The 72,089-nt window shown below is 42.5% G+C and overlaps 1 protein-coding gene across 3 annotated transcripts; it reads left to right on the top strand.

Annotated features, from left to right (window-relative positions):
• The first annotated feature begins 22,354 nt into the window (after positions 1-22,354).
• Positions 22,355-71,628, top strand: LOC147887359 (G protein alpha subunit 1). Of its 3 annotated transcripts, none has more exons than XM_087394193.1 (14): positions 22,355-22,639; positions 51,520-51,761; positions 52,703-52,775; positions 53,280-53,317; positions 53,419-53,508; positions 53,646-53,726; positions 54,428-54,526; positions 54,686-54,787; positions 66,463-66,518; positions 69,532-69,666; positions 70,283-70,376; positions 70,635-70,694; positions 70,986-71,065; positions 71,191-71,628. In XM_087394193.1, exons 2-14 carry the CDS (start codon positions 51,705-51,707, stop codon positions 71,366-71,368), a joined length of 1,143 nt encoding a protein of 380 aa, XP_087250319.1. In that variant the 5' UTR covers positions 22,355-22,639; positions 51,520-51,704; the 3' UTR covers positions 71,369-71,628. The 3 variants fall into 3 exon arrangements, with proteins under 3 accessions (XP_087250319.1, XP_087250318.1, XP_087250320.1); XM_087394192.1 differs by having other exon boundaries at positions 70,632-70,694; XM_087394194.1 differs by lacking the exon at positions 53,646-53,726 and having other exon boundaries at positions 70,632-70,694.
• The last annotated feature ends 461 nt before the right edge of the window (positions 71,629-72,089 follow it).

Below are 72,089 nucleotides of genomic sequence, written 5' to 3'. Positions count from 1 at the left end.
TTATACACATCATTGTATTAGATTCCATTTTATACATGATGTCCGTTGTCTTCTCAATGGGATTTGTTGTTTTTATAAAACAAAAAATTGTTAATTAGTAGTAATGTTGTAATTGTGTTTTGTGCTTTAGGACATTTTAAAATTTTGACTAAGAAAATTCACACACGTACTAACCAAATACACATGTGGACTTATCTGTTGGGGATGAAACTTCACACGACTCTTAGGCTACCCTAGACCTACATCCACGCAAGATTTGTTCTCCAACTCATTTGGTGTGTGCCACGTGGAAGGTATAATGCCTACATTTTTGCAAGCACTCCTTACTATTGACTACGTATGAAAAACGGCGCACCTACTAACCAAATACACATGTGGACTTATCTATTGGGGATGAAACTCTGCACAGCTCTTAGGCTACCCTAGACCTACATCTACACAAGATTTGGTCTCCAACTGATTTGGTATGTGCCACGTGGAAGGTATAATGCGTACATTTTTACAATCCCTATTAGTGACTACGTATGAAAAATGGCGCACGTACTAACCAAATACGCACATGGATGCACAGCTCTTAGGCTACCCAAGACCTACATGCACATAAGATTTGGTCTCCAACTGTTTTGGTATGTGACACGTAGAAGGTATAATGCGTACATTTTTATAATCCCTACTAGTGACTACGCATGAAAAATGGTGCATGTACTAACCAAATACGCAAGTGGACTTATCTATTGGGGATGAAACTCTACACAGCTCTTAGGCTCCCTAGACCTACATCCATGCAAGATTTGGTCTCCAATTGATTTGGTATGTGCCACGTGGAAGGTATAATGTGTACATTTTTACAATCTCTACTAGTGACTACGTATGAAAAATGGTGCACGTACTAACCAAATATGCACCTGGACTTATCTATTGGGGATGAAGCTTCGCACGGCTCTTAGGGTACCCTAGACCTACATCCATGCAAGATTTAGTCTCCAATTGATTTGGTATGTGCCACGTGGAAGGTATAATGCATACATTTTTACAATCCCTACTAGTGACTACATATGAAAAATGGCACACGTATTAACCAAATATGCATGTGGACTTATCTGTTGGGGATGAGACTCTACACAGCTCTTAGGCTCCCTAGACCTACATCCATGCAAGATGTGGTCTCTAACTAATTTGGTATGTGCCATGTGGAAGGTATAATGCATACATTTTTACAATCCCTACTAGTGACTACATATGAAAAATGGTGCACATACTAACCAAATATGCATATGGACTTATCTGTTGGGGATGAAACTTCACATGGCTCTTAGGCTAACCTAGAACTACATCCATGCAATATTTGGTTTCCAATTGATTTGGTATGTGCCACATGAAAGGTATAATGCATACATTTTTATAATCCCTACTAGTGACCGCATGAAAAATGGCATATGTACTAACCAAATATGCATGTGGACTTATCTATTGGGGATGAAACTTTGCACGGCTCTTAAGCTACCCTAGACATACATCCATGCAAGATTTGGTGTCCAACTGATTTGGTATGTGCCACGTGGAAGGTATAATGCGTACATTTTTGCAAGCACTCCCTACTAGTGACTACGTATGAAAATTCGTGCACGTACTAATCAAATACGCATGTGGACTTATCTGTTGGGGATAAAACTTTGCACGGCTCTTAGGCTACCCTAGACCTACATCCACGCAAGATTTGGTCTCTAATTGATTTGGTATATGCCACATGGAAGGTATAATGCGTACATTTTTACAATCCCTACTAGTGACCACATGAAAAATGGCGCACGTACTAACCAAATATGCACGTGGACTTATCTGATAGGGATGAAACTTTGCACAGCTCTCAAGCTACCCTAGACGTACATCCATGCAAGATTTGGTCTCCAACTAATTTGGTATGTGCCACGTGGAAGGTATAATGCGTACATGTTTACATTCCTACTAGTGACTACGCATGAAAAATGGCACACATACTAATCAAATACGCACGTGGACTTATCTGTTGGGGATGAAACTTTGCACGGCTCTCAGTCTACCCTAGACATACATCCACGCAAGATTTGGTCTCCAACTGATTTGGTATGGACCATGTGGAAGGTATAATGCATACATTTTTACATTCCTACTAGTGACCGCATGAAAAATGGGGCACGTACTAACCAAATATGCACATGGACTTATCTATTGGGGATGAAACTTGGCATGGCTCTTAGGCTCCCTAGACCTAGATCCATGCAAGATTTGGTCTCCAACTGATTTGGTATGTGCCACGTGGAAGGTATAATGTGTACATTTTTACATTCCTACTAGTGACTATGCATAAAAAATGTTAGCATGGCGCACATACTAACCAAATATGCACGTGGACTTATCTGTTGGGGATGAAACTTCGCATGACTCTCAGGCTACTTTAGACATACATCCATGCAAGATTTGGTCTCCAACTGATTTGGTATGTGCCACGTGGAAGGTATAATGCGTACATTTTTACATTCCTACTAGTGACTGCGCATGAAAAATGGCGCACGTACTAACCAAATACGCACGTGGAATTATCTATTGGGGATGAAACTTTGCAGGGCTCTCAGGCTACCCTAGACGTACATCCATGCAAGATTTTGTCTCCAACTGATTTGGTATGTGCCACGTGGAAGGTATAATGTATACATTTTTACATTCCTACTAGTGACTACGCATGAAAAATGGCGCACGTATTAACCAAATACGCACGTGGACTTATCTGTTGGGGATGAAACTTTGCACATCTCTCAGGCTACCCTAAACGTACATCCATGCAAGATTTGGTCTCCAACTGATTTGGTATGTGCCACGTGGAAGGTATAATGCGTACATTTTTACATTCCTACTAGTGACTACATATGAAAAATGGCGCACGTACTAACCAAATACGCATGTGGACTTACCTGTTGGGGATGAAACTTTGCACGGCTCTTAGGCTATCCTAGACCTAGATCCATGCAAGATTTGGTTTCCAACTGATTTGGTATGTGCCACGTGGAAGGTATAATGCGTACATTTTGACATTCCTACTAGTGACTACGCATGAAAAATGGTGCACACGTACTAACCAAATATGCATGTGGACTTATCTGTTGGGGTCGAAACTTTGCACAGCTCTAAGGCTACCCGAGACATACATCCACACAGGATTTGGTCTCCAACTAATTTGGTATGTGCCACGTGGAAGGTATAATGCGTACATTTTTACATTCCTACTAGTGGCTACGCATGAAAAATGGTGCATGTGCTAACCAAATACGCACGTGGACTTATCATATGCACGTGGACATATGATAAATTTCATAGCATGAGAGAGAGAGAGAGAGAGAGAGAGAGAGAGAGAAAGAGAGAGAGAGAGAGAGAGAGAGAGAGAGAGACCTTATACTTGAACACCTTTTCAATGCTTAATGTTTACAATTACTTCACACGGCATTATTTTTAAAATACCTTATGTATTAGATGTGTGAATTGAGATATCTGAAGTTCAAAGGCCAACCACTTTGCCTCCTTAGTAGTTAAACTAGCATACACAATACAATTACATGTCTCATAATCAATATTGCATGGAAACTCTGTACTTAGTTGCCTTTTTGCTTTTGCTGAAAGGGATCCTCCAAGAATTGCCTTGTAATGCTCAAAAGACTACGTGCTAGGACATTGCATCAGACCTACGAGTACAATGAAGTTGACAACTTTTGGATGGGAATTTTTCTTCATCCTTGACTTCAAATTTTTAATATGAATTTGATGTATTGCTCATATCTCTAATGGACAAAGGCCAGTGGTGGGACAAACAAGAGGTCTAACAATTTGATTGGTACGTAGAAGAATGTTTGACAATTCTCAAGGTTTTCTTTTTCTTTCTTTGCACCGATTCTATTTGTGAGCTATATCAAAACTATCATCTCCAATATCTGTTCCTAATAAATGTAGTTCATCAGTGTTTTACATTTCTATTTGTCCCAGTATCCTTCCTCTCTCTTCCTTTTCCATTTTATTATGTTTTAGTCTCCACAATAACATCCTTACCGAATTTGTTTGAATGAACCATAATTGCAGCCACAAGTCGTTTTTGTAGGAGCAGCATGCTCAAACCATGCCCACTTAGTCCATGAGACCCTGAAAGAGATGGTGCTCTAAATCCATGTGAACTTGAGGGAGCGTGCTCTAAATTCATGTGAACCTAAGGGAGCTCTTAACCCATGACTCCAAGAGCCCCATTTTTAGACCTTGAGTATCAGATTTTAGTTGGCCACAATGCATTGAAAGAAGTTTTGTAGATACACGTATGAATGTTTCTTCAAGTATTCATTTGCTTGCACTACCAAAGAAGAAATACCTTGGGGAGGAAAGAGAAATGTAGCTTCGAGCAAGAAAGTACAAAAAATTTAGGAAAAGAATCCAAGAAATGTGGAGTGGTAGGATTGAGGACTTGGCGGTGGGTATGATGGTCAATATGTTAGCAAACTAACGATCTTGGTGGATTTCCTTTCTTGATTATTAAAGTTATGAAAGTCAAAAAGGAAGGGTCAAAGACTAAGTCAATAGAATACATTGGTTTGCACCAAGTCCACGGATGCTTTTATAGGTCAATATAACCCGGAATGGTGGTAACAAGGAAGCATGGCCAAAAAGGGAAGAGCGCGACGAAGAATTGTCCAAAACTTGATACTCTACAATTGGATGAGGTAGATATTTTGGTATATGAATTTCAGTTAATAGATGCAATGCACAAATGGATACAAGACAAAAAAGAGGGTGGTGGTGTTGAGATATCGAGCTCCACTCATGATATGCTAGGGTGACCATTCTGCATTTATGTCACCGACTTGTTAGCTGAAGATGCAATTGGTATACCGCCCACAAATAATAGTTGGATGATAGCTATCCTTATCTACTCTAGTTCGTGGCTCAGTTAGTATGCCACCTTAGTTAGCTGAGTTTGGTTTGAGACCCACATATAGGGTTCTTCTATTTCTTTGTATTAGAGTTCTTTTGGCTTTCACAACTAAGAAGAGGAAAACTGTTTTCAGCCTCCACCTTTGTGTGTATTCCCCCATTGTGTATGTGAGAAAGCTACAAGTGAGCTTCCTTCCTTCTCTCGTACTATCTTCACATGGTATTAGAGCCTTATTCATGGTAAGGAGCTCAAGAAAGCAAACCAAGTTCGCAGTGTCCTGGTAAGAGGACCAGTGTTGCTTTCCTTTTTCGAGTTTGGGAGCAAATCTCTACAGGTAGCACAGCCAGAAGTACAAGAGTGCACTGTTTCAGATTGAGACACCCTTCGCGGTGTGGTGAGAGGGCAGTATATGGTGCGGGTGAGGGCGAAGCCCATGGTGACTTTATTTTTCTGATTCGAGGCCATTTCGGGGCCCATTTTGAAGGTGGAAGTTCTTCGCAGGCACTCAGAAAAAGGCCCTATTTTTGCTGTGCGACCACTACTCTACTGGTCAGTGAAAAGTTGTCGTAAAAATTGCATCATATGCCTATGTGCAGAGATATTGGGAGTTGTAGAATCATGCTTGTTGCCTGTTGATGCAAAATCATCACTAGGAAGTGACTGTGTGGTCAAATACCACTTTCATCAGTTTTGCAGATCTGCCCGTGTGAGGCAAAAGCTATGTTTTTTGCAGTGACAGAATATTTTGTAGTGTTCTGTAATGGCGTCTGATTCTCTTTCACAGATTGTCACTGAAAAGCTTGACAAGAACAAATTCCAGGCATGGAAGTTTAGAATGATGAATTTCCTTATGGGAAAAGGCTATTGGGAGTTCATTACAGGAAATGAAGAAGAACCAGTTCTTCCTAGGCATGAGAGAGCCAGAAAAGTTATGTACTGGCTGTCTATCAGTATTTCGGATTCTATGATTGTGCATATTCAGGATGCAAGTACACCAAAGGAGGCATGGGATACTTTGGCAAAAATGTAGAGCACAAATACGCAAGCTAGGAAAATGCAGCTCAAGCAGGAGTTGCACAATGTGCAGAGAGAAAATATGAGCATCAATGACTACCACATGAAGGTAAAGAAAATTGCAGATGCACTTGCTTCCATTGGGTTGCCAGTGGAAGATGATGATCTAGTTTCTGTGACCTTGAATGGTCTAGGAAAGGATTATGCACAGTTTCGGACATCCATTGCCATTCATGAAAAATTTCCTGATTTTGAAGGGTTGTTTGCTCTTCTAATTTCTAAAGAGCAGAGAAATGGGGGTGCATCTTCTTCAAGAGGAACTTCAAAAGAAATTGTCTTCTACTCAAATGCTGGAAGAGGTAGAGGCAGAGGTAGAGGAGGCCGATTTGGAGGCCATGGTAGAAATCAGAATATGCAGCAAACTCAAGAAAACTAGTCCTATGGAGGAGGACATGGTAACTCTAAAGGCAGGGGGAGCCAAAGAGGCCGTGGTGGATGGCAAAGAGGCCAAAATGCAAACGGCAATGCTGAATGCTACTACTATGGTAAAGTGGGTCATATGGCTAAGGACTGCTACAAAAAGCAGAATGACATTATGAATGGAAAATTGCAGCAAGGCAAATATGCATCTTCTAGTAGATAGGGTGATGACAGAAATGAGCATCTATTTATGGTGCAGCACATGACCAATTCTGTGACAAGTGCAGAAGAACGAAATGATGTGTGGTATGTTGACTCAGGTGCGTCAAACCACATGACAGGTCATGCAAAATGGATGCAGGATGCAAGGAAAATGGAAAAACTAGGATTTGTGGAGATTGGTGATGATACTACACATCCTATTGTGCAGATTGGTAAAATTCCTTTGTCTATGCAGGATGGGAAAAAGAAATACCTATCTGATGTATTTCATGTCCCGAATATCACCAAGAACCTGGTTTCTATTGGTCAAATGGTTGAGCAGGGCTTGCAGGTCAGATTTAATCCTCATGGATGCTTTGTTGAGGATATGAAAAATAATGGTCGCTTGATAGCAAAAGGAAAGAAGAAGGGCAGGATGTTTACATTGGATGTGGACATGCCTGAATTGAGTGTAGCAATGTTTGCACATGGGACTACTATTGTTGCAGATGTTGATATCTGGCATAAACGCATTGGTCATGTTAATGTACAGCGACTCAAATCAATGCAAACCCAAAATATTGTTGCAAGATTGCCTAAATTCAAGGTTGCAGAAATGCATAAGGTCTGTGAATCCTGTCAATTTGGAAAACAGGCAAGGAAACCATTTCCTAGGCATGTTCAAGAGAGTAAGAAGCCATTGGAATTAATCCATTCTGATGTGTGGACTACTAAAGCTACATCTATTGGAGGCTGTCATTATTTTGTCACTTTTATTGATGACTATAGAAGAAAAGTTTGGGTGCATTTTATGAAAAAGAAAAGTGAAGTGTTTGGGCATTTCAAAGATTTTAAAGCTATGGCTAAAAAAGAAACAGGCCTGCAAATAAAATGCCTAAGGTCAGATGGAGCAGGAGAGTACCTCTCAAATGAGTTTACAAGGTTCCTACAGGAGCATGGCATAAAGCAGCAATATTCATGCAGTCATACCCCATAGCAAAATGGACTTGCAGAAAGGAGAAACAGGCATATTGGAGAGGTATCTCAGGCCATGCTAAATGAAAAAGATCTACCAAATTATTATTGGGCTAAAGCAGTTGCTACAACAGTTTACATAATGAACATGACTCCCACTGCAGCAATACATGGCATGACACCAGAGGAGATGTATACTGGTAGGAAACCAAATATTTCTCATTTGAAAATTTTTGGTTGCATTGCCTATGTTCATGTGCTAGATGAGTTGAGGTCCAAGTTGGATCCAAAAGCTGAGAAGTGCGTCTTTATTGGTTATTCTCTGCAGCAAAAAGGGTATAGATGCTATAACCCTTCGACTCGTAAGTTTATAGTGAGCAGAGATGTTGTTTTTGATGAGATGAGCAGCTGGTATAAACCAATAAATATGATGATTAATGTAGATGCACAAAATTCACAGCAGCAATCACAAAATATCAGTGGACTTGTAGTGTCCTTAGCAATAGTTCACATACTTCGCCATGGATAGGCAGATTGAGATCAGGAGAATCTCCTCAAAGAAATGCAGATAGTGGTACGCAGGTATCACGAAAAGGAAAAGAGAAGGTATAGCAGCCCATGTTTAATGTGAATGCAGGTCACTCTTAGGTGGATGGTGAATCCAGTGGCTCAGAACAGAGCATTGATGATGAGTTGGGTATTCCTTCTATTGTTACACCTGGAGTAAGGAAGACCAGGGATGTTTTGAGAGCACCTAGAAGTGAGCCTATTTTGTGCAGGTCTACCAGAGCTAGGTATCCTATGGATAGGCTGAAATATGATGGATTTATAGCCATTCACTATGCCTATATGGTCAAAGTGATACAGGAACCAAAACCCACTTCTTTTGAGCAAGCAATGGGAAATGAAAAATGGGAGAAAGCCACATGGATGAAGAAATGGATGTCTTGGAAGCAAATGCTACATGGGAATTGGTGCCTTTGCCTAAAGATAAGAATGCAATTGGGTGTAAGTGGGTTTATAAGATCAAGCACAATGTAGATGGTTCTGTGAATAGATACAAGGCAAGATTAGTTGTCAAGGGGTATGCATAGACATATGGCATTGATTATGAAGAAACATTCAGTCCGGTTGCAAGGATGGCAACTGTAAGAGGAGTCATTGCCATGGCTGCATCAAAGGGATGGTCTTTACATCAGATGGATGTAAAGAATGCCTTCTTGCATGGTGATTTGCAAGAAGAGGTCTTTATGGAGCAGCCACCAGGTTATGTTCATGCTATTCATCCTGAGTTTGTTTCCAGGTTGAAGAAAGCATTGTATGGCTTGAAGCAAGCACCTAGAGCATGGTCTGACAAGATAGGACAATATCTTGTCACTATTGGCTTTAACATTTCCAAGGCAGATTTTTCACTCTATATGAGAAAAACAGAGAAAGGTATTATGCTGCTTGTCATTTATCTTGATGATTTGATCATCACAGGTGATAGTGATGAAGATATCCTTCATGTGAAAATGATATTGAAGCAGAAGTTTCAGATGAAGGATTTGGGAGAGCTGCGTTATTTCTTGGGCATTGAGGTGATTAGATCACCAAGTGGGATACAGCACTTGCAGAGGCAGTATGGATTGGACATGCTGTCCAAATATGGGATGACAGGCTGTAAGCCTATTTCAGTTCCTTTGGAGCAGAATGTGAAGCTGAGCACAAATGCAGGTGAGCTTCTGGAAGACCCTACTATGTACAGACGCATAGTAGGAAGTTCGATTTATATGACTATTACCAGGCCAGATTTGAGCTATGCTATTGGATTGGTAAGTCAGTTTATGTAGGCTCCAAGGAAACCGCATTTGGATGCAGCTAGATGCATACTCAGGTATGTGAAGTCCACATTGCAGTATGGACTATTTTATGAGGCTGGGGTTCAGATACAGTCGCATGGATACACTGATGCTGATTGGGCCGGTAGTATTTCTGACAAACGATCTACCAATGGATATGTGTTCTATTTTGGGAGTGCTGCAGTCACCTGGAGCAGCAAGAAATAGCCTACAGTTGCCTTGTCGAGCACAGAGGCTGAGTACAGGGGTGCAGCAATGGCTGCATGTGAGGTAGCTTGGTTGCATAAGCTACTTTATGATATGCATCAGTTGGGCCAGTTGTCATTTATTGTGACAACATGAGTAGTATACACTTGGCAAATAACCCAGTCTATCATGCTAGAACAAAGCACATTGAGGTGCATTATCACACTGTGTGGGAGAAAGTTTTACTAGGTCTTATTGATCTAGTTTATGTCAGCACAGAGGATCAGGTAGCTAACATATTCACGAAGGCATTGGGCGTAGAGAAGCTGTGCAAGTTTAGAGGCCTGCTTGGTGTGCAGGAATTGGGATTGAGCTCGAGGGGGAGTGTTGAGATATCGAACTCCACTCGTGATATGCCAAGGTGACCGTTGTGCATTTATGTCACCGACTTGTTAGCTCAAAATGCACCGCCCACGAATAATAGCTGGATGACAGCTATCCTTATCTACTCTAGTTCATGGCTCAGTTAGTATGCCACCTTAGTTAGCTGAGTTTGGTTTGAGACCCACATATAGGGTTCTTCTATTTCTTTGTACTAGAGTTCTTTTGGCTTTCACAACCAAGAAGAGGAAAACTATTTTCAGCCTCCACCTTTGTGTGTATTCCCCCATTGTGTATGTGAGAAAGCCGCAAGTGAGCTTCCTTCCTTCTCTCCCACTATCTTCATAGGCGGGTCAACTTGCCCAAGTTGATTCAAAGAATCTTATAATGGATAGCTTGGAGGAGGAAGGCTCTACAACTTCTACCCCACAAAGCTTTGGCTCTATTGCATAAGAAGGTGTAGGATCGGAGGACGAGTACTGTCCTTTGTGGAATCAATGGCATGTATGGTTGTGAAGTAATGGAATTTGTAGCTTGTTAGGATTTTGAAATGTGCTATGCCATGGCCCTTTTATTTGCATTGCATGTATAAACCTATAATGGTTTTGAGAAGTCATTATTCCACGGAAAGGTTCTCGTGCCCATATTCCAAAAAGGTTATTAAGAAAATTTTAAAAAAACATGGCTTTTATGTCATTTTTCAAAAATCATTATGCAAAACGGCCATCCTCTTTATGGCAGGCAGCCTAGAGGGAAGCTTTTTGTTTCTCAACCCTCGTTAAGCCACGTGTTAAAGGCTTAGACATTGATTACTTCTCCCATGGTCCTTGGTCCATGTCTCACTAAATGCAGGCATGGGACCGCCTAGGTGGAGGGGTGAAATCAATCAAAGCATTCTTCAAGTTTGAACAACCCCCTTTTACAATTTTGAAAGAAAAATCATATTCTTGTAAAATTGCCAACCATTTGGCCAACTGGCCCATGGGATTTGGTGATTGAAGAACCTACTTTGCAAGACCATTGCTGTAGATTATGATGAAGGACTTTCTAGCCACATAATGCTTAAATTTCTCAATGCAGAATACCAAAGACAAAGCATGCTTGTCAGCCTCAGAGTAGCGTCGTTCAGTTTCGAGCAATTGTCGAGAAGCAAAACGAATGGGATACATGAACCGATCCTCCCCTTGCTAGAGAAGAATACCTGCCAGAGTATGCTCACCAAACCTAGGATTGATATAGAAAGTCTTTAACCAATCATGATTGCGTAGAATGGGTTCTGAAGCTAGAGCACTCTTGATTTGTACAAACCCATGATCACAATCCTCATCCCAAGAGAAATCAACTCCATCTTTTAATAGCATAGTCATGGGTCGTGTCATAGGAGGTATGGTACTCCCTAGATTTTCTGGGTCAAGGGTTCCTTGTGGTTATGGGTCACAGTCCCTAGTACTATCTCTAGAAACTCATATAAATCCAGAATAGCAGTAATTTTAAACTTCCACAGAGTGTAGTTTGTACCATCTTGCCTTTAGTGAAGGCTAGTGGGCAAATCCTCAACGCTTGGATTGTTGGTGTAGCAGCAGCTACTGAACTCGAGCTGCTTCCTGTTGAGCCACTTCCTATTGCCATCACTCCGTATGCTGTTGGAGCCCTTGCCTCTCTTCTATTCTTCGATCCTTGGAGTCGCTTGGGCTCTGATACTATGTTAAATTACACGGCGTAGCAAAACAGAAACTGAACAAAGAATAGAGAGTACACATCAAATTAGAGAGGAAAAAAATTTTCCTTCAATATTGATGTAGTACAGATGATGGCTCTTTCCACCCGTGCACTCCCATAGTGGAGCTTAGATGGCGATCTAGATAGATATTAGGTGAAGAGCTACTAGCTCAAAGATCTGATCTAATCTAAACTAATCTAATACAATGGACTGGGGAGGTCGCCTCTTTATAGCTATGAGGGTGGTAGTCGGATCAACGTAGTTGGTGGAACCGACTAGTCAACCTAGTCAGTGGAGCCGACTAGTCATCCATGGAATATTTAGGAAATATTCCCTATACCATTGCCTCAGGGGCTCTCACCCCTCGAACCCCCACCAGAGGGGCCACTGGTCCCCCTGGGACCCCCCAGTTGGGGGCCAGCTGTGGTCCCCAGGCCCCAGGCCCTAACAAGAATAAGGGGCTCCCACACAATCACCTTTCTACCATCAACGGTCTCATTGATAACCCTCATCTGACATGCAAGTCAGGATCCCTCCAGTGTCCCGGGCTCACACGTGGCTTCTCCTCATATGGTGGCCTTACAACTTGAGCACCTTGGACCACTGGTGGTTACCAGGAGGGTGGGCATTGAGCATATCTAACACAATCCACACCCAAAAATAAAGAAGTAAAGCATAATTCATATCTAGAGGAAACCCAAGAATGCAAATGCTTTATGTGCCCTGGTTACAAGTACTACTAATAGTGTTTTGACCTTGATTCAGCATACATCTAAGGCAACTGTGGCCTAGAACATATTGAAGAGTCAGTATGAGACGTGGAATCAAACAAGGATCTAGAACCTGGAGAATCAGCTTGTAGCTGAGAAGTTTAATGAATGAAAGAGAGCAGAGGCCCGAATCAAAAATCTGTGACCAGATGGCTAGTGCTAGGATACAAAAGACTAGCGAAGAGCTAGCTCGGCAGTGTCTCCGGATATGTCCACCAAGGTTTGATGGATTGGTAACAACGCTTAACACTCGGGTGAGACCCCAACCATTGTCATTTGAGGAGTTCTGTGCTTTACTTATGGAGGAGGAATTGAGGCTTAAAGCTCAAGATGGAGGCAGCAATGGGGATGCTATGTTCTTTGCCAGTGCGAAAGGCAAAGATGGTTCCTCCACCAAAGGTGAGTCCTCTACTAGTGGTGACAAAAAGAAGAAGGGCAGCAAGAAGAAGTTTCAGGGAGAATGCTTTTACTGTAAGAAGAAGGGCCATGTGATTGTAGATTGCCGGGTCAAGAAAGTAGATGAAAAGAATGGTACCCTAAAGAAGACAAATAAGGGGAAAGAGACAGCTAACACAATGGAAGCAGAGTTGGGTCTATTTCTAGCCATTGAGGAAGAGTGTTCCTCAGTTCAAGAAGCTTCAACCACTGATTCATGGGTGTTGGATAGTGGTGCCTCCCATCACATGATCTGCAAGAAGGGTCTATATTGTTCCATGTAGCCTCTACAGGAACCCATCACCGTGACAGTTGGTAATAACACAAAATGCCCTGTTGAGGGTATAGGTACGGTTTCATTTGTTTCTGTAAATGGAGATGTTAAGAAACTATCTAATGTGTTGCATGTTCCACAAATCAAGAGAAATTTGCTATTAGTTGCTTCCATAACTGACCTTGACCATGAAGTGAGGTTCAACAAGACAAGAGCAAAAATTCTAAATAGTGCTGGCAATCTTGTTGGCATAGGAGTAAGGAGGAACAACCTGTATGAGCTACGTGCTCCTATAGCCACCGCTCGAGTGGGCACAAGCAGACTTTGGCACGAAAGATTCGGCCACATCAGATTTGCAGTGCTAAAGGAGATGCAAAAGTAAGGTATGGTTGCTCACTTACATTCAGTAGCAAAAATCAAAGAACCGTGTGAAGCTTGCATGATGCCCAAGCAACAGAGAAAGGCATTCCCACAAGAAAGCAAGAATAGAGCAAATGCTCCTCTAGAGTTGGTGCATGTTGACTTGTGCGGCAAGATGCCTACATGTATTGTTCTATTTGTTTTACTACATATTACATGCACTTTATCTAACTCTCATAAATTGGATCCACAGCAAGCTGTGATGGGTCATCTTCCTATAGATGCAGAGACACGACGCGCGTTTCGAATAGGAACAAAGCCGTGGTTTATTGAGCAGGAGGCAATGGGAGGGACGGTCAATTGGGAGAAAAGTGAAGAAAATCAAATTGGATGGTGGTAGTGAGTTTATTTTTACAAAGTTTGGAGATTTTTGCAAGAGCAAAGGGATCAAGCGACAAATGAAGACACCACATACGCCTCAGCAAAATTCAGTTGTTGAACGCCGAATGCAGACCACCATGGAGATGGGGAGGTGTATGTTGAACGGTGTTGGACTGCAAACCACTTTTGGGCTGAGGCTGTCAATACTGCGATTTACATCCTTAATCGCAGCTATACAAAGGCACTCAAAGGTCAAACACCACATGAGGCTTACAGTGGTAAGAAGCCATCTGTCTCCCATTTCAAAACATTTTGGTGTGAATGCTATGCACATGTACCATACAAAGGGAGAAACAAGCTACAACCAAAAAGCACCAAATGTATCTTTTTAGGCTATTGTTGATGAGAAGAAAGCCTATAAGTTGTATGACTGAGAGGCAAAGAAGATCATAGCAAGCCGCGATGTGGTGTAGGGAGCAGCCACATGCAGTGGAAACACAGAAGAGCTCTTCCACTTTATCATCAAGCGAAGAGGTAATTCACTATGGACCTATCCCAAGAGCTATAAAAGGAGGAGGAAATATCAAATGATGAAGGTATAAGTCACCAACCTGTTGTTACACCACCGAAAAAGCCATTGCCGTGATGGGTAAGGCAACTCTATGACCATGATAACCAGATGCCTATGTCTATTGAGCAACATGCAGATGGACCAAGGTAGTCTCAGATAATCAAGGAGCAAAGGAGGGCTTCTGCTCACATAGTCAATATGGCCTTGATGGCTGAGATTATTGCAGAAGTAAAGGAGCCTGTGAGTTTGGAGCAAGCACTTGCAAACTGAGATTGGAAAAACTGTACGAGGCCGATGGGACTTTGGAAAAGTACATAGCCAGATTGGTTGCACAAGGATTTTCACAGGTTAAAGGATTTGATTGTCAGGAATCTTTAGCTCCAACTGCTAGAATGACCACTATTCGCACAGTACTATCAGTGGCTACTCATAAAAAGTGGCCAGTTTATCAAATGGATGTTAAATCACATTCTTGAATGGTGACCTCAAGGAGGAGGGGTACGTGGCTTAGCCACCAAGGTTTGAGACCCCCCATCCTAACAACAAGGTATGTAAGCTCAAGAAGGCTTTGTACGGGCTAAAACAGGCCCCAAGAGCATGGTACCAATGGATAGACAAATTTTTTCATAAATTAAACTTCAAAAGATGTGCCTCAAATGCTAACTTGTATGTGTACAGGAAAGGTGGAAAATCTGCTATTGTTGTTCTATGTGTAAATGATCTCCTTATTACAAGTGACTATGGAGACATGATCCAGCAGACAAGAAAAGCGTTGAGCACTGAGTTTGAGATGACAGACTTAGGCTTGATGCACTATTGTTTGGGGATTGAAGTCAGGCAAGATCTTCATCTCTCAACAAAAATATGCAAGGGAGATCTTGAAGGCATTTAGTATGCTCGAGTGCAAGGAGATAGCTACACCTATGGAGGTAAATGCGAGGTTGTCTATGGAGGATGCCTCATCACTAGCAAACATTGGGAGGTACAGGAAGTTGGTCGGTAGTCTCATCTATCTGTGCAACACCAGACCGGACATCAGTTTTGCTGTTGGCGTTTTGAGCAGGTTCTCCAATAAGCCCCGGGAGAATCATTGGAATGTGGGGATTCGGGTGCTCAGGTATGTGAAGGGCACTCTTGATTATGGCCTCACTTATGGTACGGGCACTTCCTTGGCTGGTCATTGTGACTCGGATTGGATTGGAGATGTTGATTCTAAGAAATCAGTTTTTGGATATTGTTTCTCTTTAGGTTCAGGTATCTTCTCTTGGATCAGTAAGAAACAACCAATAGTGGCATTGTCTTCTACCGAGGTTGAGTACAAGGCAGCATGTTTTGCCACTTGTGAAGCAGTGTGGCTAAGGAGGAAACCCAATGTTTCATGCGCACACAAAACATATAGAGATTCAATATCACTATGTGCATGATTTGATCAAGGACGAGATAGTGGAATTGGTCTACTGTCCAACAGAGCAAAATGGAGTAGATTCTTCGCCAAGGCACTCGAGAAGGATCAGCTTCAAGATTATCTTCAGAGACTCGGCATTGGGCCGAGAAGGTAGTTCACCTACAGGTGGACATTGAGGGGGGGTGTTAGATATGCTTAATGCCCCATCCTCCTGGTAACCACCAATGGTCCAAGGTGCTCAAGTTGTAAGGCCCCCATATGAGGAGAAGCCATGTGTGAGCTCGGGACACTGGATGGATCCTAACTTGCATGTCAGATGAAGTCTATCAACAATGAGACCGTTGATGGTAGAAAGGTGATTATGTGGGAGCCCCTTATTCTTGCTAGGGCCTGAGCTGGCCCCCCTGGTGGGTGTTCGGGGGCGAGAGCCCCCGAGGCAACGGTATAGGAAATATTCCCTAAATATTCCATGGATGACTAGTCGGTTCCACCGACTAGGTTGACTAGTCGGCTCCACTGACTAGGTTGACTAGTCAGTTCCATCAACTACATTGATTTAACTACTGCCCTCATAGCTATAAAGAGGCGGCTCCCCAGTCCATTGTATTAGATCAGTTCAGATCAGATCAGATCAGATCTTCCAGCTAGTACCTCTTCACTTAGTATCTGTTTAGATCACCATCTAAGCTCCACTGTGGGAGCGCATGGGTGGACGGAGCCATCATCTGTACTACATCAGTGTTGAGGGAAAATTTTGTTCCTCTCCAGCTTACTGTGTACTCTCTATTCTTTGTTCAGTTTCTATTCCATTGTGCCGTGTAATTTAATAGATTGTGTTTTTTTTAATAAAGGTAGCTTGCCTTTTCATCTAAGTATGGAAGCCAAGAAATTAGATTGTGAGATAGAGTCACCTTTGAAGAGCAACAATCGGTTCCTGCTCACTAGAAATCACTCGGAGTGAGAATTGCAGGTGTGTTAACCACTTGAAGATGGACTAGTTCTGTGCTCTCGATTGTGATACAGGCAACCTTGTTGACCTGAATTTCCCATTCCCTCTACCTGATACTTCAATTAGAAGCAGGTTTATCCATAGTGATTGCGAATCGAGGGTGTTGGGTGTGTCTTCTACAATTGACAAGAGACTTGTCAAAATTCAATCTACAGCTATGCCTACTCTGCCATTTCGATTGTCCAAACAATGGGAGAAATACTCTTTCCATAAGCGCTTACCACTTGATTATGTTCAAGAGAGAGCGAGATTCTAGATTGTGAACATTCCTTGCAGAACTACGTTCCACAAGCACTGAGTTCATGTGCTACCAATCTCTTGCATTCATTTGTCCTCTTGTCATGGTCTTATTTTTGGGGTGTAGGTATCTAGACCAGTCGTGCTGGTTAATGCCGAATCTTCTCCAGTCCTTGTCTTTTGATGCATCTCCTCCTTCAGAAGCATAGCTCTGAAATCCCTCTCAAAGACTATATCTATAGACAGTTCGCTTTTTCCTTCAGAATTGGCGATGTCGTTCCTGTAGACTTTAGCGTCCACAAGTCAAATTTTTCCTTTGACCATATAGATGGAGCAAGGGTAAAGGCTCTAAATTTTATTTTTATTTTTTTTAAAAAGAAGACGTTTGGCGATCTTCAACACAGAAGGGGGAGGCTACTCCACCGATAAGCAAAGGCATTGGAAAAAAAAAAAAAAAGAGAGCAAAGCAAAATCTGAAGACACTTGAATCAAGAAGGCGATTGGAACCACGAACCCATACAATGGCAAGTGCAGTCAAACTCGCAAGAGTTGGTCATGATAACTTAATTGGAGAAATGATCCAATTCGAAGGTAGGTGAACAACCTGGACAGGATCAAAAAAGTAAAACTTTGTAAAAGCCATTATTCGTGTGACGACTTGTTTGAATTCCATTTTTTCAATTAGTTTTGGTTTTCAACAAATCAAGAAAAACATTTGCAGATTGTGGAGGAAGAGCTATTTTCAGTGTTTGATAGGACTTTAAATGTCCTAGGCACATATATGCGAGCCAAGGATGACTTCTCATATCTCATCCTTTACATGCAAGATAATTTCTCAAATTTTGCCTATACACTTGACCACACTTGAGGCATCTCTCTAGGCCCTCTTACTCATTTGCAATCACATCTTCTAAAGGAGGGTTCTTTTCAATTTCTAGCCAATAGTCCAAGAGTGGTTATCGCTCTTCTAGCTCCAGAGGTTGCTCATTTGCAATCAAATATCCTAAAGAAGGGTTCTTTTCAATACCTAGCCCGATAGTCTAGAAGTGGTTATTGTGCTTCTAGCTCCAGAGGTTACTCAAGAGATCAAGACAGAGAACAAGACGGAGAGCCAAGATATCATGAAAGTGACGCAGAAGAATGGATGGAGACCAATGCGAGCATGCATGAGACAACCCCAGAAGCCAACCCAAAGAACAAATTGCAAATACAGGAGTGACCTCGAATAGTGGCAAGTCCAAAGAGAAAGACACACAAACTCTCTCCAAGAATGCCTCAGGCCATGACAGTGGAAGAAGTAATCAAGAAGGAGCACAAGAATCTATACTAGAGAGTGTTGATCCTATAAAAACCACTGGCATCTCCTCACACAAGTACGCATCTACTTGTGACTCTCAACAACGAGACCTTTTTTTACTCTATTGAATGGCTCAGTACACATGCGCTAGTAGATGTCCTTCTCGGTACCTACTAGTCCTTCTCAGTACACATGTGCTAGTAGGTGTCCATCTTGGCACGGATTAGGAAAGGGATGATTGTAATAAATGTCAAGTTCATGAGGAAAGGCTAATTTGCCTTCTATTTAAGGGATTGAAATGGTAGTCAAGGCTCTTCAACAAGGCCTTTAGACTATAACAAACCCTTGTACCTAGGATGGTAGTCCCATGATTTTTCCCCTGGCATAAAAAGGTCGACCATGACCTCGGTTTGGGTTGAAAACTCCTTGATTTCCCCTTGTCTTTGTGCAATCACCTTTCATCCCTATGTGGTGGGCTGGGTAAAGTTTTAGGAGTGGAATAGGAAAACTTTATAAATCCTAGAGGTAACCCTTAGATTTCCATTCAAATGGACGTTGCTGAGGATTTTCCTAGTTCCCTAGTCATTCTCAACAAAAATGGAAGCGCCTCCCATGCTTAAGCCTCATATTGCTCCCAGAGAAAAATGGGTCCCAAAGGGACTTATTGACACAACAAATTCATAGACTATTAGCAAAGGAACAAGTCAAGGCCCCCAGCTCTAAAAGCTGTTTGGAGAAGGGGAAAGATAAAGACCCTATTTCCTTTGTTTCTTGAGATTCTAGTTGACAACGAGACTGAGGAATGGATCAAAGAGAATCAAGAGAGCACAGAGGGCATTGTAGCAGATTCAAAGTTGTCAAATGAAGTTGAGAATGAAATAACAAAGGATATGCCATGGTCACTGACCTACTATAAGAGGATGAATTTGAATAATAGTTACCTTATTCAACTCCAGGAAAGGACTTCACTATGCAAGGGAGGGATTTAGCGATTGTGCAGAACAAATGAAGACGGTCTCAATTTAAGGGGGCAACTGCTCATATGAATAGCCCCCCAACCCCAGGGCTAAAAAGGGAAAAAAAAAGGAATGGTAAGGAAGGCCATTTCATTTTGTACTCTTAATGTTAGGGGTCTCATTGAGATTGGTAGAGGTGAAGAGTGGTCTCATTGGTTGAGAGCCAAGGCTGTCTCTTGTCTCATGCTTTACAATCCTCTTGGGCCCAACTCGCTCTAGACACAATCCGACTAATGTAGAATATTTTCTATTCTTTGCTCTTTTGTATACTTTTGTTTGAATGATGTATACATGAAGGAATTGATACGATGACATTATCAAGGATGTAATGTAATATTTCAAAGCATATCATTTATAGACGTAAAACGTAGAATGTTCTCTTTTTGGTATACTTTTGGTTTTACTAATGACTCACAAAGGAAGAATGATGTGATTGTATATTTTGAAGTTGCCAAGGATGTAATGCTATTCCAAAGTAAATCATTATGCAAAAAGTTAAATCTATACATGGACAACAATAATTTGTATATGGTAATATCTCAACATCTACATATTCAAACATATATAAAATATTTGTAATTTTTCATGGTACTTTGACCTATGTATTGACAACAATCATATATATATGGTAATATCTCAACATCCATGTTCAAAAATACATAAAATATTTGAAGTTTTTTATCGTACTTTGAGCTTTGTATATTATTTCATATTTGCTCAGAGGTGAATGAGGTGGAATGGAAGTCTAAGTAAATGTAGTCTTTCACACACAAGGAATAGATTTACTTGTAATTCAATAAGGCACATATGGGAACGAATCATTGCAATAATTGAACTAGGCGTACTATGATGTCTAAGGTGGAGCTAGGAGATTTCACATCAAGTTTGAAAATAAGATCCAGAACATAAAACCAAAGTGTGAAAGCTACCTTACTTTGGACAACACATATTATTAAAAAAGAGAGACACTTCTATGCAAGGGGGAGTAGGATAGCTTGAAAAAACAATGGACATGATTGTTATTTGAACAAAACAATGGGGGAGGGATTTATTTAGCCTAACATAGAATCACCTATTGACATTATCTTGAGAGGGATAACATGATAGGCTTCAAGGTACCCTAGGTCAGGAGTGTAGATGAAGGGCAATAAAGGAAAGCATCATATGAAGAGTGATATTGAAACTATCTTTTATTAGTGTGGTTGTCTAAAGCTCTTGTTTTCAAAGAGAAGCTATTTTGTAGAAATAGATAGTGAAAAGTCATGCAAATGAAGATATCTCCCACAACCCTAGATAATCATTGACTTTGTTTTTTTCTCCCCCTTGCTTTTGAAAGAAAATGCACGCACCTTGATGGGTCAAAAGCTTCTTTCAAAGATAAAACACGTGTTTATAAACTTCACAAATAATGAGGGGTAGGCACTAGCTTTGTGGTAAGCTCTAAGTGTGAATCCTAGATGTGAAGAGGAATATCCTTCTTTTTAAAGAAAGTTGTACGTGAAAAAGTCAAAGGCTATTAGGTAATAAGGGTGGCAATTCACATTGTCCCTCCCAAGAGGGCTTAACCATTTAACCCAGCTTAGGTTCTTGGTGGTAATGGCAAGGTAATCATCGTTAACCTCAAGGAAGCATCGTTAATCTCAAGGAAGGTGATCCCATTGTACTTGGGATGCAAACAAATTGGGCTTGTGAAGGGCACCCCATGGGGTAGCATGATCATTGCACATATTAGCAAGGTTCATTCACCATGGTTCATGGGATGCAAGGCGTGTCTTTGTGAGATGTAGTGGTAAGTGGTGGCAACATGGGACAATGATCCTATTGTGATGATTAGAGGAGATGGCCCTATGGTGCATCTCATTTCATATGGAGAGCATGTGCCCTTCGGAGGCTTGTGCTTGCATTGTAGGAAGGGGTGGTGGCATGATCTTCAATTGAAACCTCGGGGGGGGGGGGGGGGGGCAGGGCTAGGGTAACTAAGCATGGTGGTTAATTAAATCATTGTGAGGTCATGCATGGTGTTCGTGCTAAATTGTGTGGGGATGTCAGGGAGGCAATCATTGCTAAGTATCCCAACACCCACACACGAGCATAAAGCGGTAGATTCTTAGAAAGAGAGTGTGATGCAGGACGGTGGTGTAGACGATGGAAACTACGTGGATGGGCATGCCTTTTGAGGGTGGGTTTAGACCACTTGCCCAGATGTGAAACAAAAATGGAAAAATGGAAAAAAGGGTCGTTGGCCTACTTAAGACTTGGTCGTTTGAACATGATTTTTAGTACGAAGGCCACCCACATAATTTTTTTTGGCCACGGATAGCTATGACTGGTGATCAAAGGCTGCCTTATCACCTCTTTCCACAAGGCCAATCACACTTGTTGTGGTAAAGAAGCGCTAGTAGGTGGTCATATATATGTAACTTGAGTGCTAGTGAATCACCCCACTTGCCCACCTTCTTCTTCCTTTTGGCCTACCCTAGAGGGGGTATAATGACTGGTGCTTGTTTTCCAATCACAAAAAAGTGTTTTTGTACAAAAGTAAAAGCTTAAATTTCCTCTTTTGGGCCACGTTGCACTTGCTATTTGTATCCCTTAAAATCCTCATCTTGCTATTTTTACCCCTTGAAACCCTCCATCTTTTTCTCTCCCTTCTCTCTCTCTCTCTCTCTCTTCTTCTTCTCTCTCTCTCTCTCTCTCTCTTTCTCTCTTTCAATTCGCCTCTTTTTCCACGCGCCATTTCGGGCAGGCGAAGTGAATGAAATTAATCTTGTTTTCCTTGTGAGTGGGCCGGGCGGGTGAGTAGGGTAGGTTGACTAAAGGGGGCGGGGGGGGCCCCGAAAAAGTCGTGGGTGTAATAAAATGTAGTCGTGCCGTACAACAAAAGAAAAGAGGAAAGAGAGGACATGGTTCCTCTTCTTTTAAAGAGCCAGTCGCTTCTTCGTGTTTGACTGAGAGCTCCATATTAAACAATCTATCAATCGATCAGTTCACTTGCAAGCTCTCGTCTTCTTCCTCATCCCAATTAGGGCATCTCCTCCTCCCTTCCCATTTCATTCCTCCAGTTCATTTCGCCTCTCGCATTCCTCCCTTCCTTGTGAGCTTCGTTCAGCAGCAATTTCCTGGCTTTTTGTAGCTTCTACTTTTGCAGAGCTTCAGCGCTTCCTGATCGCACCTCCACGAATTCTTATCTCCACTCCTCAGGTCTCTCTCTTCCCTCCCACGCATTGGAATTGCCTTCGATTCTAACCGCTGCAAATTTTCTGCACATGTTCGCCACATGGCTTCTCCTCAGCAAATGCGGCCTACTTGTGCCACCGTGGCTTCTTACTCTTTCGTTCATAATATCTTTTCAAGTATTTCCGCGCAAGCTAGTTTGTTTGATTGCAAACTATGGAAAAGGACGACTCGATCCCTCCAAGTTTTCAAAAGCTGCCTTTGATTTCAGGCGAGCCCCTTGTGCACAATCGCACTTAGATCGTGCAAGTGCAGGGACAGAAGACCTGCTCCTGCTAGCGACATTACCGTGAAAGCTGCTTTTACAAAAAACTCGGCCTGTCGGCCGTGGCATGCCTCCTCGGGGAATTCAGGAAATTCAGCTGAAAAGCAGCACTTAAAGGTCCCAATCCTACCATGGCCTTTTCATCGTTGCCATTGACCCTCCACCACTCGTTGCTTCCCTTTAAGTTGAAGCCTTATGTTGTCTGAATTCCCGTCTCATCACCTTTTCTTGCGTTGTACTCCTGATCAGGTTTTTAAAAATGACCCAACAGAGGGTACACGCAGCGGAAGACTTATAGTAATGCCCAGGAGCTCACACAGTGTGCGGTGTGGGTGTGGAATCACATAACTTCTTTACTTATGTGCATAAAATAGGTGTGTAGACTCTTCAATAGACAATGAACCAGCCAGATAGAGAAACCACCAAAATATATATTTCCGTTTAAAACTATGGACACAATACAAGAGAGATAGATCCAGAGTCCCACCAATGGTGTGGTCCTCTGATCTTACCACAAGGTCTTTCTCCTATCTGTTGGCTATCTCTAGACTCAAGCCCGCGTGCTCCACCTCGAGCGTAAGTAGACTTTCCGTCCAAAGATCTCAGCACCTTGCTGAACTAGTAGACAGCCTACGCTCAGCTCCAAGTGAGCTCAGTCTGCAGCAACTCTGGCCCCGCTTTGCCTCCTGGATGTAGGCCCAAAGATCAGGCTTCTGCTGCTCCTGCTGCTCCTTTGTTTGCTGACTTGCTGGATGTGAAATGAGGCCTGTGGCCTTTGCTTTTATAGGCCCCAAGGGCCCCTTGAAATAACCGACCAGCCAGCCCTAAATGGGCCGACTGGCTGGTCTGTTTGGGCCGACCAGTCTGCCCCAAAACAGCCCTTTAAGGGCTCACAAAACTAGGGCCCTTTGGCCCACACTTCTAGGGCTTTTGGCCCTCCAATCTAGGCAGGAGCCCAGCCTATATGAGGCATGCCACTGCCCACTGGCAGCCCAATTTGCTGCTCCACCAGGCCTGCTGCTTCTGCCCTCTGCCAGGCTCTTTCCAGTCACGTGTCCTGCGCCGTACTGCCCCGTACATCCTGCTGAGTCATCGCACCTTTCATGGGGATCTGTTGCAGTCCGTACGCTTGCCATGAAGCTTTGTCTTGCCAGGCCATATCCAGGGCTACATGCCCCTGCCATCTTTCCTGCACAAGGTTTTCTTTTCTTATGAGGTGCTGCCCGTGCGGCAGCCCCCTCTCTCTCTCTCCTCTGGGCATCTTCTGCCCTAGGTCTCCCTCCCCCACGCTCTCCTCATTTGGGGGCTTACAGATGGGGAGGTGACCTTTCCAACACCCCCTCTCATTGACACATCTCGGCCCAATGCCAACACGTCGATGACAATGCTCCAGTAACTCCCTGGTTGTAGTCCTTTGGAACCTTTCGGTGTCGAAATCTTTTCCTGGCTTTTCATCCAGTGGCTCCTGCTCCACCAGGTCTGGTTCCGCTTCCGCACACCATCCTGGTACACAGGTCCATCTTTGGTAGCACCTCCTGGTATCACCTTCTTCAGTCACGTTCCTGCCTCTGAACTCGAGCAATCCAGCCATCACGATCTTCCAGTTGTCCCCCTCATAATGAGTGAACAACCTAGAGTCTTCCAGGAACCATGCTCTGAGGGTCTGTTTCAACCCGTCCTTCCTTTGGCAAGGTTTGCAACCAGTGAATATTTCCAGATAACCTGGACCATGAACTCTCGCTGAGTTCTCAAGCAGCTACTCTTCTGGCTTCAGTACTCTTTGTCCATCACCTTCAAGCAATCTGCGTCCCAGATTTGAAGAAGCACCAATATTTCCCCTTCTGCCTTCGAAGAAGGCCAATTCCTTCCAATCTGGTATCATCTGAGACAAATGAAGAGCATAGTCTCTCCACAACATGCTATAAAGGCTCAAATGCAAAATATCAAATACATACCAGACTGTTGTACTGCCTGAATGTTTGCCCTGAAAGCAAACTCTCATTGAGGCACCTACCAAGTGCCTGTGTAATCCTGTACTGTCCCCTTCTGAACTCCAGCATCCATCTGACCATGAGACCCCAGGGCCCTCCATGGAATCCACCCTCGTGTTAGTGTCGACAGCCACACACTTGGAAGGTACCAAGCACTCCATGCTGTCCTTCACCTTCACAAAGGCATTTGACTCCTCGTCGACCCACATCTCTATGTCAGACATCCTCACTGTGATTTCTGGATCAACATATCTGACCTCGGTAACACTCGGTGATGTCACCAGGAACAACTCTTTGATTACCACATTTGCTTTGGCCTCTCTCTCTGAATCTGTGTCAGTCTCCTTTTTGTTTTTTTGATTCGCCTTTTTCTTTCTGCAGTCCTTTGCAAAATGTCCTGGAGTATCACAGTAGAAGCACTTCTTCTTCTGCTTCCTCTTAGAAGCCCCCTCGTCGTTAGAGTCGTCTTTCTTGGATTTGCCACCGTTAGGCTTGCCCTTTCCTTTGCCAGCGGAATCCTTCGCTAGCATCGCCTTGTCATCTTTGTCCTCGTTGTAGAGATTCTCCCAAGCTTCCTCCTATAGCAGTAATGGACCCAACTCCTCAAACGTCAACGGTTTGGTCCTCTGTCCTGCTGTCATAGTCGTAACAAAGCTCTTGAAACTCCGAGGCAATCTCCTCAGTACCATCAAGGCTAAATGGCATGAGTCTATCTTCTGACCAATTGCTGCTAGCTGATCCCTCACCACCTTGACCTTTGTCAAATGGCTATGTACCGTATCTCCTTCTTCGCCTTTAGGCTCCCATACCTGTGAGCCTCCTACTTGGGCTCTGATACCATGTTAAAAATGACCCAACAGAGGGTACACGCAGCGGAAGACTTATAGTAATGCCCAGGAGCTCACACAGTGTGCGGTGTGGGTGTGGAATCACAAACTTCTTTACTTATGTGCATAAAATAGGTGTGTAGACTCATCAATAGACAATGAACCAGCCAGATAGAGAAACCACCAAAATATATATTTCCGTCCAAAACTATGGACACAATACAAGAGAGAGAGATCCAGAGTCCCACCAATGGTGTGGTCCTCTGATCTTACCACAAGGTCTTTCTCTTATCTGTTGGCTATCTCTAGACTCGAGCCCGCGTGCTCCACCTCGAGCGTAAGTAGACTTTCCGTCCAAAGATCTCAGCCAGTCTGCAGCAACTCTGGCCCCGCTTTGCCTCCTGGATGTAGGCCCAACGATTAGGCTTCTGCTGCTCCTGCTGCTCCTCTGTTTGCTGACTTGCTGGATGTGAAATGAGGCTTGTGGCCTCTGCTTTTATAGGCCCCAAGGGCCCCTTGAAATAACCGACCAGCCAGCCATAAATGGGCCGACTGGCTGGTCTATTTGGGCCGACCAGTCTGCCCCAAAACAGCCCTTCAAGGGCTCACAAAACTAGGGCCCTTTGGCCCACACTTCTAGGGCTTTTGGCCCTCCAATCTAGGCAGGAGCCCAGCCAAGAAAGCTTGAGTTTCCCTTGAAAATAGATTCTGTAAGAGGCTACCTTTCACATTTTTACAAGATCCCTTCTGCTGTAATTATCATGCCCATGATTCTTAAGGATACGATGATTTGCAAACTCACATTTGGGGCTCCTAGTATTGGAGTTACGACTGCAGCCTACTTTGTAGAAATGGTGAAGTCTATTGTGACTCAAAACTGTATCAGCTTATGTGTGATACAGGATCTCCCGAGGTTTTCATTCGTGTGCTATATATTTGAGGAATTGCAACGCAGATGTGGGCATCTGAATTTAGTGTCTTTTACTTCAGATGGATCTACCTTCTTAATAGACAAGGATACATTTTGACAAGCTATGCATGATGGAGTTTATGGTTTTCAACCTTATGAGTGACTATCATCGGATTGAAACTGCACTATGTTCCTGGATGAGTTTGGGCATATTCCTGGATTCATCTAGATATTCCCACAGTGACTAGAATTAGTCTAGAGATATTTGCATGCAAACCATTAATGGGTGCCATGGTTGTGCGTTGCTGAATAATTCTTGAATTTTACAAGATCCCTATAAAATTCTTTGCCCTGAGGGCCTTTGCGTATAGTATGGTATACAATCTGCTCTGGCTGAAGGACCTCCTCCAGCTCATCCACTTTTGGTGGATCCTTTGCTATTGGCTCTTTAGGCTTTGGCCTCTGTAATTTCTTTAGAAGACTCACATGGAAAGCATTATGAATCCTCCAATGCTCTGGCAATGCTAACCTGTATGCAACCTCACTAATCTTTTCTGTAACTCTGAAAGGGCCATAGTATCTTGGAGATAACTTTGCATACACTTTCAGTTTGCCTTTAAACTTGCGGAGCCTAGCTTTCTCGAACTTCAAAAGTACCCAATTTCCTTCCTTGAGATTTAACTGTCTCCTATGCTTATCTGCAGCTCTTTTATGCTTTTCTTGAGACCTTTCAATTGCTGTCCGGACTTGGCTGAAAGCTGTCTGGAGATCTCTCACAAACTGATCAGCTGCAAATATTTCATCTTTGGTCCTTAGGATAGGTGGCAGAATCACCTTCCTATGGATGACCTCAAAGGGGGCTTTCCCTGTAGAGCTGTGAACTGTATTATTGTAAGCGAACTCACATTCCCCACAAGCATCACAATCCACCTCGAATGACTGATACAAATGTGGAACTATTAAGATTGGCTCTGTGGGTCAGCCTCTCTTTTGAGTGTGGTGAAGGCTCACAAAACTAGGGCCCTTTGGCCCACGCTTCTAGGGCTTTTGGCCCTCCAATCTAGGCAGGAGCCCAGCCTATATAAGGCATGCCACTGCCCACTGGCAGCCCAATTTGCTGCTCCACCAGGCCTGCTGGTTCTGCCCTCTGCCAGGCTCTTTCCAGCCCCGTGTCCTGCGCTGTACTGCCCCGTACATCCTGCTGAGTCATCGCACCTTTCATGGGGATCTGTTGCAGTCCGTACGCCTGCCATGAAGCTTTGTCTTGCCAGGCCATATCCAGGGCTACATGCCCCCGACATCTTTCCTGCACAAGGTTTTCTTTTCTTATGAGGTGCTGCCCATGTGGCAGCCCCCTCTCTTTCTCTTCTCTGGGCATCTTCTGCCCTAGGTCTCCCTCCCCCACGCTCTCGTCATTTGGGGGCTTACAGATGGGGAGGTGACCTTTCCAACAGGGTCCCATAGACCATATTTTAGTCTCTAGCGGACGGTAATAGAATCCTGGCTAGAGGAACCTGTCAACTGCTAGGCAAGAAAGCTTGAGTTTCCCTTGAAAATAGATTCTGTAAGAGGCTACCTTTCACATTTTTACAAGATCCCTTCTGCTGTAATTATCATGCCCATGATTCTTAAGGATACGATGATTTGCAAACTCACATTTGGGGCTCCTAGTATTGGAGTTACGACTGCAGCCTACTTTGTAGAAATGGTGAAGTCTATTGTGACTCAAAACTGTATCAGCTTATGTGTGATACAGGATCTCCCGAGGTTTTCATTCGTGTGCTATATATTTGAGGAATTGCAACGCAGATGTGGGCATCTGAATTTAGTGTCTTTTACTTCAGATGGATCTACCTTCTTAATAGACAAGGATACATTTTGACAAGCTATGCATGATGGAGTTTATGGTTTTCAACCTTATGAGTGACTATCATCGGATTGAAACTGCACTATGTTCCTGGATGAGTTTGGGCATATTCCTGGATCATCTAGATATTCCCACAGTGACTAGAATTAGTCTAGAGATATTTGCATGCAAACCATTAATGGGTGCCATGGTTGTGCGTTGCTGAATAATTCTTGAATTTTACAAGATCCCTATAAAATTCTTTGCCCTGAGGGCCTTTGCGTATAGTATGGTATACAATCTGCTCTGGCTGAAGGACCTCCTCCAGCTCATCCACTTTTGGTGGATCCTTTGCTATTGGCTCTTTAGGCTTTGGCCTCTGTAATTTCTTTAGAAGACTCACATGGAAAGCATTATGAATCCTCCAATGCTCTGGCAATGCTAACCTGTATGCAACCTCACTAATCTTTTCTGTAACTCTGAAAGGGCCATAGTATCTGGGAGATAACTTTGCATACACTTTCAGTTTGCCTTTAAACTTGCGGAGCCTAGCTTTCTCGAACTTCAAAAGTACCCAATTTCCTTCCTTGAGATTTAACTGTCTCCTATGCTTATCTGCAGCTCTTTTATGCTTTTCTTGAGACCTTTCAATTGCTGTCCGGACTTGGCTGAAAGCTGTCTGGAGATCTCTCACAAACTGATCAGCTGCAAATATTTCATCTTTGGTCCTTAGGATAGGTGGCAGAATCACCTTCCTATGGATGACCTCAAAGGGGGCTTTCCCTGTAGAGCTGTGAACTGTCTTATTGTAAGCGAACTCACATTCCCCACAAGCATCACAATCCACCTCGAATGACTGATACAAATGTGGAACTATTAAGATTGGCTCTGTGGGTCAGCCTCTCTTTTGAGTGTGGTGAAGGCTGTCTTTTGAGGAATTCCCCATCTGAAGCCCACATATTTCTTAGTAAGATCGTGGACTGGATCGGCTATATCCACAAAATGCCTTATAAATCTTCTGTAGTTAGAACACAGGCCTAGGAAACTTCGGACTTCACGCACAATTTTCAGCTCTGGCCATTCTTGAATGGCTTGAATCTTTGCCGGATCCATCCGTATCCCATCTTTGGATATTATATGCCCCAAGTAATGGATTTCCTCCAGGAAGAATTCACTTTTCTTGCTGTTTGCATAGAGCTGCTGATTTCTCAGCTCTTGAAACACTGTGGCAAGATGTTCCTTATGCTCTTCTTCGGACTTAGAAAAGACAACTATGTCATTAAAGAAGGTACCAGTGAACTATCTGTAGGGTCGGAAGATGCGATCCATCATCTTAATGAAAGTAGCTGGGGCATTAGTCAATCCAAAAGGCATCACTAGATATTCATACAACCCAAAAGTAGTGCGGAACGCTGTCTTATGCACATCCTAAGGTTGTATCCTCACTTGGTGATAGCCACTCTTTAAGTCTATCCTGCTGAAAACTAAAGCCCCATTTAAGTGATCCAGCACATCATCAATGCGCGGAATAGGAAATCTATTCTTGATGGTCATTTTATTAAGAGCGCGATAATCGACGCACATACGAAATGAACCATCTTTCTTCTGTACTAGCAGTACAGGGGGGCAAAAAGGAGAAGAACCGGGCTGAATCAGCCCCTTGGACAACAAGTCCTCCACCTGAGCCATAATCTCCTCTCGCTGTGTTGCACTAACTCTGTATGGGGGCCTATTGGATGGCTCACTGCGAGGAATGAGTTCTATGCCATGATCCTCAGGTCTCTCAGGGGGTAGCTCCCCTGGCAAAGCATCAGAAAAGCAATTTTTAAAATTTTCAAGAAACTGAAATTTATTCTGATCTGCCTCACTTATTTCAGCATGCATTTCCATATCTCTCTTTTTTACAAAAACCATGTAAGCTGAAACTGGAGACTTTATTTCTTTTCCAACAGATCTATTTGATACAATGGGAATAGTTTCCCCTCTATTCCTAGCAACCACACGGTATACTTTGCCCCTATGTACAAACTCCAACACTCTTTCAGGAAGAGTCAACTTCACTGCCTTGCGATGGAACCAAGGCATACCCAAGACTACATCATGAATGAAGAAGTTTTAGTGATCCACATAACTTTGTACATGAAGACGGAGCTTCCCTATCAAGGGAGTGATTGGCACAAGGTTCCCACAGAACATGTGGTCGGCATCCAGAGCCTTGCCCAACTCCTCTGTCTTTACTCCCAGCCTCAAGGCTAAATCCTCTGATATAAAATTATTGGTAGCCCTTGGATCAAATAAAATCAGCGCTTGCTGGTCTCTGACTTTGCCCCATGATAGCAGCAATTCTCGTTTCTCTGGGTTTGAAACATGACCCAATATGTCAGGAATTTCTCCTACCATTGGCTTGTCTGGTCCCCGTGGCTTCTTTGCCTCTTTTCCCTTCAGAGTCGAAGGATTTTATGGGCACTGGTCAGCCACATGCCCCTCTTTGCCTCTGAAGCATTTACCCTCTTTCCTGAAAGTTTCAATCTGTTCAGGGGTAAATTGTGGTCTTCCCTTATAGGGCCTTTGTACCTGGTTTCCCCTCGGCTTCTGAGGCTGAAGTCCCCTCTTCTGAGCCTTGGGAAACTCTCTTATTTCAAACTTAAGGGTCGCTGGCTTTTTATCCCCCGGTACACTGGCCTGAAGTGAAGGCATGGTAGTAGGATCCTGCATGTACATGAGACTAGTCACACTGGCTGCATGCATAAGTTCTGAAATGTCTGTGATATCCTTGGTATTCACTTGGGCCTGAATCTTGGGATTGAGTCCCGCCCGATATTTTCAGAGTTGGGTCTTATCTGAGACTTTCTTTAAGGGAGAAATTTGCAGATATGAATCCCAAAATTTCTGATCATAAGTCTCAACTGTATCCTGGGGTGTCATATGCAAACTTTCCCAAGCAAGAAGAACTTGATCCCCAAACTGTTTGGGCATGAATCGCTTGTAGAAGGCTTTCTTGAAGCCCTTCCACTTCTTGGGAGCTGTGCCATTTACTGTTCAGGCATTCCACCATGCACTTGCTGTACCAGTCAAGTGCAAACCAACCATTCGAAGCTTGGAAGACTCGCTGAAATTTTCAGAACCAAAGGCAGCATCAAATTGCCTTATAAACTGCATTGCCTTCTCGGCTTGACCATACTGGCCATTAAAGGTGGAAAATCTGACGGACTTTCCACCATCTTTAAACCCCTGATTCTTTACTGTCTTTGATGCTGCATGCTTTCTCTTGGTTGATTTCTTCTTCCTAGACCCAGATTATGATTCTAAAGAGAATCATGAGGAAGTAGAACTGGAACTGGAAGAAGAGGAAGAACTAGGAGATTTACGATAATGCTTGGCCTTCTTCTTCTTGGACATAGACTCATCTCTCTTCTCTTTCTGCTGCCCTCATGACGGGGCTTCTTACTCTTTCTTGATACATCATCAGAGGAGGGAGTAGGAGTAGAACTCAAGGATCTTTTCCTGTCACTTTTCTTCTGAGTTGCTCTTGTAGGAGGCTTCTCTGGCCCTTCTTCAAGAAGGGACTGCATTAATTTGCAAAACAAAGGATCCCTTCTTGCCTCTGCTAACTGAGCAATCGATTCTCTGTAAGTGCTTTGCCTATCAGGCTGCATGCCCTCTTCCTGCCTGAGAGTGCCAGTGGCTGCATTCCCTTCATGGGATGACTGTGCATGTCCTTGCGAAGCCATTTCTGCAATTTACTTGAGATTTGCAAACTCTCTCATACACGGTGTATGAACTAATGCACTCATCCTTTGTTTTCAAGGAGAAAATACCTCAACAAGAGGTGTATTGCACCCACAACTTGTGCCAGTATAGGCTATCAACTCAAGGCATGAACTCAAAGCCGTGTGCCCCTTTTCTGGCTACCGCAAATGACATTCAAAATGTATCAGTTTTCCCCTTTTTCACTGCTCAAAGGCATGCATATTCTTTTTCTGCAAATGTCTGATTTTTGCTGTGTTAGATGAGTAACCGGCTGCTTACACTAACCAGACTGGTGTTTTCTGGTCTGGTTGGATGGATAGACTAGTTGGTTTGTAACTAGACCACTAATTGAACCAAACTGGCTAACTGGATCAGTCTAGTCTAGTTAGTCAGACAGTCTGGTTAGATGGAGGGTCTGGTTAGTCTGTGACTAAGGCTCTAACCAGAGTCCCTAACCGTGGTCAATTTAACTTAACCACAAGTCTGCCAGGCTAGCTACCATGTGTCTGCGACATCATCTCTGCACATGCTTCTGCCATGTCATCATGCCACGTGTCACCTGTGTGCCACGCCAGACTTCACACGTAACACATTTCTGTCACCCATGGGTAACTTGTGTCCTGCTGCTTCTCCGCCTGAGGCGTCACGCAATCGTCTGCTCAAAGCTCTCTCAAAGGAACGACGTAAATCCACTCTTGACTACCCGCTTAGCTTGCTAGCTGCAGGACCCCATGAACGTTTGCACTTCGTTTGGCCACCGTCCTTCATATAGCCTTTGTCAATGCTCCTTTCTCCGCGTATAGCCTTCATCGGTGCATCCAATGGTAGATGGTCACTAGACGCCAAAAACCAGTGCTTGAGAAGCAGAACCCGTAGCCCATTGTTGGTGAAATTTGCAGGCAGCCAAAATAGAGCATCAACGGGTCCAATGTTCTTTTGATCACCCAACGACACGTCGTCAAACCTTTCTTGGATCATCACCATCTGAGAAGATGGCGAATCCCAAGCTCTGATACCAATGAAATCTGGCCTGTCTTTCATTCAACATCCAGCCTCATTAAACTGCAGACACTCTAACTCTCTTGCTCTCTGTGCATTTTTATTACTTGAAGGATTTGAATACATAGAGAGTTCAGTGTTGAAGCTGATTTTCAAAAATCCAAAACGGGAAGTATTACAGAGCTCTTAGGCTCTCTTTTTTGGGCAACATGCCACTTGTCAACTTTCCTAACTGAAAACTAGATACATGCCACTAAAGGGCAACTTCTAGAGTCCTCGAAGCGCTTGGTCACGTGAACGTCCTCGTAGATGCTTGTCAGGCTCCATAGCGCTTGGGCTTTCATCCCCACTTGATACCTGCAATAAGTAACTAAAGCGCACAACCAGGGCACCCATTAAGGTCTAGCGTTTTTGCATGCAAATAATCTCTAGACTAATTCTAGTCACTGTGGGCGTCCCCACTGAACACATGTGCGCACATAACATATATATATATATATATATTCTTTGGTTGACCGGAGTCAACACTCTTGATCATAATTGAGGGGGCTTTGACCAACATTGATCATAAATTAATCTTTAATACATTATCAAATATGGGAAGGCAAGGGAGGGATTTTCAAAATATTCCCAATTCTCCAAACCTAAGTACTTTTAAGGAAATGTGGTCTCTATTGAACTCCTTCTTACCATAATATGAATTAGGGAGAAGTTGTAACTCTCATATACATCTTTTCTCTTTTATAACTATAAAAAGTGTAATTTTAAGCCTACCATTGCATAGATCATGAGATTTTGAACATTTTTTCCTTTTACAGTTCCTCAATCTGAGCTAAGGAGCAAAAGTTATGACTCCTTCTGCGTAGGCTCTCCAAGGGTATTCCGCCGGCAAAATAGGGTTGGGGCAAGCTCTTCAAACCATATTCCTCTACCAAAATACACTTAGAGGCTCTATTAAAAAAGTATTATATATTTTTCTTAGGTCATCTTGAGGAACTGTAAAGAGGATATTTGCTCAAAATTTCATGATCCAAATATGGTGAAAGGAAAAGAAAGGATATTTGAAAGTCGTACATAAGTCACCACTTAGACATTATATATGTATATTATATAAAGGTGTATTTATATCTATATCTATTTATCAATATTTCATATTTACTTACATATTCTTTGAATTAATTTGGATTTTTTTGCTCCCCAAAAATGACTTGAGCCTATATATTTGGACCCTCCCACCTTTTGTCCACTCGTTGCTCAGGGGTTTTTGCTCAGAAAATGGAAACCCCCTGGACAAAACAAGTAATAGTCCGAGATTAAGACCCGCTAATTTTGGAGTTCCCGTATTCTATTTGGGCATATGACATTTTATTTCTTGATTGCAAAAATAGGGGCATTATTTATAAGATTTTTTCCTAAGAATTTGAAGAGAAGAGACCCCTCATGGAAAACCTCCAACCGAAGTTGGCACAACTCGGTTAACCGTAGTTAACCCTCTTGGCGTATGCCAAGTCTTGTTGACCGAAGTCAACACTCTCTGACCGTAGTCAGCTCTCTGGTTAACCGCAGTTAACCCTCTTGGTAATAAACCAAGTCTCCCCGACCGAAATTAGGCTTACTTGACTAGAGCCAAGTATGTTTGACCATAGTCAATTCTTGACCATTAAAGGAACTCTTTGACCATAATTAACACAAATGGAAAACTCTTTAATTATGATCAATTAGATGGTCAACTCAATACTTTGACTTGGGATATTTGCAGCCTGGTGATAGCAGATGTCAATCTGAAGAAGTTGCCAATCTTTCCATGTCTTTCTCTACCAATTGTCCTGTTTTTTTTGCTCTGTCTTGTGATTTGTTCTTCTGATGTTATTGTTCAACTTGGGTGGAATTGCTTCAAGGAGAGAAATTCTCAGCATTGTTGCTTATTTTTTTGGTTTCATGTGCACAAGTACGACCTACACTGTCAAATATGCAAGAAAGTCAAGTTCCTCTTCCTTGTTTACTGTAGCCCCTTCAGATTCCTGCTCAGTCATTTGAATAGACCAGTTTGGATGGTCACTAATTTGTCACTGGCCACAAGGACAATAAACCATGTGTTCGACCATAGTTTTCATGTTGATTTTGTTGAAAACACCATTGATGTCCCGGTTACACTCTGGTTTTCATCAGATACTTGTACTTAATGTGTGGAACAGAGAGAGAATTCGCATGTGCATGCAAACATGAGTGAAGGTGTGGGGAATTAATACTGGGTGCCATTGGTCTGCCTTCCTACACCATTTCTGATGACTGTACCTGAGCTCAGTAGAATTGAGGAGAGCTGAATGCTTCTTCTAGAAATGAGTGAAGGCTAGGCCTTCCTAAAGATGATGGAGTGGAGAGCAGCAGACTGCTCCTTCTCTTCTACTCCCTGCTGAGGCAATGAGGGCTTAAAGGGTGGCTTGCTGATGGAGCAGATGGCTTGGAGAGCTGCTCAAAGCTGATGAATACAATGTGGGGGGTGGGAGGCCTGTTATAGGCTGCCCAGTATGGTGGGCTGAAAGTCAGCAGTGTGTCGAGTATATGCCATAAATCCCCGGTGTGGTGTGGAGAATGCATACTGGTTGTCCGACCGATATCCATGCTGGAATATAGGCTACTTGTCTTTGTTTGGTAATGCATGTGCGGTAACTTAGTTGAGCTGCTGGTCAATCTGCTGCCCTAATGTCGAAATGTACCATGAAGCATGGAGGAAACGCCTCAAGGAATTGTGCCTGCATATCTAGGGATGTAGTAGATATGGCCGGGTAGTAGGAGATGGTCTTCAATTCTTGCAATAGGTTCATGATGGGAATTGTGATCTTGGCCAAGTCTTTGGTGTGCTTGCTGTGGGCCGAGGGAATTCCATGAACATCTCGACTTCTTGTGCAATAATGTAGAATTGATTGTTCTTCAGAAGTTAATGGACTACTAGAGATGATATTGATATTGCACACGATTCTTGGAAGAGATCAAGATGGTATCAAGAAAGACAATGACATTGGCCCATGAGGTTCTTGAAGATGTGCAACATCATGATCTTGGTTGATGGTGCCCTTTGATTCAAATGACATCACCATAGCCCGTATTGAGTTTTTTGCGTGTGCAAAAATATGATCATATCAGCTCTTGATGATATGAAAGAATATGATTTATGGATGTCTCCGTGATGGATTTCCATATGATGATATCAGCTCTTGAGGATCTTGGAAAACATTGAGAGGCTCCATGATATAACATAGGGGATCAAATTTTGACGGTTAGCTTGTTGAGTAGGTGGTAGTCCACACATATCCTAAAAGTGTCATCCTTGTTGACAAAGAGGATATGATGTTGCGTAGAGAGAATTGCAAAGATCCGGAATCAAGCTCTTTTCCCTTACCTCTACAGTCAGCCTTCTTATGTAGGCCGACCTAGACCGACCTGCATGGTCAATCTGATCCAACTCATGGGTCGGTTTTGGCCTCTGGTAATCCGCCTAGGTTGGTTGGGTTACACCAACCAAGCTAGGGGGTGGACCTTTTCTCAGCAAAAGCCTCCGCGCATCCGAGCAAAGGAAAAAAAATTCACATTTCTACTTCAAAAAAAGGCATATTAGATATGTTACTAAAACCATGTTTCTCAGAGAAGCTATATGTTTATAGTTAATTATTAAAAAGATAAATTTCCACTTCAAATGAGAATGTCTATTGTGTCCATAGATCTTGGCACAAATATGGAGAACTTCATCTAACAATGACAATGATGTTAGGGATGGAAAGGATTTTGGAAAAACCCACGTGTACTACAGTGGGTTTCTCATAGAAAATCCCCTCATAACTCATATTTGTTACGGGGAGTATACTTGAAGAAAACCTCTTATAACCCCTCTTCATGGAGGGCTTATCAAAGAAATTCATTTGAAGGAAGCAGTTTCATTGTGAAACTACCTTGGACTTTGAAGAAACGCTCTCATCACCCCTCTTCATGGGAGCTTTCTCCAAAGAAAGCCATTTGTAGGAAGCCTTGCAAGGTAGTTTCGCAAGCAAGACTATCTTGGACAACATTTTTAAAAATGTCATAACTTTCACATCCAATGTCCAAATATAGTCATTTAGCCACTCAAATCGAACGAAAAAGGCCATTTGAGCACATCTACAAGGTTATAAGTTATAAATTATATAATTTAGAGTCTTAAATTTTAAATTTAGTTTTTAAGAGTATAAATAGTCATAATATGTATTTAGTCTTAGTAGGTTTTTCACTTTTCACTGAAAGAATCGTTGATTCTCATGGATGACCCCTTTGATGAGAGCCATAAAAAGTGATAAGAAAACTCTATGGAGAGGTATAATAAGTTGTGGTTTGATGGAAGCGCGGTATTTAATTATTGGGTCATTGTTTTTGCCTTGGTTTTTCATGCTTTGTAATTTGTGCTTACTTGATAGAATAGGCAATCTGTAAAATTTGTTCTAATAAACACTCCTAAACACTCTAGAAATAGCTGACAAATTGCGTTCTACTAAACACTCTAGAAGGAAAATGAAGAGATAGAATGAACTTCCAAGGTAGTTTCTCTACTAAACACTCCTTGAGTGTATTGCTAATCTTGAATCGCTCATAAAACCTCGCTCATACAATTTTGTTTAGAGGAAGTGCAACTCCACCAAGCTGGCCGGGTTACCCAACCAGGTAAGTGGCCTAGTTGGCCTCCCAACGTGGTCATGAAATATGCGACAACAAGGGCGGCTCCATGCAACAATAGGGTGGGTCCATTGGACCCTGAATTTGTCTTGATCTAGGCCGTACCTGCCATATACAGTGTCATACCAGCTTGTGCTGTACCCTAGCATATACATTGGAATCTGGGATCAGCCCCGAAATTGGCTAGAACCACCATGACACCCTAGTGGAAGATGTGGCTCTGGTACGTGTCTATCCCCCTCTATCCTCACATAGGGCGAGCACACCACAAAGAAGCCCTCACTCTGTAATGTACCCAAGTGAGTTGGAATGTTCGCCAAGTAGTTGCTATGGTAGAGGCTTGGTAAATGTTTGCTGCATTATCCTACGTCGGGCAGAAGGCCAACAGGATCTCCCCATCAAGTATCTTCTTGCGAACAAAATGATGTTGGATCTCAATATGCTTAGTCCGAGTGTGGAACACTGGATTTCTTGCAATTGATGTACAACTCTGGTTGTTACACCTGATGATTGTGAGATCCCGCTGTGGAAACCCTACTTCGCCAAGCAATTTTCAAAGGCACACCACTTCAAAGGCACTTGATGTGGCCCTGTACTTGACCTCAATAGATGGCAATGCTACTCTGGGTTGCTTTTTACTGCTTCTCGTGATTGCTACTGATCCGAGGGAGCAACAATATCCTGTCGTCGATCTCCGTGTCCCGATCTCCATCTCAATTGGAGTCACTACTCCTGGATATGTCCTTGGAGCTTTTGCACTACCCACTGGAGTCTCTTGAGAGCTTTGAGAATGTGCTTTTGAGTTTTTGAGATCATTAGCTTGGTTTAGCACTCAGCAAGCACCTTAGCGAGCCCTTTGCTTCAGCCCATGGCGGCTTGTATGAGCTATTTTGTTGATTGTATTTGTCTCATAGGCGCGTGAGGTTTCCCCAAGATGTTAATACAACTTTCTTTCTCTCTCTCTCTCTCTCTCTCTCTCATGCATGCTTCCGCAGTACACTTGACTCTCACAAAAGACGATGCCAATGACACTCTCAGGGAGGCAACCCAAAAAGATGCAAGGCTTGCATAAGATACCGAACTCAGCCTGCAAGTTATGTAGAAAGAAAAGGGAGTCATCCACTTAAGCCTGATTGACAAATGTGTGTGTTTATGAAAGTCAATACTAATCATCTATAGTAGAATAGGGCAGAGCTGATCCCGAAATTCCTCCAAAAAAAAAAATCTACTGTAAGGGCATCCCAACCTAGGGATTTGGAGCAGCCCACCTTCGATAATACCAGGTTTAGTTTTTGATCAGTAAAAGGCGGCTCCAATGATGTGCTTCCTCCTGCAATAGAATGGGAATGACATTACGACTAAAAATACTCTCAGCATCGACCTCCATAGTAGAAGTCGGGGAAGGGGCAGCAAACATATCAAGCATGAAGGCTTTGAAAAATGCCTTGGAATAACAGCCTATATCCTGCATGGCTTTTTTATGAGAGCAAAGCTGCCATTTTCTCAGCTTTCGTTGAGCATTTTCAACCAAGCGAGAAAGAGCAGCTTAAAAGCAGATTGATCATCCAGAGATATTTGGGACTGTTGTGCAGAAGTAAAATGCTGAATTAAGGCCGAGAAGAAAGTGTGTTGGAAAAACAACCACAACTGCATTCCCTAGATTCTTATGCACCTACCGTGAAATGATCTTCAGCATTTGGCCCGTATGAACAATGATCTGGTCCGATGGTGGGCCATCAAGGTCTATTTTCACAACGACAAAGGCTATGGTATTTATCAATGATACGAATGAAGCTTTCGTTTTTCTACTTGATTTGCTGCGGTGCTTAGATTCTTATTGGTTTCTCATGGACAAAAGATATGACACCATGAAATGGTTCGTCCTTGATTATTGTTATTGTCGCGTCAACCCGCAACTCTTTTTGTGATGGCTGGAACTGCTATCCAAAAGAAGTCATCGACTTGCAAGACATCCCTCAATTGTAAGACATGCATATGGAACATGAAGGGTGATTGTTTCACAGCATTGTGCATCAGTCAAGTCAACTCGCATAAAGATAGGGTTGGACATGTCTCTAGCTTTGGAGGTGCCATATTTTGCCTTTTATTTTCAAGCATCATGTTAAAAGGCAAAAAAACGTTTAGCATGTTATGTCAGTTTACAAAAGATTTTGCTTAAAAGAGAGTTTATATTTTCTTGGTTTTTGTGAATTATTTGTGCATGGTGGTTGTTATGGCAACTTAAGAGAAATACAAACAGAGAATCATTAAGTAAAGCAATGTTTACTTATTGCAATCTGAATTCATTATTTCAGCAAGCTCAAGCTTACCACGTAGGATTGACAAGGGCAAGGAAGTTGTTGAGTATGATGCAACAAATGATGCAAACATTGAGGCACTTTATATGATATCAATGGTCCCAGTAGAGTTAGGCTCAGTACACTCAAACAATCTCCCAGTTTTAACCATAGATGCATTGTCGGAGTATGTGCCATATCGATTTACCTTCGATACCACATTGTCTTTATCTTTTTTTTGCTTGTTTGTATAATGTTTAAAAACAAGTTTACATTTTCTTTGTACATGCACAAACTTCAAAGAAAGCAAAGACAGTACTTGCTTGCCCGCACATGAGCGCAAATATATGCTTTCTACATAGCACTTTTATCACCACTTCATTTACAAAGCGTTTGTTGATTAATGTTTTCTTCATCGTAAATAATCACATGCTAGTCGTTGGTGATCTCGGATTCAGTGTCTTGGTTAACAATTGGAGGGCCAATATCCATCTCTATCACCAATTGAAAAATTGAGTCTAGTCAGGGGTGGTGGTATATCTCCCACACACACACAAACACCCACACGCGCAAGCGCGCGCACACACTTTTTATTTTAAAAGTGAAAACTTTTGATAGATTATATTACAAGAGTAGCGACCTCAAAACGAGGCAGCCAAAATTACATCAGTTGAAAATTTCAGTGTATGCTAGATACACATCATGATCTATGCAGAGCGTCTGCAAGCAATCAAAGAAGGATTGTTGCAGAGAACACTTAAAAAAGCCAAACAAGGAAAATATAGGATCACTAAAGACTTTACAGCTCTTGTCTGTCCGTAAAGTCCAGAATGCCCAATAGCGAACCCAAACAAAGAAAAGATGAAACTCCGGTCTGGGTGGATGAAAACCAAAGAGCCAGAAAGACTTTCCAAAAGGAACAGTCAGGAATCTCGCTCGCAGGTGCTACCGAAGAAGATTAATGAACTCACGAGAACATGGACAAAACCAAAATAAATGAGGCATAATCTCCTGAGAACTCAAACATCTGTGGCAATGAGCAGGAGCAATGTGTCTATGAGCCAACATTTGTTCAGATGGAAAAATGCCCAGAAGCACTTGCAAGAAGAAAACCTGTTGCCGAAGAGGAGTTTTATAGGTCCAAAGTTGTTGTAATCTCTTTCTCCACCACTTGGCTGGGCGATGCATTCGCCAAATAGAATTGCCTTTCTCTGAGACCCAAGGTTGAGGCATAAGGATTTTATACAATGCAGGCACCGTAATCTGAGATAGCCTCAAAGGGCGAGAAGAGGACCTTGGGGAAGTCAAAGTCCAATCCTCCAACCTGTCCTGAAGTTCCAAAGGAGGAATCAGAACAAAAGGTGAAAGCATATAAGCAATTTTGTTGCCACAAAGCACGATAATGAGAGCCCAAGCCATACCGTGTAGCTGCCAGAGAAAAAGGTAGCATAGAGCCATCATCATGAATAACATTAGCAACATAAGTGATGTCCTTAAAAGAAACAAAGTGGGAACGGCGAGGTTCCTGTAAAGCCAGTGTAGACTAGATATGTGTGACTAGAGATCTAAGCATAAGAACCCAAGGCTTGATCAAGCATATTTACAGATATAGGAAAGGTATGTACAATAGCCAAAAAGCCTTCTATGTCTGCATTTCCATCTCAGTATCCGAGCCTCGACCTTGAGAAGAAAAGTCAGCCTGAGGAGAAGACAATGAGGCAGCTCCTTCTTCTTTTGGAGTTAGATCTATACCGACATCGGAGAGTGGATGGAGTGCCTACACTCAGTGTTTCATTCATTGTGGCATGTGGTTTTTGTGGAGATGCATTCAAGAACGAGATGCCATGGTGTTGAGACCAAGTGAATGGTACGATGGTGGTCAATATTGCAGCTACTAGAACTTCTTCAAATGCAACATCCTACGCTATTCTTTTATTTACAACCTTGTCACATTGTCATCACTTATGCACTCACAGTTCTCTACCTTGACTATGCCTAAAATGAATCGGATGTATTATTTTGGATGTGCACTTGAACATATCCTTGGCATTCGACAGGATGTGTGGATTGGTATGTGTGAGAGCATATTTTTATACTATGGTCTACACCCACTGTTGGGCGCTGATGACGTTGGATGGACAAAAGCAGTAGAGCCTAATCCGCCTTCACAGCCACCCTCATCCACATTTAAAACAACCGAACAACACAATCACAAGGTAAAGGGCATCCATTGAAAATCCTTGTCTTTACACACCCCTATTACAAACTCATCCTCTGGTCACATTTCCTCCGGAAGCCATACAACCTCAACCAAATGGTCTATACAACTCATGACAAGCTCTCCTACTGCAAGCTCAAAAAAATACATAGAAGACCCATGAAACATAAATCCCATGAAAATGACAACTTTAGAACTGCAGAACTGCCATGAACACTTCCTGACAGCTCAAGGTATAAACCACCATACATGCTATGAACCCACACCCCATATGAGAGCGTCTTTCAACCATCATCATGATCATGAAACCAAAAGGGATTGTCCCGTCAACATCAAGTAAGTGCACCAACTTCCAGTAGCATGATCACAAACTCATAGGATGTGCAAGCCCTTCATACGTGTTCTCAATGGTCTTCACGTCAATTCTTCGATCTTCAAGTGCTACTGTCACACCTTTTAGAAACCAACTATGCAAGCATTCTCCACAACTACTTCTATTCACCATGCACAACCATTTAAGGACTTTATACATTTCATATACAAGCTGTCTGTTCTCCACGAGCTCTCAATGGAATTCGTTGAGTTTTGGGTGAGCCAAGCTCCCTTCATCATAGGTCGCAAGCAATTGATGAAGCTTTATGACCAACTAGGGCTTCTCTTCTGAGATATATCATCAAGGCACCCCCTGTGTTTTCAATTCCTCAAACACACAACTGAGAGCTACGACCCTTCCCAAATAATCTGGCCATGAAGTAGCCACGCTTTTTCGTGAGACCATGTGGCTCCAGCTCGCACAGTCGGTCCTTCAAGTAGGATCCATGACCTTTTCGTGATAATCCAAGAATTGTAGCTTAGCACTTGCAACATGGAGTTCATGCATCGCCCTTCTCTTTCACGCCTGCATAGTCATTCTCCTCTGTGTTCTCAAGAACTTGCAATGTCGCAACTTCTCTCTGGGACCTAGCTCACCCGCTTTCCTTCATCCAAAGCATGCCACTTCACAATAGCAGCAGCCGACTACTCAAGAAGAGCTCATCCCCACTATCCAAGATCCTCCAGCCACAACAAACTCCTACATCCTCCTCTCCTATAGCTCAGAGTGCACTTGGAGCCCTTCTTCTCCAAACCTGCATAATAGCATTGCCTTTCAAGTCTCTGAGCTTCCAGCAAGGACTAACCGTGCCTCACCTTCTCCTCTTCTGTCACCCATCTCCTTCACGTGAAGATACCCAGCAATGCGGCTTCACTCATCATCACAAAGCCTTTGAAGTCCATCTACTTCAAGCTTGTAGTCGTCGAGATTCCATAGCCAAGTCTCCTAAGCCTTGAACAAGAGAAGAGAGGCTGCAATTTTTGGCAAAAGAGAAGCCAAACAGGGGGAAAATCCACAACTTCCACCCCAGATAGGGCATCTTTGTCTGATCAATGCTTGATAATCTTTGGTAGGTGACTAGGGCAACACATGAACCATCTGCTGCCCATAGAAAAGAGGAGAGTGCTTCAATAAAATCTGTCTATGCTCTTCATCTGCCATGATCACTTCAAAAAAGCCCCTTGCTGCATAATGCACTCTTTTGACATAGCAACCACCCAGGGTTCTAGTCTACTAGTTACCACCATCTACAGCAGTACAACAGTACGGGACTGTACGGCTGAAATCCGTACAGTACGGACAAAAAATGGGCAGCTGAGGTAGGGAAAGAAGGACGGGAGGATGTGAGCAGGCCGCTAGGGTACATGTCAGCAGTACGGAAGGCAAAACGGGCCTGGCGGGAGCCTCATACGGGTGTGCAGGAAACCAGAATCGCCATAGCTGCTCTCTCTTCTTCACCACACACACCTTACACACACACTTTTTTTATATAGTGAAAGCTTTGATTGATTATATTACAAGAAAAGTCACCTCAGAAAGAGATGCTAGAAAATACATCAACTAAAGATCTTAGTATAAGCCAAATATACATCCTGATCTATCTGGCGGGTCTGCAAGCAATCAAAGAAAGATTGCTACAGAGAACGCTTAAAGAAAGCAAAGAAAGAAAAATTGGGATCACTAAAGACTTTACAATTGGGGCCTGTCCATAAAGTCCAAAGTGCCCAATAGCGAGCCCAAACAAAGAAAAGATGAAACTCCGGTCATTATGGATGAAAACCAAAGAGCCAGAAAAACTTCCCGAAGAGAAGAGTCGGGAATCTTGCTTGTAGCCTCTGTCGAAGAGAATCTAGAAACTGTCGAGAAGATGGGCAATGCCAAAATAAATGAGGCACAGTCTCCTGAGAAGTTAGACACTGATGACATAAAGCAGGAGCAATGTGCTTCGCAATGCCCTTCCCGAGCTCCCAGAATGCCAGTGCAAACCTTACCCACACACACACACTCTTTTTTTTTTTTTGGTGAGAAGAAATCTTTTATTGCTGTAAAATAATTACATTCATAGTTACTTCAAAAACGAAGTAACTACTACTCAACTAAAGATCTCAGTATAAGCTTTATACACATCCTGATCAATCAAACGAGTCTGAACACAATCGTAGAATGATTGCTGCAGAGATCGTTTGAAAAAAAGAAAGGATGAAAATAGTGGATCACCAAAGAATCTATGATTTCTGTCCATCCATAAAGTCCATAGTGTCCAGTAGCGCAACCATACAAAAAATAAATAAAAACCCTATCTCGCTGGATGAAAACCAAACAACGAGAAAAATCTGCCAAAGGTAACAGTAGGAAATCTCGCTCGAAGCCTCTGTCGGATGAGAGCGATGAAATCACAAGTATGTGGACAGAACTAAAAAATGTGAAGCACAGATTCAGTAGAGTGCTGGCATCTGTGACAAACAGCCGGAGCAATATGTATGTGTGCGAGTAACTGGCCAGATGGAAAAATGCCAAGGAGAACTCGCCAAAGGAAAAGCTGTTGCCGAAGAGGGACTTTGTACAACCTTTTTCTCCACCACTTCATTGGGCGATCCATATGCCAAACAGTATTTGCTCTGTGAGAAATCCAAGGCGGAGGTGATAACACTTTATACAGAGATGACACTGTGATATGTGAGAGCTTCAAGGGACGGGCGTATGAGGAAGAAGAGCGTAAAATCCAATCCTCAAGCCTATTCTGAAGTTCCAAACGAGGTACCGGCAAGTACGGTTGAAGCATTGTTGAAATCCCATTGCTGAAATCCTATGCCATAAAGGACGATAATGAGCTCCCAAGCCGTATTTGCTAGCAGCCATAGAAAAGGATAAAATTGTGCCATCATCCTGAAGTACATCCGCCACAGATGAAATGCCTTTGAAGGAGAGAAAATAAGAAGGTCTGGGTTCTTGTATGGCCAAAGGAGGGTGGAATACTTTAGACCAAAAAATATTCTCAACCCTCAAAGAGTTTCCCGACAGAGAATCTCTGCCATGCCATTCCAAGTGGGATAAGATATGTTTCCAATCAAGAAGCAGACGAGAGACAAAAGGGCAGCCTCTGATTTTGCCTTGGATAGAGCCAAATAAGAAATCCCATTGAGTAGGCTGCCAATGCCCAAAGGCAGAGGTATGAATATGTAACAAGAGAGAGCGGATCAAGAAAGCCCAAGGCTGATCTCCTTGCATAAACTGCATCATCATTTTTCCTCTATGAGCAAGTAAATGCATCTGAATATTGAGAATGTTCAGACCCCCGTGCATTTTTGGAGAACAGAGACGATGCATAGAGAGTAATCTGAGACTTTTCTTGCCATTTTTTGAACACCAGAAAATTTCCATGATAGCTGACATAAAGGAAACCAGATCTGCCTTAGTGAACATAGTGAGGGGCAGATAAAATTGTATGTATGCTATCAAAATGGATTGTGTAATTCGCAAACGAACATGTAATGGCCAAGTTGCAAGCTTCCAATATTTAAGTTTTGCCCTTAACTTTGTTAGCACGCAATCAGTTTGTTGGGAATGAGTGAGTCCCCAACCTAAAGGAGGATAACTGAGATGTCGAATGAATTGAGAAGCGGGGACAATTTCCCCAGGTCACAGAAGGCTGTGCCATTCCTGTGCATGCAACGGCAACAATTTTGATTTCTGAAAATTTACCCAAAGACCAGCAGCCAATTCATATGTAGAAAGAGCCTGCATAATCATGGACAGATCTGCCCGAGTATTTTTTGGAGTAAAGAATGAATCATCAGCATATGCCTGAGCGATCATGCAATGACTACCAAGAATCTCCAAGCCGTGCAACTGGTCAGTGTCCAAAAGGTGGTCCAGATATTGAAGCATTGGATGAGTGGCTATGGCAAAAAGTAAAGCACTTAGGGGACATCCTTGCCTAACAGAACAACCAAGAGTCCAGGATGGAGAAATATCCCTTGAAAGTATGCAGGCAGCTTTACTATCTTGATATAGCCAAGTGAGGAGTTGCTGCATTTTTGTGCCAAATCCCAATGCCTGCATAGTCGATGAAATAAAATCCCACTGAACAATATCAAAGGCTTTGGCAATATCAACTTGCAATAACAAAACATCCTGCTGCGTGTATTTGGCATATTCAATTCCAACATAGGCATTAGCAATGTTATCTGTGATATGCCTACGCGGGACAAAGCCATATTGGGCAGGATGCAACCCATCATGTAAAAACCCCTTTAGCCGATCAACAATCATTTTGGTAGTGACTTTGTAAATGACTGGCATAAGAGTGATAGGTCTCCAGTTTGCTAAAGACTCACAAATTTGCTTTTTTGGAAGGAGTTTAACAAGACCTCTCTTCCATGTGTCTGGCATTTTCTGATTTTGCCATGCAGCATTCACCATATGTTGCAATGTATGCTTCAAAATAGGCCAATATTCTAGAAAAAACTTGACTGTTAAACCATCCCATCCTGGAGATTTCTATCTGCCACAGGATTTGATTGCATCTGACAGTTCCCTCTCAGTAAAGGGTTCCTCCAATTCCAAAGCTTGAGTAGTGGAAATAATAGGAGAAACATGTTGCAATATTAAATTTCGTGCAAGCAAAACCTGTTGTGAGGGAGGAAGTGCAGAACCAAATTGCTGAGAGAAATGATGCACACAAACAGAAGCAAGCTGTGACCGTGAGGTGGTCCATGATCCATCAGGCATAAGCACCCTGTAAATTTCTGTTTGAGTCTCCTCTGATGCAAACTTTTGAAAAATTCTTTGGAAGAGCAACCTTTATCTGTAAAGGCTCTTTGTCTTGCTCTAGTCTCCCATTTGGCCAGTTTCCTGTGATCATTTAGTTTAAGACAATGTCTGGCCTGGCATAGTGTTGTTTGCTCATGCATGGACAACGAACGATGATGGCTGAGTTCAGTGAGGTCTTGACAAGTGGATTTGGCCTGAGCAATGGTTTCCCTGAGAGTCTTCATGTAAGACTTGCCATAAGCTCTAATCACAACTTGCATTTTGGAAATAAAAGAATCCTAGGCATCATCAATATGAATATGGTTGCTAGAGGACAGACAATGAGATGCTTCAGTAACCATTGCCTTGAAATCAGCATGTTGCAAATAGCTATTGTTTATGATTAGATGTCTCCTTTGTGGCAATCTATCATCTGGCATATCATGAAATGATAACCGCAACCATAGGGGTGCATGGTCTGAATGCACAAAGGCATAGTCAATCCACATTTTGCATGTAAAATCCCCATTTTGTTGTGGAGCTATACTATACCATCGATCCAGACGTGCCTGATAAGAAGAAAGGGCATTATGTTGAAATGTGTAGTCAGGTGACAAAGGCTGCAATTCCTTCCAAAGGTCAACCAAATCCAGATGCAAGAGTAATTGAGACCATGCATGCCTTTCAGGAGTTAACATATGGCCATGTCTGAAGGTGTTGTCACCTTGTTGTGGAGCATTATTGAAATCTCCACATATGTAGGCATGATATCTCCATGGATATTGTTGCATGGCATCCCAAATTACAGTTCTTTCTCTAGAGGACTGAGGTGCATAAACAGAAGCAAATTCCTCATAAATTTTGCTGCTGTACATAGTTGTTATATTACTATAAATATCTGTAAATATGACTGCTCATATCAAATGTTTTACACTCAATGTCCAGGGGATGTGTGACAGTAGGAAATGGAAATCTGTGTGGCTGTACATCAATAGATTTCAGCCTGACATAGTGGCATTACAAGAACACAACCAACACGTCTATGCAGGAAAGACAAGACACTATTGTGGTTATGATATTTTCTATGCTGGGGAGCACTCTTTCTCAGGGGTAGTCCTTCCTTTTGATCAAACATGAGCTTCAACCAGTTATTGCTTTAAATGACAACAAAGGCAGATGGCTTGTTCTTCAATGCATTATTCGAGGTTTCTATCTCAGGGTCAAGGCCTCTCCCTTGAGAAGAAGTAGCCACCTGAGGAGTAGACAGCAAAGCAGCAACCTCTTCTTCAGGAAGAGTGTTCTGCTAGCTATTACTGCGGCCCATGTAATCCCAATTCCTGTATTTACCTCTGGGGTATTTCCACTAGAAGATGCACCATTCCAAGTGCGGGGGGGTGGAATTCTTCGAGCAGAAATAACTTTTCTTGGACTTTGCCATCCATCAGTTGGAGGTTTCTGTCCTTTGGTCAAGGGTTGAATAGCAGGAGGTGAATGTGAAAAGACATTCCCGTTTGAAGCCACTGGAGCTTTGCCTTTATCCTGACTTCCAGAAAGCTGTCTACTACCTTTGTTTTTATTTGCAACTGAAGTAGGAGCATCCTTAGTAGGCATTTGAACCGGCAAAGTGGTATGAGGCATTTTATGCTGATTCATTGGACACTATGAAGCCATGTGTCCAAATTTTTTGCACTCAAAACAAGCCCCTGCAAATAATCCCCATTTGAGTTCATAAAAAACACTTCCCATGTCCACATTATTCACCGTGACTGAATAAGAGTCTGGTGTGGGATTATCAGTATCCCAGAGAATGCAAAATTTGTTCGAGTTACAATTTGGTCGTGGTGGGCAGACCACTTTACCTAAAGATGCTGCAATTTTAGGCAAGAGTGAGGCCATACATTGTGGGAAGTCGACAACTTCAACCCAAACCGGGCATCTGTGTCGGATTAAAGCCTGAAAATCCCTTGTGGGAGACCATGGCAATACATGCACCATTTGCTGCCCAAAAAAGAGAGGCGAATGTTCCAAGAGCATTTGTTTGTGTATCTCATCCACCATGATAACCTCAAAAAAACCCCTGGCTGCATAATGTACTTTACGAACAAACGAGCCAGCCAGTGTGCGTGTCAACCAGTTGCCTATCTCTGCGGCAGGTGGCATCCGGCCTGGAAAAAATAATATGACTGCATTCTTAACATATTCTCTGACTGGATCCACAATTTCATCTACCTCAACCATGAGGCCAACTGAAGGAACCGAGTCTTTCCACTCTTTTCTCGTGTCTGCAAATCCTTCATACATGACATCATATACTAGTTGGGCCTCAAGAGTATCATGCATCGGGTCATGCTGACCCTCAACCCGCTTTTGCTTCTTGCAGTGAACTGAACGCTCCTTTTGAAACGTTTTTTCATAGGAATATTCAACCATAGCTTTGTAAGAAATGGAACTCAGGAATGAAGTACCTGTAAAAGGGTAGTGGAAGCAAAAAAACAAGTCCCAAAGAAATATCCACAGGAAGCCCACAGAGAAGAGAAAAAGAGTATATTGGTAAGGAGATAGAAGGGAAAGAGGGATGTAGAGGTCGAGAGAGGATAATAAACAGTTTTGTAGAGGAAAAAGAGAGAAAAAACAGTAAAGAACCCTAGTTGAGCTATATTTCATAGGAAAGGGTAAGATTTTGGCGATGCGAAAGGTGCAGCAGATCCAAAGACTAAAGAGGAGAAAAACAAGAGCAAAGGCCTTCAAAGTCAGCGCGTGGAAGTAATCTGCAAACGAAACCCTGCGTGGAAAAGAGCCGAGAAACGGGGATGAACTGGGAACAGCTGAACTGTTGCAGGCGGAGATGTCCGTACAGGCCGTACACCTATACGGAATTCGTACGGAGCTGTTTTGGCTGGTATTAAAGGCTCTAGATCACCGGTTTTAAGGCTCTGATGCAGCGCGACTGGGAGCGGATGCTTGCGGGCTGGGTGCTTGAGGCGCTAGAGCTCACACACCTCTCCTCTCTCACACACACACTCCTCACACACACACACATGCCATTGCTCCTCACACACACACACACACACGACCTCTCACACACTCTCACACCCCCCCCTCACGCGCGCACGCACACACAAACGTATGTATAATTTTTGTAATTTAAAAAAAAATCTCTAAATTGTCTTATCTATAAGACTTGGGACATTTTGAAGATTTGAGCTTTTAGTGGTCCATGTACGAAGGTAGCAGTAATTTGGCACGATGAAAGTTTCATGACAAAATGCACTTCTTGGCGTGTATTAACATGATGGGGAAATTTGCTCGAACTGATTGAGCAAAGGAATGAGCACTAAGGGGTAGGTACAAGCAATTCTCCTGATCATGGGCTGCTTTGGCTTCGTGAGCTTTGTAATCTCTTTGTTCTTTTGGCATCTCTGTCCCTGTGCTCGTTTGCAGCATGGGCATAATGGATGTTCTTTTAGTTCATTTGTTGGTAGATGGTTTGTGTGACAAGAGGGGGATTCATGTTGCCTTGCCAAAGTGTGTCGACACCAGGTTCTACTGTACTGTAACTCGTCTACAGAGGTTGAAGGAGGATCCGTTTTTTTCTTTTTACATTTGTTTTTCAGAGCAATGCATTATTGTTTAGCAAATGGCTATGTACTCCTGCAACCATGGCATAGTAAATGCACAAGTTTTCTATGACACTTGCGTTACTTTACTTTGCAAAATTGATTAGAGTCAACTATTCTGGACCACAGACTTGCTTTTAACCTTTAAGAAGAAGATTGGGTTGGTTTAGGGACATACATGGAGAGTATATGTTTTGTTAGGCCATTCTTCGTGCGGGATTCCAGTTTTCTTGATTATGTATAATTGTGAAACAGAACAAAGAACTGATGTAATGATCTGCGTCTTCTGGGTCCAATGCAGGTGCTGGGAGATCTTATCCTGTTTTTGCAGTTGTATCTGATGGTGTGCAGCAAGAACTGTTCCTGCGGCAGTCTTTGGGACATGCTGTCCTAATCGAAGGATAATGGCTTTATATTTGTAGTATCTGAGATCTGTACATCATTTGCAGAGCTTGTAAAATCAACTGGTAGAATTGTGCTTGTAGCATGGGAGCAATCTGTAGCCACAACCTGGCTGGGGAGGATGCTGATGAAAAAGCACAGGTCAGTCTCCCCTGCCCCCGCTTCCCTTCTCTATGTGCACATGCACCTGTGTGTGTAGGCCTGTGCATGCATGCCTGTTTGTTTTAATCTACGCTCGTTATGGGGAAAAGAGGGGTTCAATTCCTATCTCATGCTCTTTATTGGTGCTGGGTGTTTGTGTTATACTAAAGACTTTGTGTGTGTGTGTGTGTGTGTGAGGGGGAGCGGGGGGGTGGGGGGGCATATGGTTGATTTTTATGTAGATGCTATGCCAAGAGATTTTGATGTCTGCAACAATGGCACTTACGTTCAGGGGTTGTAGAGTATTGCTGGTCACAAATGGGGCAGAAATACATCAAAACCACTCTTACAGTATCATTAGTAAAAGTAGAGCAAATATTTATTTAAAGAACTCCTACAGCAGGATTTCATTTTATCATTTAGAGTTTAGTATGATCTTCGGAACATGTTAAACTTTAATATGTTCTTCAGTCTTAATTGTCTTTTGTTTCTTTCTCATTGGTAGGGCCTTCTGAGACATGTAAGTAGACAGCACCTTTTGTTCATTTCCAATCATGTTTGAGTCTGATAGGCAATATTTGGTCTCTGTTGGCAACAAAGTCTAGTCAAATAGTCACTCCCTTGGTTGTTGTAGAAGTATCAAGAATTATGCAGTCCTCAAAGTTAACTTGTAGGGAGATAATCAGTTATTTTACACTGAGCACTCATTGCACCAAATAGCATGAGGTCCCTTTCAAGACGAGACTCAGAGGGGGACAGACCATGCACCATTTTTGGGTCCCTTAAGCCACATTGATCACCTTGGATGATACAATCTTTCATTATTATTGTCATCTCGTTTGATGGATGTACATTAATAAATTTACAAGATCAAGTGAACCTTGCAGCAGCTGGAAGACTGCAAAAACTTGCTTGATTTTCTGATATTTGTTTGATTACAGGATGCTGAGATTGGGAAGAGGATAGATCAAGAAGCAAAATCAGAAAAGAATGTTCAGAAGCTTTTGCTACTTGGTAAGCTTAATAAACTCTTGGCTTATTAAGGATTGAATAAGAGCCTTAACATCACCTTTTTGCCATGACGTGATCCTGCTGTTCACACCGGGTTGAATGTTGGCAATTTAATTGCTTTTGGCATGCAGTGCTTGTTTGCTGAATGCATACGTGAAGATATTTCTCCTATTTTAACCTTTTCTATGTTAAGGTGCAAACAAGATGAGCTGTTAGTAAATCAATTATGCATTCTATTGGCCTTTGGGAAAGACACTGGTTAAATGGATGATGTATTCGTTGACATGGAACTGTTAACTTTTAAGTATCATCCCCTTGTCACAGGTACAAGCCCGTCTTTGTTTTAGTCTCACCATCATGGTTTTTGTCAACTGTACTACAATGGCATGCTTTGTGGTTATGCTAGACAAGGGAGAAACTGAGAAAGTCTTGACCTCCTTTGCAAACTAAGCAGAAGATACGGCGAAAACCACCTTTTGGACTAAACTTTGTAACTATGATTTCCAGGTGCAGGAGAGTCTGGAAAGTCCACTATATTCAAACAGGTAATCTTGTGAAGCATTATTCTGTCAACTCTTTATGTCACTTAAAATTTTGCTGCTGATTGACTTTTAAAGTCTGCAAATTATTGATTGTTTGGCTGTAGATCAAAGTCCTGTTTCAAACTGGATTTGACGAAGCTGAAAGAAAAAGTTATACATCAGTCATTCATGCAAATGCTTACCATTCAATCCGAGTACGTACTTCATATCACATCTGCTTATCTGCTAATCAAGTGCACATATTGTGACCATTTTTTGGTTTACAACGAGGTTTGAATTCCAAGGTGATGATGATTTCACAATTGATGACTTGTAAGTACATGATGTGCAGACGTTATTTGTTGGGTGTAAAGAATTTCATGAGAATGAAGAGGAAAGCTCTTCAAAGTATGTATTGCAACCTGCGAACCAGGTTTGAGCATTAACAGAAGGCCTTTTTTGCCCCCCTTGAAGTTCAAGTGTATACTTTAGTTGTGGGCTTGCAACATGCTGGCAATATTTCATCTGCAGTCTACACAAGCTCGTGTTCTTGTGATCGAGCTTTGTGCTGCAAAAATGGAACTAATGGAAATCTCCTCCAATGACAATGTGTTAATCTGTTGTCTGTGCTTGCATGTTTTGCTCTTTGAGCACAAAAACCAATTCGAGAAAATGATTTACCTTGGGTTAAGATTTGTATAGTTGTTTGCCAATGTACATCCTTGGTAATCTTTGGAAATTTTAAAACTAGGGAGCCTTGGTGAAGAAGGTATCAGATCACCATGCTGGCTGCTATTCTTTAGTCAGTGAACTAGGAAGTTTGTTAGAACCAGCCTTCCCATCTCTATCAGGGAAAATCAAGGACAAACAATCCACTGCAAAACCCATCTGATCAAGTGCATCCCTCATTTTCTATCCTTGTCAATAACTCACTTTTGTTTGTGCTGCCTCAGAAGACAATAATCCTAATTCTGCAAGTCTGTGAATGTTAGTTATTAGATCTTTGGCTATGGTTATCCTTGGTCCCCCTTCCCACCTGCCCCAAACATATCTGTGGTTAGCCTGTTTTTGATTTCTGGCTCCTTGAAAGGTGATGATGTCTTTATCATCTTTGCCTGGTTTGATTTGGTATAGGAGTTTGGAGAGATGATTGAAAGTGCTACTGAGTTTCCACCTTTGACTGAGGAGATTGCATTCAAAATTCACAATTTCTGGAGGGATCCTGCCATTCAGGTCTGCTTACTCTGCTTGATTTTTTGGCTGGGCGAGTTCTTTTTTGGGGGGGTTTAATAGTGCTATAAACCATTAAAATCATATGTTTGGTTTATGGTGCCATAAAGTATCTGTTATCTTGCAACGTCAACTGTTCTTTATCTTGTGCATCTCTTGCAGGCTGCTTATCTCAGGGAAAGTGAGCTGCAGCTTCCTGATTGTACACACTTTTTTTTGGAGAATGTTTCCCGAATCGCACAACCCGATTACACACCGACACAGGTAATATGAGAGTCTGAGTGCACATTGGACTCCTCAAAGTTTTCCCTGTACATGATCACATACTTACACCTGCCAACTTGAACTTTGAGCGTCAGTACTGTTTCAATGGGTATTGATGTGGATTTGCACCAACCATCTTAAGTCCTTTAAAGATGTTCTGTGGATATTTCATTTGTGACATACATATTATCCCTATTCGGCCATGTGAATGTCAAATGTTTGACTGAAGTGATTTTAATTTCCTTGTAAACCTTATTAATTAAGGTCACCCACAGTCAACATCAAATAAACAATAGATTTTCTCCATCTTCAAAGTATATACATTCTTTTTCTGTAACCCTTTTGCTTTGAAATAAAATTATTACGTTCCCTCTTCAAAAACCTGTTCCATTACTCCTAAGTCTACGATGAATCATGGTGCAGGCACATAAATTATCCTCCCATCTTGGTGTTAGCAAGCTCTCACGAAAAATGTCTACACACGTGAATAGCTCTTGCTTGCAAAATCCTCCAAGCCCCAATTCCCTAGATGGATCTAGTATGCCACATGTCCTCATTTTAGGGTACCTCTTAAATGCACCATATACCCCTCTCTTGGGATATCCATTATTTCACTTGCTCCTAGGCACATTACACATTCAATGCATTTAAGACCCATAGCCTTAGACCAGGTAGCTTCTGATAGAGGTAAACCATGCCATGCAACCAACACCATGGGTATCTTTTGATTGCGTACTTGCATTGTTCCTCGGTCCAGGATACTTGTTGGTTTGCGTCTTGCATTATCTATCTTCTGAAACAAAACAACACCCTCGATTAGTGAGTCACTTGCATGCAAAAATTTCTTAAAACGAGAAACATGAAACACTAGATGCACCTTACAACCCTGTGGTAATTCTAATTTATAGGCCACCTTGCCTATTCTTTTTAGAATTAACCATGGCCCATAATATCGGGGTGATAACTTAGCACACTCTCCTGCAGTCAAAGACTTGGAGTGCGAAGGAACTCTGAGAAAAACTTTTCTCATTCCTTAAATTCTCTAATGGATCTATTTTCATCCGCATACGCCTTAGCTCTATCCACAGCTTGGCGGATGTTAGCTCTCGCAAGTGCTAGCATCTCCCGCATCTGAACCACAAAGTTTGTGGCACTAGGCACTTTTTGAGGTACTCCAACTGTAGTTGGATTTGCTGGTCTATAACCATAGTTCAGCTCAAACGGATTGAATCTTGTAGAGGAATGTTTTCTATCATTGTAGGCAAATTCTAACAGTGGCAACCACTTGTCCCATGTATGTTGCCTGAATGACACATATGCTCTAAGCATATCCTCTAAAATTTGGTTGATTCTCTCCGTCAGACCATCCGTTTCTGGATGATCCCCACTACTCATTCCCAACTCAGTCCTTAGTGTTTCAAACACTGCAGTCCAAAAATGACTGGACACTATAGATTTAGGTAATCCAAGCAGACGCAAAATATGTTTAATAAACAAATCCGCCACTTGCGGGGAACTAACAGACTCTTAGTTGGAATGAAGTGAGCCATCTTGGTAAGATGATATACTATGACAAGGATACCCACCTTGTGTCGTAGGCGTCCTACAATAAAGTCCATGGAAATGCTCTCCCACCTACCTAGTGGTATTTCCAAGGGCTGTGCCTTATTTACACATTTAGACGTATGGGCAACATCTTTGCTTTAGGTTTCTCAGGTGTTGAGAGATTGGAGGGTGAAAGTCTTCTTGGTAGGGAGCGGTGGAAGTCTTGTTGTATTTTTAAGGATGAGTTTGGGCATGTTCCTGGATTTATCTAGAGCTAGGCAGCGGGGGAAGTCTTGTTGCTTCTTCAAAACTGGGCTGCAGGTTTCTAGAAGGAGAACATGATGAACTTGTTGAAGCCTTCATGGCAGAAATGGGGACATCTATAGGTCAAAAGAATACAATGTTACCAGAGGATGAGAGCTTGTCTGGAGCTTATGGTCCAAGATTTTTGGAACTACACTTGGTTTTGGAGGTCTGCATGGATTAGCCATTGGGATCTCATTGTTCATGTGAACTTGGTTGCAGATATAGCCAGAATGAAGGTGGGTTGAAACGGACCTTGGGAGCGTGGTGCTTGGCAGGATCCAGGCTGTCCTTAGATTTTGAGGGAGACAGTTGGATAATGGATTCATTATTGAGGATAGTGGTGCCATTGACCTTTGGTACTACCTGATTGTACTGTGTACCATGATGGTTTGCTCTCACAAGACGGACCTAGATGAGCAGGAGCTGCAGGTTCAAAGACCTATGATCGAGGACGTCTCTGGCTTCTCCCTACCTATGAGGCCCCAAATGAGGAGAACATGGCAGAGGTGCACCAGCAGAGGTGCCACATGGGCAGCTACAGGGACGGAACTGAGGGATTATGCAGGGCTGCCTCATGGGCAGCAAGCAAGCTGCCATGTGGGCAGCATAGACAGCAAAAGGAGCTGTCACAAGACTGCAACAGAGGCAGCACCAGCCTGGAACAGAAGAGACTCTGCAAGGGCAGCCAACAGGAGCTGTCAGGGCAAAGACAAAGGACTGCAATCAGTGCTGCAGACTTTCGCAGCGGGCAGCTACAGGGACAGAACTGAGGGATTATGCAGGGCTGCCTCATGGGCAGCATAGACAGCAAAAAGAGCTGTCACAAGACTGCAACAGAGGCAGCACCAGCCTGGAACAGAAGAGACTCTGCAAGGGCAGCCAACAGGAGCTGTCAGGGCAAAGACAAAGGACTGCAATCAGTGCTGCAGACTTTTGCAGCGGGCAGCTACAGGGGCAGAACTGAGGGATTATGCAGGGCTGCCTCATGGGCAGCAAGCAAGCTGCCATGTGGGCAGCATAGACAGCTAAAAGAGCTGTCACAAGACTGCAACAGAGGCAGCACCAGCCTGGAACAGAAGAGACTCTGCAAGGGCAGCCAACAGGAGCTGTCAGGGCAAAGACAAAGGACTGCAATCAGTGCTGCAGACTTTCGCAGCGGGCAGCTACAGGGACAGAACTGAGGGATTATGCAGGGCTGCCTCATGGGCAGCAAGCAAGCTGCCATTTGGGTAGCATAGACAGCAAAAAGAGCTGTCACAAGACTGCAACAGAGGCAGCACCAGAAGAGACTCTGCAAGGGCAGCCAACAGGAGCTGTCAGGGCAAAGACAAAGGACTGCAAGCAGTGCTGCAGACTTGCGCAGCAAGCAGGAGCAGGTTGGAGTGGTTCTGCAGGTCGGGGCAGGTTAGGAGCATGCAGTAGAGAGATGCCAGGTGGAGCACTGCCGCGTGGCAGCAGGTCAAATGTTTAAAGTCGGGCCAGTGTGCAGGGTGTAGACAGTTGGGGCAAGTTTCAGGGGGCTCCAGCCCTAGTCATATGTATCCATCTGTTGTGCCTCACAACTGGCTGTCCTAGAGACCAGCAACAGGCCAGCATCTACTGTTGGAGGGCCAGACAATGCGCAGCAGTCTGGAGAAGGCCACACAACATGCAGTCCAGTCTGCAGATCATCTGAAGGGTGAAGAGCAGCACATTGCAGGATCGGCGAAAGGTTCAAAGGAGGAAACACAGCCTTACTGTTAGCTGTCCACTGGAGCAGCAAGGTGTGTTTGCAGGGCATCAAAATGCAGCCCACTAAATCTCTAGGAGATCATGCAGGCTGAGAGTTTTTTGAAGGTGCCACGAGGAGGTTTGAGAACTGTCTTGGAGTCACAAGGCTCCATATCTAGGCAGCACCCTACTGCTAGATGGTGTGCCAGGCTCTGATGTATAGTGATGGTGCCGTACTCGCTAACCTGTGCATCGTTGGAGTGGAAAGTCCCTGATGTATGTGGTCATTGTAGTATTGTCCTCCAAGGATTTTAAGCTCTCATACAAACTGTCTAGACCCCTTTGCTCTAAGAAAGCTTGGGTTGCGTTGGAAAGAGCATACGTCGATGTAGGTGGCCACACAAGCTCCAAGGATTGGGTCTCGTCAATGGTTGTGTAGGCCGGTGGTGACTGGGGTGGCATTTGTACTTCTTGTGTTTCCATGCCATACACAGAATCCTTATCAGAGCTATCGCTCTGGACCACAAATGCTTGTGTGGTTGCCTTGGTTGAATGCGCACCTTTTGTACATGTTTTTGGACCATCTTTGGGACAATATATATCTATTGTTTCTCTTGTCTTTAACATTGCTCCATTACTATTTGCATCTCTTTATCTCTCTCTCTCACTCACTCTCTCTCTCTCTCTCTCTTTCATACCAACCACTCTAGCTGAGTATTGGGAGGCTCCTTACCAACCACTCTAGCTATCTGCTTTGTCCTTGCCATGATAGTCTTCCAGCCTACGAGCAAGATCTTAATTAGAGAAGTAGTCCCTATTGTCCCCGTAGAGGAAGAAGAGCTGCAACAAGAAACATATGTAAAAGTGTGCTTAAGAAAGAGATTTGGAGGGTTGGGGATTGTTCAATAGGCCAAATCGCTTTCTTAAGCACATTATTGAAAAATTGTCCTGCACAATCAATTTATCTTGCACATTCCACTAAATTGATTAGAAGTCCAAAACAGTTGAAAGATGACACACCCAACAATGTAGAAAATGAAGAGTATCCAAGAACATTTCCAAAACACTGATTTACACAATCATATATGCTTCCAACATAAATATATCTTTATCCGAATACTAAACTAAAAGAAATTGATGCCCCTACTTTAGAACAAACTACCCTCAAAACACACTTCATACATGTGCCTAAGAAAGAAATTTTGAGGTTTGGGGGGATGCCCAACATCCCAAATTGCTTTCTTGAGCACATTACTCGAGCACATTACACCTATTACTCCAGATTTTCACATACTGTGGAAATTGCCAACTACCTTCAGTAGCCTGAAGAGAATAGCAGCACCGAAATTCCAAAAGAAAAAGCAACTGATGCCCCTACTTCAAAACAAACTATTTTTAGAAGAAACTTCATACATGTGCCTAAGAAAGTGATTTTGAGATTTAAGGGGATGCCCAACGTGCCAAATTGCTCATTGCAAATCTTACCATCATCTTTAGAATTTGAGTCAAAATTGTAGTCAGAATCGGAATCATTGTCCTTTTCATGAGAATACTTGGATTGCAAAATATGAACCCTTTGAGGATGTCATTGATATGTTGATTAGATCTCCAGTTACCCCGATGGAATTTTGTATGCCAAGATTTTGCCTTCTCAAGCAAAGTTGAAGATTCGAGAATTTTGCCCAATAGTTTATTGACCTTCCAGATTGATTGTGCTTCACATATTGCCAGAAAAATCATAGAATTTTAGCTCCAATAGTGTTTGCGGGGCATCAAAATGCAGCCCACTAAAGCTCTAGGAGACCATGCAGGCTGAGAGTGTTTTGAAGGTGCCACGAGGAGGTTTAAAAACTGTCTTGGAGTCACAAGGCTCCATATCTAAGCAGCACCCTGCTGCTAGATGGTGTGCCAGGCTCTGATGTACAGTGATGGTGCCGTAGGAGGAGTTTAATGAACTCGTCTCCCTTGTAGATCATGGAGATTAAGGGTTGAGGAACTAAGGGTTTAGGGGTTGTGAAGATAGTGGGAGAGAGGGAAGGAGTCTCACTTGCAGCTTTCTCACATACATAATGGGGGAATACACACAAAGGTGGAGGCTGAAAACAGTTTTTCTCTTCTTAGTTGTGAAAGCCAAAAGAACTCTAGTACAAAGAAATAGAAGAACCCTATATGTGGGTCTCAAACCAAACTCAGCTAACTAAGGTGGCATACTAACTGAGCCACAAACTAGAGTAGCTAAGATAGCTGTCATCGAACTATTATTCATGAGCGGTGTACCAACCGCATCTACAGCTAACAAGTTTGTTGCATGATGGCTCCGCAAGAGAGAAGAGAAAGCTTCAGCATCCTAATCTCAGTAAAGCTCAAAAGAAGGTGCTAAGAATGAGAACGTGCGCTTCTTGATGAATGTCGATTAGGACATCATTGAGACCACTTTCAACAATGGTGAAAGCGGCATGAAAAATCTTGCAAGGACCATGGATGAGGGTGGAGTGAGGGCCTTGCGTGAACAATTTCCAAATGTTTTTTCAGTACAATCTAGAGATCAATTCATGCACTACTTTGCCATGGAGATTCAGTGATGTCTTAGTCATACGCAATCATTAAAAATCTTAAAGATATATTAAACCTTCAAGGCTTTCAAGTCCTGTATAGATCCTTCTAGCTCTTCACAAATGATGCAAATAACATGCTATAGCGAAACAAGCAAAGGCGGGAACGACAGTACAATGCATTGGATATTTACTACAGTGAATGAGAGGCTCCACGAATGAGGGAGGCTCTAAGAACATCCTCAAAAGTGTTTGCAAGATTTTGTACTTATGGCAAGAAAAGCCTATTCAAACCCCGATGCATGTAATACGACTTCTCACACATGTTAGAAAACAGAGGTGAAGGTTGCTTACTATACCAACGCTTCCCACAACAGAAGATAATGAAAAGCACAGGCCCAGGAACTATACAGAGCTAATTCAAATCACACTTCTTTCCTCAATGTGTAACGTGCATAGATCGATATATATATATATATATATATATAGAGAGAGAGAGAGAGAGAGAGAGAGAGATGCAAATAGTAATGGAGCAATGTTAAAGACAGGAGAAACAATACATATGTATTGTCCCAAAGATGGTCCAAAAACATATACAAAAGGTGTGCATTCAACCAAGGCGACCACACAGGCATTTGTGGTTCAGAGCGATAGCTCTAATGACGATTCTGTGTATGACATGGAAACACAAGAAGTACAAATGCCACCCCGGTCCCCAGTCACCACCGGCCTACACAAACATTAACCGGGCCCAGTCCTTGGAGCTTGTGTGGCCACCTACATCGACGTATGCTCTTTTCAACGCAACACAAGCTTTCTTAGAGCAAAGGGATCTGGGCAGTTTGTATGAGAGATTAAAATCCTTGGAGGACAGTACTACAATGACCACATACATCAATTACTTTCCACTCAACGATGCACAGGTTGTGGTAACCATGACATGGGCTATGTAAACTACTATAGTCAAGTTTGGTGAGCAAATAGGGCCTTATTACAAGGTCTTGTGAGTTGCAAAAGCTCATTCGGAAGACTTGAGGTTGCAGGTCTAGGCTAAGCAACCAATAGATATTGGAGCAGTTGCTAAACATGAAGGCACTTGTGTGTGTGTGTGTTGGCTCTCCGACTCTTTGCCTTTGTTATGGAAAAAGGGATGGTTGCATTTGATCCCAAAAAAGCCCTTGTGTCAATATCTGTCATATTGGAGGCCAATGACATTGATGCATGTCATTTATAAGTTGATCTCTAAAATGTTGGCTATGCGGATATCATATTTCTTATGGGCTCGCACCTTGCTCAATATGGATTTGTGCCTCGTAGGGAGATGATGGACAACATTGCAAATGCCTACATAGGCATTGGATATGCCAAATACACTCAGCAGTATGTTTTGATTATGCGAGTTGATTTTAAAAAAACCTTTGACATGGTCAGATGGGATTTTCTTGCAGCTGTTATGTAGTGGTTGGGCTTTGGTCCTAGGATGCAAAACGTGATTTATTGGCTTTATGAGGATGGCATGATTTCTCGCCTTTTATTTGATGCCCTTTCTTCTTCATGGACTTTGGGCCGTTCTATTTGTCAGGGCTGTCCTCTTTGTGCCCTGATCTTTACGATTGCTACACATCCACTATTGATGCATATGCATGCCTTGGTTTCGCAATAGCATCTGCATGGTATTGAGTTTCCTGGATGCACTCATTTTGTCAGCCAGGCTTATGTTGACGATTCCTCTCCTTTCTGCGGAACTCGGAGGATGATGTTAGGCATCTAATTGGCATCACTTGTCGTGGCCTGGTCTCTTGCTTCCTCTTGAATCTTGATTAGGTGGTGTGCCATTTAGGTTATCCTATTGGTTGCATATTTCTTTGCCACAAGAGAGACTTTGGGTGTTACAAAGGCTGTTTTGTAAGCTTTGATTAGTGGAAATTATCAACTTGACTGCTGCATGTATGTCTTCGGACTGTGCAGTTTGTTCTCATGGCTTATATGCAATTCTATTTACTGCTCATTCCTTGGTCTTCTTTGAATATTCAGAAATTTATCACTGAAGTTATGGATGCCTTTGGTGTGCCAGACATGATTGCAAGGCGCTTCTCCTTAAATTCTATTATGTATGTTTGCCCAGGATGCATGGGGGTCTGATATTCACATTCACATGTTGGCTCGCAAGGCTACGCTCTTGACTGTCTTTTTGGAGAAGCTTCAGCCTTGGACTATTATGCTTTCCTGTAGGGCTACCTCCGTTATGGATACTATTTTTTGTCATTTACGTGGTTGGGGTCGTGATTTTCTTCCCAAGTTGAGAGATGGCCTTCGTGCTCGTTTTTCGGGGCTGCCCTTTGGCAGGTTGGTTGTTTGGCAAACATGCCTCTAGGCTAGATTATGATCAGTTCTTCTGTTGGTGCCGTTATTGGGCTTTGTGATCTTTATATCATGCTCATAGCATTCGGTTGTACAAGTGCTTTCAGTTGGATGTTTATCATTTCTTCGTTCCTGCTTCCATCGATCTCTCCAAGATGTGCATTCTCTCGGAGACCTTCCTCTCACCTAGTTAGAAGTCTTTTACTATTGTTATTAGTTTTGACTCGTAGGTGTCTCGTTTTGGGACAGCCATGAATGTATATTCTTTCTAATGCATAGTGCTTCTTACAAAAAAAAGTGTGTGTGTGTGTGTAGAGTTTCAAGATTATTTGATTTTGCCAGTTTTCTTTCTTTGTCTCTGTAGTTGGATTTCCTTTGTTGTCTCCATGAGGAGTCTATCTTCCAAACTCAGTATTCAAGTTTGTCATCGTGTCAGGTTCTCCCTTTTGAGTCTCTCCTCCATAGTATTGCTTAGGCGTAGTAGCATAGAATGTGAGAGTTATGATGCCATATGCCATCTATGTTACGAGCATGGTCAACAGCAGCAGTTGGAATTAATAAAATTGAAATTTTTGTCTACCTAGGCAAGGTTTTTTATTATGGTTGTCGCATGGCTATGGACACAATCTATCAATTGGTTAGCATGGCGGTGGTACTTGTTTCTTATCTTGCTTACGCTATGCCTTGGGGTCCGTTTTTGACCCAACCTAGAATCTCTTGTGTTGTTGTCCTGTTTCGGTCATGTGGAAAGCCTTTCTAGTACCTCTTCTCCCACTAATTTCCACTATTGCACCTCTTTTGGGGAGAGTGCTGCATCTTCCCAAGTGGGATTTCTTAGTCTTGAGCAAGGATATTTGAATTTGCATTCTGTGGGATATGGAGCAGCCCATACCTTTGTGTTTGGATATTGATTATGGTTTCGCGCATCCATTTCACATCAATTTTCTTCCTTCCTAAATGTGTGTTACAAGTGTAGACAAATTGGTCGCTTTGCTCAGAGATGCCCCTTGCACTCATGTCAATCTGCCAATGTGAAGAGCTCTTTGTCTATCCTTCAGGATTTTACTCCCCTCTAGTTTGAGAAGGTGCAGCAGCCAAAGAATAAAAAAGAATGGAGATGGGTGCATCCTCAGAGAAAAGATTCTGTTTCACTGTCTCCTTTGGTTCCTTTGTGAAATCTGTTCTAGGCTCTTTCAGTGCGGGATAACTTTACACCTGAACCTCTGCTGCTGTCCCGATCTCTTGATGTTCTCTCTTCCTTCAATGTTTCAACACCTTCTAGTGTTGATACTTCTGGTTCTCGAGAGCCTTCTTGAGTTCAGCAGTCTCCTTTGGTTGGAGATGAGTCTCAGCTGACCTCTCGGTCATTGAGTTGCAGTCTTTTGAGCTATAGGTAGATATCTCTCCTTCGGATATAGTTGATGATGGTATTGTGGAACAACATATAGATTTGAGAAAGCAAGATCCTCAGGTAGTTTCTCATGAACCTAAAATCACTTTTTCAGTTCAAGACACGCACCCTATGCTTCAACAAGTTTTTGACCTGGTGACACAACTGTTTTGTTTTCTTGCTTATGCCAAGAAGAATCGCAAGGGTAAAAAGAAATTACATTTTATTGATGGCACTATTGCTTCACTCAATGGTTTTTTGGTATGCGTTGGATGTTATTGTTTTAATGTCGCCACGTGCTGGCGTGTAATCTCACATTTTCCTCCTTTTTCTTTTGATCTCCATCTTTTGGGTTTCTTTCATATTTTTCTCCTTTTCCTTTTGGGTTTCTTTTATCTCATCTTTTGTCTTTTTTGACAGGTGTTGCTTTTGTACTTTTCCTTTTTGTACTTCATGGTGGATTTTTACCTCCTTTCGAGTTTCCCACACAGTAATATAAAGTATTACAAGAAAAAATGTGTGTGTGTGTGTGTGCGTGCGCGTGCTCACACGCACGCACGGACATGTGAAGTTTAAGGTCTCAAACATCGTAAAATAAGGTCGTGCACGACTATTTCTTAATGGTGACATAGTTGCAAAGACTGTGTTGAAGGTAATTGATTGATGGACAGCTGCCTATATCGAAGTAGAAGGTGTGGCAACAAGGTGGCTCACTTGAGTGTAGAAGGCATTGTAGCAAAAAAGGTATGAGGTGATTGTAGCTATGAAGAATGTCTAAGGTGACGAGCGGCTTTTCAAGCAGCGGCTTCAAAGGCCTTATGGGAAGCCTTAATATTTACTGCTATTGAGCATTAATGCTAAAAGTTCTAGCAAATGAGGAAAGCCCTTTCTCAATGATGTGAGGGCAGAGAACATTGTGAGGATAGCCACACAAGGATAATAAGGAAGATATTAGTGAGGAGGTAAAACACCATAAATGTGAGTTTTAGTCGAAGATAGATACTCCAAGAAGGTCTCTAGACTCTGGGAGCTCTAGAAACTCTCGTGAACTTGAGGTCCAACCATGCTATGGGCTATGAATAATCACGAGACATACTCACATGATTTCAAGGTGGTGGATAATGGTGAGGTTCTCTTGGAAGTTTCTTTAAACATGAAAATTGCCTGTAGCAAGTGAGTTTATACGGCAAGGTGTTAACCCAAGGTCACAATGACTCAACCATAGTTTGATCCCAAGCACAATTAAGCCCAACCTTGTGTTAACCTAGGGTCTCCTAAGGTTATGTAAAAGCTTACTTGACCTCACTTGCCAATTCAGGTCAAGCTAAGCTAATCCAAAGTGGGCTTGTCCAACTCAAGGAACTCAAGTGCATTCAAGTTGACCAAATCTCCAAAGGTTCAGTAAGGTCAAGTGCCACATCATCATCCACTAAAGTCAATTTGGCCCCTTCCATTCCAAATCACTTTGAAATATTCTTTAAGCGTTTTGAAAACCCATAATCCAAAAATTCGCACATTTGAGGCCGTAATTGGTCCAAATCAAATTGTTCCAATAGTAGTCTTCAAAAAGAGTCAATCATAGTCAAGAGAATGTAACTCGATTTTTTTGTAATTACATGTTTCACCCTTGTTTATTTCCCAAGAGCGTCATGAAATTGTTGAGGCATTTATTTTATATTTAAACGTTTGAGTATGTAAAGCTATTGACATTCTATCATCATGCTTGAATGGCGTAGTAGATGGAGAGAAGGGTGTAAGGTCATGTTGGTGGTTGTATCCAAGTCTCTAAGAAATTCTGCCTTTTCGTGCAGGAGGATGTCCTTTATGCTAGGCAGCAAACAACAGGCATTGTTGAGATTGAATTCAGGTGAGTTCTCATTATATTTGCTAGGATATAATTTTTCATTGGCAAAGAATGAATTAAGAAATGAGGTAAAACTGAGCATTTGCCTCAAGGTTCTAAACTAATTTCACTCATTATTCAATGAAATAGCCTCAATCAGACAAATAGAGATCCCAAAAGAGATTTGGCAACTAAATTGCAAGAATTTTTTGCCGCATTAGTTAATTTTAAATCCATCTAGGTGCCAATTATTCTCATTCTTGCTCCAAAATTCATTCAATTCCATCTTTGATGACATAAATAGTTTCTAATAGGGTGACGGGTCCTTGAATAGATCATAATAGGTTCTTTTCCAGAGAAGTTAACTCTCCATAGATGATTGTCAATGCTGTCAAAAAGGGGCTTTGTAGGAGATCAAGTCAAACATAATCCAAAATCTTATGTCCTTTGGGAAGTAGATTGTGTAACCCAAATGATATTGCTTGCAAAATGTGGTACCAATCTGATGGATACTTCTACATAAATTGCTATTTTTGCCTATGTTCCCTGAATATTGTTTAATGGAAGAATCTCCATCAATTTGGCTTCAATCATTCCAAAACTTGGTAAGCAATATTAATATATCAAGTGATTCTGCTTGCAAAATGTGGGTTTGATATGCTCCTTAGATCTTCAGACCGCTGACGTTGACTGCAAATTGCTTTACAGAGATATTTTGAAATAGCCCTAGATTGCTCCAAATTCATTATTTATACAGATCGTTCTTAGGGTAGCAAGGCGACTTATATGATGCTTGAAAATGTACGTTTGCACCGATTTTGAGATTTGCCTGACATGTAGCTGGGTTCACTTCATTTTGAGTTGGCACTAGGACATAGTGGACTGCAGCAAGAGGAGCTAGCTGATATGAGGGCAGAGTAGATTAGCGGGAAGAGACGACGGCTTGTGGAGTCAGAGACATAGAGACCACGCATAGGGTAGTGACTGACTCGAGCACACAAGATAGAGGTCTAGCATGTTTTGGCTCTACTTAGAAGGTACTGTCAGAGTTGGGGTTTTGCTCTTGATATGGCCCACTGGCTACAAAGATCACGGAGGCCACACCCCCCATCTCAGCAAGAGACGACTTGACAGAGTCAGATATGATATATTTTCATATCCCATCGGAGGACTCCCATGGCACCAAGATGATCATTGATCACATCTCCTACTCTTTCGCAAGATCTCTGAGTTTTGAGTTTTGAGTTTCAAGTTCTAGTTGTTGAGTTTCCTAGTATAGCACTGACTAAGGGCCCTAGCAAGCCCTTGCATCAGCCCATAGTGGCTTGGATGAGTTTTTTAAACTGTACCTTGTCTCATAGGCCCATGAGGCCTCATGAAGACATTAAGATGTCCTTGATGCATCTACATCTCTACTTTACCTATGCTAACATGCTTCTAGCTTCTCCTCGTATGGAGGCCTTACAAATGAGCAACTAAGCTATGGTGAAGGATGGTAGAGGGGGGAGGATTGACCTCCAAGATGGAACCCTTGTTGACAAGCTGTCAAAGAGGGCATGAGGAGTGGATCTAGGTTCGCTGGTTTTGCAATAATTCTTTCTATCTCACTATTGGGTGCTGATGACATCAGTGGGGATGTCATAGTAGCTAGTCCCTGCTATGCATGATGGAGTTTGTGGTTTTCAACCTTATGAGTGACTATCATGGGATTGATATTGCATTATGTTGTTGTTTTTAGAGGATGAGTTTGGGCATGTTCTTGGACTCGTCACTCATCTAGGCATATGCTTTTGCCGTGTTAGCGCACATGCAAATTTCACCTTATGAAGTTTTTGCCCATGTTGTGGCCTGCTGGTTTTGCGATAATTCTTTTTATCTCAAGTGGTGTGTTGCCCTATCAGCTAGATTTAGATGCTCGTCTGGGAGAGACTAAAATGAAATCGTTTAGTCTAACAAGTAGTTGTAGCTTGAATGAAGAGATTATGGACTATCTTTTGATTAGCCTTCTCCTTTAGTGCTAGCCTTCGTCATGGCTGAGTCTGCCCTTCGCCTCCGGAGTGTCCACAGAAACTTAGTATGGAGACTTTGTATAAAATGATGCACTAGTATGTGTGGGTGTGTGGATTTGTATGTATGAGAGCATATATTTATACTATGGTCCACACCCATTGTTGGGCGCTGATGACTCAGTGGGGATGTCATAGTAGCTAGTCCCTGCTAAGTTTATGGTTTTCAACCTTATGAGTGACTATCATGAGATTGAAACTACACTATGTTGTGTTTTTAGAGGATGAGTTTGGGCATGTTCCTGGACTCATCTAGCATTCTACAAGCTAGTAGAACTGTCATGGATGATGAATCCTGCAAGCCTATGGTGTTTTTTTGACAAGTTGTATTTCATAGCGCTCCTAAGAAGATTTGCAGGCCATTGTATAGCTCGGCACCAACTGAATAAATATTGGCCCCATTTGGCGTTTAGGTAGAGAGGAAGGAAGTAGCATGGCAGGTGGATGAACTCTCATGAATTTTGTCCTTTAAGATGCAATATCATAAGTAAGTTTTATGAGAACAGAAGTTTGCATGGGCCTACCTCTCAAACATCAGGATGCATGTGATAATGTTTGTTCAGAAATGTTGCATGGTTTTTTGGGATTTGATTGTTTTGTCTCGTGGTTTCCTGGAATTGGATGTCCATTGTAAAATTGTCTTATGGAATAATGTATCTGGGACTTGATGACAAGGGCACCTTAGAAATAACGTTCATGGTTTTTATGCACCTATTTCTTCTTGCTAATGCTTTAGTGAGGTCTTTGCATCTGCTGATCAATATTGTACTAAAGAAATAGGCTTGAGAAAAGTTCCAGGTGGGAACTCAGGAGGAAGTCTATAGTTTGTTGTATGCACAAGTCACAATAAGGAAAAAGTGTAGTAGCAACTTCTAAATATTCTTAAATGCGAATTGTTGAGTAAGTTCAATTTTGACATATGGATTGCCATCAATTTGATGCATAACTGATTCTTGGTTTATGCTGCACAGGCCCATTCAGAATCCCAGAAAGAGAGGTGAGGTCTACAGGTTGTTTGATGTTGGAGGTCAGCGGAGTGAGCGGAGGAAATGGATTCATCTATTTGATGGTGTTACGGCTGTGATCTTTTGTGCTGCTTTGAGTGAGTAAGTGCATCTGGCAATAATCTCTAGTCTGAGGCTGAAAGGATGGGAGTCTTAAACTTGCATATGCATTGTGGAAATCGATGATAATATCTCTTTCTATGGAAAATAAAGCTGAATTAGCTAATTTAATAGGTTTTGCTTTTAACTTGCCAATATTTTTATGCTTCGCAATCAGCTGGTGCCTTGCTGATCGATACTTAATGCTTTTACCCTTCATCAAAGGATAGAAACTTTGGGATGTTCTTCTGCGTGATACACTCCTGTGCATGGACACAAAAGTTCATGAATGTTTGGTGGTTTTAGCAGCAAGTTATTTAGGTGCAAATTTTTAGAGGGAACCTCCTTTTGAACACAGCTTCTTAGTGCTTGTATTTCTGCCTAGGCAGATGAGATTGCATCTCTTGGCATGATTTGTCAGAGGTACACCTTTCTTATGTTTGATTCGTTTTTACAGCTTGCTTAGCAAGTCCCAATGAGGCCTTAGCTCTGTCTAGATGAACTGTTCTAATGAGTTGCCTGACCACTTCTTTCCATGCTCCAGACTTTGGAAGGCTGCCTTCCCACATCAACACTGCTTGATCAAATGTCTAATTCGTCTCATGTGGGGTGAGTCCAGGTACGACCAGATGCTCTTTGAGGAAGAAACAAAGAATCGAATGATGGAGACAAAAGAGCTTTTTCATTGGCTTTTGAAGGAGCCATGGTTTGAGGTCAGGCTTTATGATGTTTGCTGTATATAATGTCAGTTAAGCCATAGGGTTGTTTGTGCACCCATGCACATACAAGGACAATTTGTTCCTGTTTCAAGTGTGCATGTGTGGGCCGATCTTCTTTACAGAAATATCACGTTTAAAATGAAAAAGTTCATAAGGCTAACAATGTTGCTTTTTCTTGTCTGCCTATCTTGTGGCAATCCGAACTGCCTGATGGTTGTATTCTTTATTTTGCATTTTGGGGATCTTAAGCAGAGGACGTCTTTCTTGTTATTCCTGAATAAGTTCGACATCTTCGAGAAGAAGGCATTGAAGGTATAGTAATGCAAATTTACGTTTTGAAGTAATGTTAGGGTTTTCTGTAACGCTAGAAAAGCTATAGTGAATGGTCAACTAGGAAAAAAAGAAATGTGTGATGCAGCTTTCAAGCTGGTGTGGTAACTTCTTGTGCTGACTGGTGTGAGTATATTAAATCTTTTACTTTCATGGCTTCAACACCTGCAGACGTTGACCTCAGTCAAAAACACAAGCTGAAAGAGTGGAAACGTATCTTTTATTTAACTCACGATCCCTATAGCTCAAGTATAAATCTATGTTTGATGTTAGGTCCCTCTGAATACTTGTGATTGGTTCCGAGATTACACTCCTTTGACATCGGGCAGTGAGGAGATCAATCATGCATACGAGTATGTTCACTGCTGTGTGCTGGAACACCCTTGTCTGATCTTACTTTTATATTGGTGTATTATATAACCATGTCAATCATCATGGGTGAATGTGTTTGCTGAAATTTTCCTCGTGTTTTCTTCAGATTTGTCAGGCAAAAGTTTCAAGAACTCTATGACCAGAACACTCCCCGTGGCAGAGTTGACAGAGTCTTCAAAATTTACAAGACCACTGCCCTCGATAAAAACCTTATAGAAAATACATTTCGTCTGGTTGATGAAACTCTGACACGCAAGCGATTGGTGGAAGCTGGTCTGCTCTGAATTGCAGATTCATGTCTTCATTCTATTGTAATCCCAATCGTTCCATATATGTGGACCCTAAATTGATAGTTCACATTATTCTTCCCGTCCCCATTGGTTCTGTAGCAGAAGTTCAAAGCAAATGTTCTTTCAAGCAAGAAATTGGTTTATTGTATATAGGGCCAGCATTTATGCGGAAATCTTAAGAAGGTTCTGAAATGTTATCCTGTTAGGAGTATTCTTCTCTTTGAAGTTTTAACATGGGCTGATCAGACGCTGCCATGGACTACTCTTTAAAAAAGGAAAAGAAACTTTGCCATGGACTACTCTTAACATTGACTAATTAGTGTCAGCTGCCCTGTAAGTCCTCTAATTCCTTTTATCATTAAAATGATGTGTAATCCTTCTAGAGCCCTTGAATTACTCTAGGCACAGAAACCTTCGACTATTATTGCAATCAGCTAGCTTTGCTCCTCGGCCAGCCCTATGCCCAGGTACTAATCATCTTGCCCCTTTCTTGCCTTGAGGCTCAGAAGAAGAGAGGGCAGGCAGTTGGCATGCCGAAGACTTCCCTCCCCCCCCTTTTCTTTTGGACTGACTGACTTAGGTCGTCCCTTTGTGTTTGTTTTTTTGTCTCTCACTTTCAGCTAGCCACCTTCGCCACCCTCTTTAATCTGTTTCTTCGTGCTACTTCTGTGTACCACTATTTCAAGTTGTAATGACCTTTGTTTCCTGTTTCGTG

Source organism: Dipteris shenzhenensis, chromosome 23 (assembly GCF_047967505.1).
Source record: "Dipteris shenzhenensis isolate YYH24624 ecotype China chromosome 23, Dip_SZ_1.0, whole genome shotgun sequence".
In the NCBI taxonomy this organism is placed as follows: Eukaryota; Viridiplantae; Streptophyta; class Polypodiopsida; order Gleicheniales; family Dipteridaceae; genus Dipteris; species Dipteris shenzhenensis.
Note: the sequence above shows the minus strand (reverse complement) of the source record. Positions and strands in the feature narration are given on the sequence as shown.

Excerpts from the sequence above, each read along its gene's own strand:
- LOC147887359 (XM_087394192.1), top strand. The coding sequence starts at position 51,705 with ATGGGAGCAATCTGTAGCCACAACCTGGCTGGGGAGGATGCTGATGAA. Across the intron at positions 52,776-53,279 it reads TCAGAAGCTTTTGCTACTTG|GTGCAGGAGAGTCTGGAAAG; the intron begins GTAAGCTTAATA and ends TATGATTTCCAG. Across the intron at positions 70,377-70,631 it reads TGAAGGAGCCATGGTTTGAG|CAGAGGACGTCTTTCTTGTT; the intron begins GTCAGGCTTTAT and ends GGGGATCTTAAG.